We start from the raw sequence: 72,089 nt of genomic DNA, 5'->3' as shown, positions 1-72,089 counted from the left end.
CAGCGTGTTCTTCATGTTCCTGCTGTCAAAATGTGGCAACAGGAGCAATTTAAAAAGTGGGGTCATCCCGGCTGTTGAGACAAACTCTTGACTGAAAATATAATGTATTTCTATGGGTTGGTTAGAGGGTTATCCCTCCACTTGGATTCACACAATTCAAAAAGTTTACATCTCTGAGCTTTGAAAGACACGGTGTTGGAAAGACAACAACGATGGCTACGTTTTGAGGGTAAAATGGTGGCTGTAGAGCAAACACTGTGCACACAGCAGCAGTTAAAAGAGAAGATTTTAAAAGAAATCTTGGCAGTGACAGACAGAGCTCATCAAGCAGGCAGGTGTGAGCCGGGTTGTTAGAGCATCCATGGCATCCACCCACGCACAGACATGCGCCTCACTTCTGCTGCTTTAAATCAACACAAAAGTCATTGTGAAACAAATGCTTCCCAAGAAAAAACTACAAGTCGTATTGACAAAATTCTTTCACTGTGACCGCCAGCAATGTCCAGTCTACCCAATTCATGCCTGTGGAGTTTATTATATGGACTTGGTGACAGTATAAAGACAGCCTGTACTTCTGGTTTTCAGACGAATTTTGGGATCCATTTTAACATTAGAGTCTATGGAAGAGTTGGAGGGAGGAAACTGTGCATTGGTGACATTTATGAAAGGACCATAACAAATACTACAATAATAAACACATTGGATGAAAGAGGGCAACGATGGCTACGTTTTGAGGGTAAAATCATACCTGTCGAGCGAACATTGTGGACACAGCAGCAGTTTAAAGAGAAGATTTTAAGAAAAAAATTTGCCCTGCTCCCACTCTAGCAGTTGAGCTGTCTCACTCTAACCTCCAACATTGCGTCCCATACACACCCATTATAAACTCTGAAACGTAGATTTGAAAAGATAAATACAGGTTGAATAGTTGAATGTCTTGACTTCATTTTAAAGTTTGAATGGTGGCTCTATGTCAACGTATGTGGAAGTACATACAGGATTTGAAGGGTCTACCCATTGAAATACATTGTAAATGTTTGTTAAATAAAGTTGAATAAATTAAAAAATATTAATGTTAAAAATGAGAAAAATAGAAGCAGTTATGTCCAAAAGAAGAGGAATCTAATGGTGGTTGAATGGTTTTTCTAAGTTGAACGGTGTTGAAGGAGATAGATGCAAAAAAACGTACGGAATATGAAAAGTAGAAGGACAATACTGTGAATGCTTGAAAAGCATTGGGCAGGAGAACGGAGGAGGTGACAGTGGGTCAGATGAGCAAAGAGAGAAAGGCTGCCCATGGATGAGCAGGTAACAGACAACAACAGTAATAATTGTCCCTTTACCTGCATGTGAATCTGTAATGCAATCGCATCCCTACCAACACTGATCATCCTGTTAATGTCATCTGCTACCTCCTTATTAAAGTGATTTGAACTACATCACTGTGGAGTACCATTCCTTCTGACCGAGGACGACTCAGCTGAAGCGTGATTGGCAATCAGTGGAAACATATATTACAGCCAGGCTGATCTTTATTGTCACCGATGGACAGATTCATTTGGTTTTTGTGTCGTTCAGACTTCAGTATCACTGCTGCAGGTTGGATGAACTCTTCTACTACAAAACGGGTTTGTGTTTCTTTTATTTGACATGATTCACCAGGAAGTTCTGACCAGTTTGTCTTTCCTGTCTCCTTTTAGTCTGAAAGAACTTGGTTTAAAGGTGCTTTTATTTTGGAGTCCCCTCTGACTACAATCATATATTTAATGTGAGGTATTGTTTGAGTGGAGCCTTTGAGTGGTTTATCTACACGGATCTATATTCATCAGGAGAGGAAACATCATGTTTGTATGACATTATTGTTCTTACTGATCAAACCAACAGAGTAAAGATGTTTAAAGGGTTTAGTGTGAAGACCGTGATCCAGGTCTGAAGGAGATCCACGTCACCGTCAAACCTGTTACTCACTCAGGACTCAAAGTCTTTGTATTTTCTGACATCACTTCCTGTGTTGTAAGTCCCGCCTCCCTCAGTTTGAGCAGCTCTGAGGTTAATAAGACACATATAAGAGTCAGAGTTCAGCATCAGCCCACAGTCATGTTACAGGTGACTCCAGGCTGCCAGCATAGCTGAGACACTGACAGAGGAGCTGTGAGTGTGAATGTGATGAAGCATCACTCAGTGTTTCACATCCATCATGTTGAAAACACTCAGAAAGTGTGACTGTGTGGCTGTGACGTTTACAACAGTCTAACATGTGCTGTCAACCAAACCATTTCATGTTTCTATGGTAACTAAATCATTAGGATTGAATCTGTTCTTGTTGAGGTGACCTGTTAGTGTGTGGACTCGTGATCACGTCACAAGATCACGTGAGATTTCAAACCACAGGAGAATCACTGTGGTTATAAGAGGCAGACACCCGCACACACACCACGTGTCTGCTGTTGTTGTTTATTGTGTTCAAACATTGGAGGGGGGGGCAACATCTCTGTCTAAATAAATCAATACATTTGTTTTAAACAGCAGAGGACCACGGGCATGTTTACTGTCAGCTCTCCACTGCTGCACTGCCAGATGGCAACAACACCACATGGTGACTCTGCTTATTTATGGAGATATTCAATCATTTACATCACTGTGCTGACACCAGTAACTATATATTACATGATTGTGTTGCACATATTAACAACATTATTGACATTGTTAAATAAAACATGAATTAATATATCCTTGGATTCTCACCTGCTCATGTGTCTGACTGTTGTGAGCCAAACACAGATCAGTTCAGTGTTCTGACAGTGTGTGTTTGCACGCACAATTATTACTGTTGTTGTCTGTTACCTGCTCATCCATGTGCAGCCTTTCTGTCTTTGCTCATCTGACCCACTGTCACCTCCTCCGTTCTCCTGCCCAAGCTCTGCACCTCCTCCGTCACCTCCTTCACTCTCCTCTGCACCTCCTCCGTCACCACCTTCACTTTCCTCTGCACCTCCTCCGTCACCTCCTTCACTCTCCTCTGCACCTCCTCTGTCACCACCTTCACTCTCCTCTGCATCTCCTCTGTCACCACCTTCACTCTCCTCTGCACCTCCTCTGTCACCACCTTCACTCTCCTCTGCATCTCCTCTGTCACCACCTTCACTCTCCTCTGCACCTCCTCTTTTGCCTCCTCTCTCCTCCTCTCTGCTTCCTTGTGTCCCTCTTCGATCACCTGCTCTGCAAACCTCTTGTACCTGATATAAAAGCTGAGTTAATGTTTAAATGGTTTGACAGAGGTGGGATATTCACATGGTTTTGGAGAATGCATGTTCCCTTACCAAGAAGCTGGAGAGCATTGAAACACCTTTTGCCTTTCCTGGGTATAGTCACCAACTTCCTTGTTATGACACCTTGAAATGTTTCTACCTCTGACGAAAACATTTATGATTTCATGATTTTATTGTGTCAAGAAAGGAGTTTTCTCAGTGGCCACTATAATGCTGTGATTGTAGCTAATCAACAAGCTAAATGTAGGACATCCTAGTTAACATCAAAGTTTGCAGTGATTTATGGTGGCAGACGTCAACACACAGGGCAAATATTTCCTTTTTCTTACATTGCAATTATTTTACATTCAGTGTTTCAGATTTTTTGCAGATAAGCTAAAGAACAGCTAACCAGATGTTTCTGTTAATCCTCAGCTCAGCGTTTCAGTCACAGACTCCATCTTTGTATAACTAACAAGCCTACAAACATCCACCGTCATTCACCGTAGGTCTGTGTGCGCAGGCGTGTGTGCTGGAAATGGGTGGAGTCGTCTCTGAACCTTACTGTCTATGCTCTGAACTAACCATCAGCAGCTAGCTGTCAATGACAGAGTTAAGCAGGAGAGATGGCAGATAGCTAAATGATGCTAACACGTGTGACTGTATTGTAGCAAACAGCTACTTACAAGTCAGTGAAACTGACATTGATCCTAGGCTACATCACTGGCAGCCTCTGGCTTTTCCTCATAGGAGGCTCGGCTGCCAATCAAACAACAAACTAACCAACTCCAGTCAACAAATCATCAGCTGACTTAACAACACAGGTATTTACCTCCAAATGTTGATTCTATTCATCTGGACGTAGCGTTTTGTGGGCGAAACCTTTCGTCACTCATGCAAGTGACTTCTTCAGTCTCAGCTGACTGCAGGTTTCTAATCTTATAAACAGCAATGGGGGACATCTAAAAGCTAATGTGTACTGTAAACCTAAGCATATGGATCAGTATTTAAGGTTTGCCTCTCATCATCCACTGGAGCACAAACTGAGTGTCATGGGTGATGGGGTGACGTTACAACACAGAGCGAACACCATCCCCACTGACACAGCGGCCAGGGAGGCAGAAGAACAGCACATCAAGAAGGCCCTGAGTAAATGTGGTTATACCAGCTGGACTTTTGTCAAAGCTGGGAAGGCGCCAAAAGAAAGCTCCAGCCGATCCAGGAAAGAAGGACAACCACTGCCCACATGAAAACCTGTAGTGATCCCATATGTGTCAGCAGTATCAGAGCAGTTGAGACGCATCTTTTCTAAACACCGGGTCTCTGTGGCTTTTAAACCCCAAAACACGCTGCGCCAAAAACTGGTCCACCCCAAGGATCGGGACCCCCGACACAAACAGAGTAACATAGTGTACGCTGTTAAGTTCCAGGAGGATTGCCAGGATTTATACATCGGGGAAACCAAACAACCTCTGGCGAAGCGGATGGCACAACACAGTAGAGCTACCTCATCAGGCCAGGACTCTGCAGACTATTTAGACCAGGCATGTCCAAAGTCCGGCCCACGGGCCAATCACGCCCTTGGTCAGATTTCATGTGGCCCACAGCTTCAGTCTAATTATGTATAATTTATGGCTCACTTTCTAAGTCTGAAATAAAAGTCTGAATAAAACTGCCAGCACCGGAAACGTGCTCGTCATCTCCGAGCATGAAGTAAGGAGAGCCTTCAAGAGAGTGAACACCAGGAAAGCAGCAGGACCAGACGGCATCCCAGGTCGTATCCTAAGAGACTGCGCATACCAGCTAGCTCCTGTGTTCACTGAGATATTCAACATCTCTTTATCTCAGTCGGTGATCCCCACATGCTTCAAAGAGTCCATCATTGTTCCTGTCCCGAAGAAACCCCACCCTGCTTCTCTCAATGACTATTGCCCTGTAGCCCTCACCTCAGTAGTGATGAAGTGCTTTGAACGCCTGGTCAGAGACTTCATCATTTCTTCACTACCAGACACACTGGACCCACTACAGTTTGCTTACCGTCCAAATCGTTCCACAGACGATGCCATCTCTCATCTCCTCCACACATCACTCACTCACTTGGACACTAGAAGGGGGAATTATGTTAAAATGCTCTTCATAGACTACAGCTCTGCATTTAACACCATAATTCCCTCCACACTCAACACCAAGCTGGAGCATCTGGGACTCAGCTCATCTATGTGTCAGTGGATCTCCAACTTCCTAACTGGCAGACCACAGGCAGTAAGGATGGGCGGACATGTCTCAGCCTCCACCACTCTCAGCACTGGAGCCCCCCAGGGGTGTGTTCTGAGCCCCCTGCTGTACTCTTTGTACACATATGACTGTGTGGCCACTACCAGCTCCACCACCATCATCAAGTTTGCTGACGACACCGTCGTGGTGGGCCTGATCTCTGATAACAACGAGACGGCCTACCTGAAGGAGATTAGGAATCTGGAGAACTGGTGCCAGAGGAACAACCTCCTTCTAAACGTCAGTAAGACAAAGGAGCTGATAGTGGACTTCAGCACTAAGCAGGAGAGGAACTACCAGACCCCCGTCATCAACGAGTGCCCAGTGGAGAGAGTGGACAGCTTCAAATACCTCGGAGTTCACATCACGCAGGACCTGTCATGGTCCTGTCACATCAACACCGTGGTGAAAAAGGCCCGTCAGCGTCTCTACCACCTCAGACGCTTGAGAGACTTCCAACTGCCCTCCAAGGTGCTCAGGAACTTTTACTCGTGCACCATAGAGAGCATCCTGGCGGGAAACATCTTAACCTGGTTCGGGAACAGCACCATGCAGGACAGACGAGCTCTACAGAGGGTTGTGCGGTCAGCTGAGCGCACCATCCGCTCCGAGCTCCCTGACCTGCACTCAATCTACAGCAGGCGGTGCTGGACCAAGGCCAGGAAGATCGTGAAGGACCTCAGCCATCCCAACAACAGACTGTTCTCTCTGCTGAGGTCAGGAAAGCGATTCCGCTCCCTGAAGACCAACACAGAGAGACTGAGGAGGAGCTTCTTCCCGCAGGCGATACGGTCTCTCAATCACACCACCACACAGTACTGACCCACACATACAGTTCTTACACACACACTGGACTTTCTGGACTTTGGTTTTGCACAACACTGGTCACTATATTCTTCATTTCCGGTTAATACTTGTACAGCTGCTGTTATTGTGTATATATTTATTTATATTTAGATTTCTTCATACATTCTTATATAGTTCTATATTGTGTATTGTGTATTTTGTTGTACAGTTATTTTATTTTCAACTTTAATTTATATATTTATCTTTATCTTATTCTTCCCAGTTAAATTTACCCTTCATTCTAATTTGTGTTGTACAGTTATTTCATTTTTAACCTTAATTTATATTTTATTCCTGCCTAGTTAAATTTACCCTTTTTAATTTTTCATATTTATTTCCTATCTTATTCATAGCCTTTTCCTTTTTTGTTCTCTTTAGGTCACGAGCAGTTGTCCAAGCATTTCACTACATATCGTACTGTGTATGACTGTGTACGTGACAAATAAAATTTGAATTTGAATTTAAATAAATCCTGGCTTTAAAGCTGTAATTCCTTTTTTCACCACATGGTGGCAGCACATTTTTCAGCTACCTGCACCTGTGCTGCGAGCCCGCCCTTCTCTGCTCATTTCTGCCATGGCGACTGTACAAAAAAAGAGAAAGGTTGACAGTGAGGGCCGCCGCTTTCAGGAGCGGTGGGAATTGCAGTATTTTTTTTTGCTGAAATTCGAGGCAATTGTGTTTTCCTGATTTGTAAAGAGACTGTTGCCTTGTTTAAGGATTTCAACATTAGGAGACACTACGAGAAAAAATATGCTGCAACATATAACAAGCTAACAGGGAGTGAGTGCGCTGAAAAAGTGAAGCAACTCCAAGCTGCTCTGGCTTCGCAACAGCGATTTTTCACGCCGGCCTGTGAGACACATGAAAATATCACGAAAGCCAGCTACGAAGTGGCTATGTTAATAGCTAAACATGGCAAAGCTTTCACTGAAGGTACGTTTGTCAAAGACTGTGTCGTGAAAATGGTGGAGAACATTTGCCCCAAGAAGAAGCAAGAATTTCTGAATGCTTGCTTGGCACGCAACACTCTGGCATGAAGAGTTGAGGATATATCGTCAGACATTCACAGACAGCTGCGGGACAGAGGAGTGGATTTTGATTATTTCTCATTAGCCTGCGATGAAAGCACCGATGCATCTGACACCGCGCAACTGCTGATTTATTTACGAGGAGTCGACGACAAGATGAACGTGACAGAGGAGCCGCTGGATCTCAAAAGCCTTAAGGGTCAAAGCAGAGGAATGACTTCTGTTTGTGAAGCTGTTGATGATATGAAGCTACCATGGAGTAAAGTCTCTGGGATCATTACTGATGGTGCACCTGCCGTGGCTGGTGAGCGAAGCGGATTGTCCACACTGATCTGCAATAAAGTCAGCGAAGAAGCAGGTAACGCTGTTAAACTTGGCTGTATCATTCATCAGCAGGCTCTCTGTGCCAAACATCTCAAATTTGATGATGTTATGAAACCAGTAGCAAAGACAATCAACTGTATTCGCTCTAAAGCTCTGTGCCACCGACCGTTTCAGCAGTTTCTGCCTGACATCCAGGCTGAATATGGTGACGTAATTTATTACAATGATGTGAGGTGGCTAAGTCGGGGGTCTGCACTACAGCGATTTTTCTCTCTCTGAGAGGAAATCAGACAGTTTTTAGATGAGAAGGGACAACCAATGGAAGAACGGTCTGATCCTGTATGGCTGGCAAATCTGGCTTTTTTGGTTGACATTACGAAGCATCTGAATGCGCTGAATGTTAATCTTCAAGGAAAACACACAGTGGTGAGCCAACTATACGCTCACATCAAGGCCTTTGGAACCAAACTGCAACTTTTCCAAAGACACTTGTCCCTAACAGAGCCCTGTACTGCACACTTCCCAGCTTTGAAAGAGGTTATTGACAGTTTCCCAGAGGACATTAATGTCCAAATGAAGAGGTACGCAACAGCTATCGCATCTCTTTCTGGAGAATTTAACAAACACTTTCAGGACTTTGCAGCTATTGAAAAAGACATGCTGCTTTTCTCATCTCCCTTCTCCGTGGACCCCGATGATGCTCCTCTGCAGCTTCAGCTGGAGCTCATTGAGCTGCAGTGTGACGATGAGCGGAAAACACCGACAGTGTTCTCTTGTTGACTTTTATCGGCAGCTAGACAAAGACAGGATTCCTGAAGTGCGATCTCTTGCTAAGAAAATGCTGAGCTTATTTGGTTCCACATATTTGTGTGAGCAAACATTCTCTGTCATGAACTTAAACAAGAACCGATTGAGATCAAGGATGAGTGACTCCCACTTGCTTGAAATTTTTTACGCATCTAAACCACTGCCCTCAAACCAGACCTGATTGCTTTACTAAAATCTAGATCGAAGTATCGCCCCTCTCATTAGTCCAGGGATGCCCAAATTCTGTGCTGGAGAGCTGCTATGCATGTTTTAGTTCTTTCTGGTTTAGCACAGTTGAATCAAATGAAGAGCAGGCCTCCAGGAGTGACATCCCTGCATTACTCATGTGTTCCTGGACAGTAAAAAGCATAAAGCATGTTAATGCAATCCACAAAAGGAAACGTATTTTGTTAAACTCTTAAGATTTGGTTTTAACTGTAGATGTTATGCTCTTAATTCATAGTTGAGTGTGTTGTGTACATATTGTGTAAATTTACAAATGTGTTTATTTCTTGCGGCAAGTGAACTTCCAGTTGTGCAATCTTCCAGTAGATGTGAAAAACAAGGGCGAAATTCACTTAAAAAAAACTTTATTGATAACAGGACACTTTTCATTACTTAAAACTCCTGTTTAAATGTTCATTAGGCAAAGATATTGCAAACTCATGGAAATTTAGGGTATTCTATACAGTCTGTTCAATGTTGTCTGACTCTCCAGATATAAATGAAAGGCCGAATTGTGTCTTTAGAGTTGTAAATGCTTGCCTGAGTGTCTTTTATTTAGGTACATTTCTATTTTAAAAATAAAGGTAATGAATATTAAAATTGTTCTTCATTATATTTTCATGTAGCTTTGTTATAAAAAAAAAAGTCAAAAGGAACCATTGGCCCCCAGGCATCTTCACTTTATAAAATTTGGCCCTCTTTGCAAAAAGTTTGGACACCCGTGATTTACACCTACAGGCCAGTGGACACTCTTTCAATGATGAGGATGTAACATCCTGGACAGGGAGGAACGCTGGTTTGAGGGCGGAGTCAAGGAGGCCATTTACGTGAAAAGGAAAAGACCATCTCTGAATTGAGGAGGGGGCCTAAGGGTACGTCTGTCACCATCTTACAATGCTGTGATTGCAGCCATTCCCCAACTCTCTGCGAATAGTACTCATGGCCATTGATCAGTGGGTTTTGATCAGTGGTTGTTGATCAATGGTCATGAGAATTTGCATAATTAAGATTAAGGAACTGACCTCTCAGCCCATTGTTCCTTCAGTGGGTGGTTTCAGTCATTATGCAAATGTACTGTTTATAAGATTGAAACCTGCAGTCAGCTGAGACTGAAGACGTCACCTGATGATGACGAAACGTTTCTGCCAACTTTTGGAGATTTACTTACCTGGATGATTGAGCGTGCATCAAGACGTTAACAACACAGGTATTTACCTCCTTTGGGTCAGACTTTTTTTGTTTTTTACAAGCGGTTGGTCTGGACCAGAGATCGGCAGTAACGCGTTACTTGTAACGCGTTACTGTAATCTGATTACTTTTTTCAAGTAACGAGTAAAGTAAGGGATTACTATTGCAAAAACGGTAATTAGATTACTGTTACTTTCCCGTAGGAACGCTGCGTTACTGCGTTACTAAAACCGTGAGTTTTTTGCGAGAATGTCTCATGACAGTGACGTAAGCGAGTGCGACGTTCGTGACAACAGCTGTGTGCAGATCAACAATGGATCATATATCGAGTGCAGAGAGAGTATGAGCGTGCAGCGTTTAAAGCGTGGAAGTACTGACCTTACTTTGAGTTTGATTCCATAAAAAGTGACAAAAACATTAGTGTCCGTTGTGCGTGGGAAGAAAACTTCTTTTTACAGTGAAAAAAAACCCTAAACAAGCTCCGAGTGCGCAACGACGTAATGGGAAATTCACAGAGAAACTCACGGATTCTTCCACTGACTGCTGCGCCACACCTGCACCAGGGTAAACCTCCACCTAACCTACTCCTGCTTTACAGGTGAAAATAGAGCAACAGCACCGCTGAGTCTTTGATGTTATTTACTTTCTGCTGTGTTTTACTTGCATCTATTTGAAAGACTGAGTGTAAACATAAAAAATATTTTATTTTATGTGCTGGAATGTGCAGAAAATAGGTTTAAATATTAAACTAATTTCTTCAAGTCAGAGAATGTTGCATATAATTTAATTTTTGCTTGATGCAAAGTTAAAAGATTAAAACTAATAAAACAAGTTTAAAAAAAAGAGACTTTTCCATTTGATTACATTTTGTATGATGGATTATGGGGAAGTAATCAGTAATTAGTTACTGATTACTTTTTTCAAGTAACTTGACCAACACTGGTCTGGACCAACCATTAAGTAGTGTCGCCTGTCCGCCTCTTTTCATGTCTGATGTCTCCACAGTTCAGTTAGCAAGCATTTAGTTAGCACCAGCGACTGCGCTAACAAACATACAGCAAATAGTGAAAGTTTGGTAGAGAAAGCTGGTTGGGTAATACCAAGTATGCGGCGAAGGGGGGGGGGGGGGGGGGGGGGTTTACATTACTTGAAGATTAAACATGCCACTAGTTTGCTGGCAGTAATTGAAATGATTAAAGAAAATCAACAGGCTATTTAGGCAAGATAATTCATAATTTTATGAACTGGAATGATGAATTTATATTGGGGATAAATAAATTGTCACACATAAACTATATTATAATTGATGGTCCAGTAGAAACAGCAGGTGGTTTGAGCCCTTCTGATGCAGCAGAAACAGGATTTGGAGGAAGATGTTAACAGATTAGAAAGAATTGTACACTGTGAATCAATGCAAGTCTTTCTAGATACACAGATCTTTAATAATCCCTCAGGCAGGTTCCTCTGGGACAGACACAGATAGAGACGCCAATTCTGACGTCCTTTGAAAGCCTGACTTTGAATTTTGATAACTCCTCATGTGCACAGATGTTAATTCTACATATTCCTAGTACTGAACTCTAAATCAATATGAAGAAAATGCTCCTACTAATCTGCATATATGTTGATATCAAATCCTTTTCCAGCACATGGATGAATCTCTATAAATCTTTCAATCTGATCAGAATGGGCACAGTGTTTTTAATGCAGCTCCCTGATGTTTGAAAAGCTAAATGTCCTACACACAATAGAAATAGAAATAGAGATAGAAAGAATGAGTATTGAAACATTTGGATAAAGGACTGAAGAGGAAGAAGTTTACAAGGAATCATTTAGAACAGTTTGAAACATCAACTGATTGAATCCATGAATCTGAAAACGTGTTTGTGAGTGAAAGAGACAGACATGTACAGACTGAACTATCTGTTCAACAGTCAGAGTGTTTCTCTAACAGGAGACACTCTTTACACTCCACTCAGCACAGGGACACTGAGGAACCATGACAATGATAAAATACACCAAACCCAGGATAAAGAGTTTCAGTGAATGTGGTGTTGAAGGTGTGGAGGTGGATCAGAGTGTCAGAGGAGACTCTGTAGAAGGACAGAGTGCCAGCAGGACAGTCCACATACACTGCTGCTCTGTTAGAGACAGAGGAGGAGGAGGAGGAGGAGGAGGAGGAGGAGAAGATGATGGATGTTTGCCTGCTGTTGTGCCTCACAGAATGAGGACCATCCTCAGAGCAGCACAGACTCCAGGACTGATCATTCCATCCAAACACATAGTCATCACTGTCTCCTTTCCTTCTGATGCTTCTGTAACTCACTGATATATCAACGTCTCCTCTCCACTCGACCTCCCAGTAACAGCGACCAGTCAGACCATTTCTACACAGCAGCTGAGGATGTACGTCAAATCTGTCTGGATGATCAGGATATGACTGAACCTCCTTCACACGTGTCACCTTCCTGTTGTTGTCAGACAGTTGGAGCCATTTGTTCACTGTGTTTGTGTCGATTGTGAGTTGACAGGAATCTGATGGAGAGAACAAACACAATCCAGCTGCAGTTATTGATCCATCATCTGTTCATTGATTGACACTTTGATGATGACTCCTGACATGATGAAGATGGTTGAATGTGTGCTGCTTTGTTTTCATGAATCCCATTAAAAACACACTTACACTTCCTCAGACCTGGTCTCAACCATCGGACTCCAGCAGGCTCCACCCTGAAAGGAGGAGGGGGGTCAGAGCAGCACAGTCAGCATGCACACATGGACATTACATGGCTCTCACACACACACTGTTACACACTGAGGAACAGTCCAACATTTTCACAAATACACTTCAAAGCGTTGAGTCATGTGAATATTGTCATCTGATTGGTTTGAATCCTCTAACCTTAAAATTTTTAGGTTTTGGCATTTCATGTCTTTGTTTTCTCTCTCTTTAAAATTTACTTGAGACAATGTGGGGAGATACAAACTGTTGAGTTAGTCATCAGTGAATAAATTATAGCCTTAACGCTGATGGGAGTTCTTGGGAATATAGTGGGTTTTGTAGGTTTGATCTGATATTGTGATTGGCAATGTTTTCAACACCAAGTGTTAGTCATTCATTCTTTCTGTCCAGATTGAAACATATCAACAATCAAGATGGGTTGTAATGATATTCTATATAGTTAAAAACCTCACAGAGCCTCTAGCGTAGCCACAGACTGTATACATTCAATCGATATCCACACTCTCACTAATAAAAGTGCCCAATTAGGAAAAATGCTCCAAATTAAAAGCGGATGAGTCCATTGCTGTTCATAAATGTTTAATAAAGCCAAACACTTATGAAAACCACATCGTTGAACGAAGAGCGAGACCATTTCTGTTATCTAGAAAGGTCAGTGACCTCGTACAGATCTGTGCTTCTCCCTGGTGAAACAGAAAATAGTTTACTGTATTATTTGTTGGTATAAATGTGGCTCAGGAGGTTGAGCGGGTCGTCTACTAATCACGGGTGGCTGTAGCTCAGGTGGTAGAGCAGGTCATCTACTGATCGGAAGGTTGGTGGTTCGATTCCCGGCTTCCCCTAGTCTGCATGCCAAATATCCTTGGGCAAGATACTAACCCGAAATTGCTCTCCGATGCATTCATCGGAGTATGAATGTGTGTGAATGTCAGTTGTGCTTGTGTGAATGGGTGAATGCACAAGTTATGTAAAGCGCTTTGAGTGCTCAGAAGAGTGGAAAAGCGCTATATAAGAACCAGTCCATTTACCATTTAATCTGTCACAGAAAGAACTTGAGTTATAACTAGGGATGGGTACCGGTGTCCGGTGCCATGATGGCACCGGTTCTGACATAAACGGTAGTAACCAGACCGAAAAGCAGCGCACAGTTCGGTGCTTTATTTCGGTGCTTTTTTTTCCTGAGCTGTGATACACTTCTAGCCAATCATTTTACGTTTCCGAGGATAGTAGGCGGAGCCAGGTACGTACGTTCTGTTAGAGCAGAGCTACAGATTAAAAATGTCCAAGGCGAAGCGGTCGAAAGTCTGGCTGTACTTCACAGCAAAATATGCAAACTCAGCAGCAACAAGTGCTTTAAGCTGATACTGTGATACTGTCAAAGGAGGTAACACCTCAAATCCGATGAAACACCTGGCGACGCATAGCGTTTTGTTAAAGCCGAGAAATGCGCCGTATGATAGCTTGCTGCGAGACCTCACACCGAGCGCATCTACTGTGCGTGGGTTGCCTGTTATCTGACCCGGAGTTAGCAATATCCCCCAAAACCCCCGAAGAGGAGAGTCCTGGCCCCTAGCCCTGCCAGTGTAGCAGAAATGATGAGGATGATGATGGCAGCAGCAGCCGTTCTTCTCTGTGTGAGTAGCTTAATGTTCGTGTGTAATTTACGTTGAGTAGGCTAACCACGTTATTACATTAATGCATGTAAAGTGAACTAGCAAACCTCATCATAGCTACATGCGGCTGTCTTCTTGTTTGATGGCAGATGCTCCCTTCACCCTGGCCAAAAAGGCTAAAATGACCAAAGAAAAAGTGGAAAACAGTTAAACATGAGAGGTTTTGGGCAAAGTTTGTGTTTTTTCCATTGTTTAAGCACTGCTTCCATCCAAGAATGATACCATATATGCCCCATAGCTGCAGAAAAGGCTAACATTGTTATCTTTTTACAAAAAAACAGCTGAACATGAGAGGTTTTTGGACCAATTTTGTGTTCTCCATTCTTTAAGCACCGGTTTGAGCACCGTTTGAGCACCGGCACCGTTTCAAAAGTACCGATTTGGCACCGGTATCGGATAAAACCTAAACGATACCCATCCCTAGTTATAACGATGTGAGGAGTTCATGCTAAGTAGGCTATCATTAGTGGCTAATGCTAATTTAAGGTGAAAACCATTGGCAGCTAATGCTAATACCGTTTTCCCTTGCTTTATAACCATGTAAGCATCTAAATGCTAAGTAGGCAGCTGTTAGCGGCTAATGCTAATTTAGGTTGAATTAGCATTAGCTGCTACTGCTAGTAATGTTTTCCCTTGCTTTCTAACAATGTGAGTAGGTAATGCTAACTTGGCCACTTTGGTCCACTCTTGTGACCATGATGTATTCTGACAAACTCTACATTTACAGCTGAAGCCACAATAACTGTGTTATCAAGTACATATTTTTCTGTTATTGTTGTCAAACAACAGAATGAGAATAAAATAGTGATTTTAACATGACCCATAAACAGGATGAGATTAGCAGCATTAGCTTATCAGAGTTTCTAGTATTTAAGCTGCCATTTCCAAGTGTTAGCTGCTCCTGTCTGCCTCTTTTTCACACACACACAGACTGAAATGATTCACAGCCTTGTTTCTTTCTCGGACAACACATTTTAAAACTATCTAAACCTGTTCATCCTGTCAGTTTCACTGACTGTCATTGTGACTGTGGACATACAGCACAGGAAACACACACATTAAACATGTCTGACACTTTATTAGGTACACAGTGGCCATTGTCTCAGGTACAGTACATCTGGGACCTAATAAAGTGGCGAGTCACTTGTTTATGAGCCATCTACCTTCAGCTTTTTTAGCCGACCTGTTTACCTCCAACTTCTTATTAGCAGAAGCGAGTCACAGACCGAGTCCATAGGAAGCAGCAATCCCACCACAACTTCTCCAGAAATGACATTGTCTGGTTTCATTGAGTTATTTTATTTCCATACAGAACCGACTGGATGTTATCAGCACTGTGAGGTTATTATATTATCTTATGCCATGTTATACCTCTAATTAAAGATTGTGAAATCATTATGTAGTTTTAGGTTTCATTACTCTGACTTAGAAGAAGGTGACAACTATTAGATTTATTAGACTGATTGTATTGCATTAGACTGCTGATTTATTGTGAATGAATGATATTGTTTTATTGCACTTCATACTGCTGATTTATAAAGAGAATACTGTTTACAGTGAGTCATGGACTTATTTGTCTGATAAGAATGAACAGAACATACTGCACAGGAAGCCAAGGTCATAACTTAGGCTCACTGAGACAGAAAGAAGGTGAATGCTTAGTTTGGAGGGGCTGAAGCTATAAGAATGTGAGAAACGGTCAGACAGAGATCTGCCGGACACCCTCCTGTCCACATCTCCCGTCTGGACGTTTATGCTCAAAGTGTTGCATGGAATAAAGATAGTGTTGATTGAGCATTTATACACCGAGTGTTGTTCTTCCTTCAGACCAAAGATCAAAGAATTGGGGTATTTAACAACTTGGTGCTGTGACCCGGATCTTTGGTGTGCTGAGGAAGGCAGATTTGGCCTGTGGTGAGATCGTGAGATGAGGCGAACAGAGGACCGGTCCAACAGAATGAAAAGGTGAGCACCACCTGTTGTAATAAATCGAAGTGTGCATATTGGACATTCTAAATTAATCTGTTCACTACGTTACACGCATTTTCACATTAAATTCTGTCGTTGTCTGGTTTTCATCATGAGAAAACAGAACACCATAGTTGAGGCAGAATTCCAGTGTGTGTAGGTTCCACATTGAATTCCACATTTAACGAAAAGTTGAAAAGTTAGGGCCAAAGTTTCAGTATATGAAATAGAGTATGAAATAGAGACTGGCTTTTGGTGTAGAAACACGTTGAGCTCAGAGGTTTCTGTGTGTGTTTCTGCAGATGAGATGCATTCTCCGTGTGTTTCAGTGTGTGAGATACGAACATGGTGACAGTGATGGTTGAGGTGTGAATTAGAGGGCACCAGAGCGAAGACACATTTTAAGATACTCATGATAACGTCTAGTGGGCCTTGTGGATTTTGTTCCTTGAGCGGTTTCCCCACCGGTAGTTCGGACGCGGCCCAGAAGTAGGATAGCAACCTTGGGTGTGGAACCCCAAAAAAGCTTGTTCATGGTGTGCCAACCCCCTTGCTTGTGGACGCAGAGGCAGGCCCAGCGGTGTCTGGTTAGCCAAGGTTGGCGACTTGAGAACTTAGGACTCGAATTAGCCTCAGTATAAACAAAGAGACTGCTGTGTAATCACGGGTTGATGTTTATTCTGGTGTAGAACAAGATACATATTTTTTTAAAAATCACAGGTTGAGTTCTACATTGGGTAAAAAGGTTGAATCACTCGCTTCAGCGGTAATAATTGTTGATTGTTGTGTGCCTGTCCCCTGACAAATGTGTTTAAAACAAATTAAGAGTAAAGAAGAGGGACAGAAAAGAGGGTAACTCGGAGCCACATAGAGACAGGCTTAATTGGGTGAAATTCTCAGTTGTGTAAAAACAAAAGTGAAAGGTGAGTAGTGATGTGAAATACGTTGGGTTTTAAATTTGGAGAAATAAAGGTAGAGTGGAGAACTATTGAGAAGCAGAGAGAGGAATGTTTTGTGAGACTGGTGTGCAGTTTGTGCTGTAAAGCTGGGCGTGTGGCCTACTTGTCTATGGAGCAGTGGTGAAAATGATATTAAAGAAGTGTCTCAGTGTGTTAATACAGGTTACGGACCTGGATCAACCGTCCACCACGAGCACAGTGGCCGCAGCAAAATGATAGATTAACATAATGGGAACCACACCCAGCAAGAATCAGCAGCTGTGAAACGGACAGCAGCGAGGAGAGAGTTAGAGGAGAAATGAAGGTTTTAAGAGCACATAGCTAGCAGAAAGCTAAGGCAGAGAGAAGCTTTGCTGGATCTGCAGCTCCACATAAAATTAACCCGCCTACTAATGCACACACATGCAATGAAAATCAGCTTACACTCGTGAACACGTGAAGGTTTTTCAGCAATATTAAAGCAGGGAAAGTTAACATACACTTGTTGTTAAATGCTAAGTTTATCCACTACTAACAAATAAAATCTATGGGTTGCGGGACAACAGCTTAACTTTAAAAAAAGAAAAGAGAGAGACTGGTATGACCAACCTGTGATGACACAATAGATTTAGTGGTTAAGAGTCAAATTGTGAGATGTTTTTTGCTGATTGAACAACACAAGTGATTACTGAATGAAGAAAATTCTCTTTTGTGTGTTTAAACATGATCTTAAGAATGTAAACATGTGCCTGTGTTGTCCTGGCAACTTGGTGGGCTATGAGTTGATTATGTTATTAAAAAATAAGAAGGGGGGAGAGAAGGCTGACACAGGGCCCGGCCCAGCCTTTCTCCCCTCTCCTTGTAACACAGCAAACACAACATCATTTTCCTGTCCGTACACTCCTGTCTGTTTTTTGTTTTGTTTTTTCTTTGTATGCCCCATTACAGGCTGCTTTGCAGGCCCTGGAAGCCGAGGCAGACCTGGACTCCTCCCTACCGTCTTCCACGTGACCCTGACCAATCGCTGCCGCAGCTGGACCCATAACAACCACCTGAAAATGTCAACGGTGCTGCAGGAAAGGGATCTTATGAAACGGAGACGGAGGACGCTAAACCCAAGGCCCCTTTCACTACATGAGGGACATTCCCAGACAGCTTCAGCTAACAGAGCTGTGACGAGACGCCCATAAAGCCCGGATAAAAAGTGAGTCCGAGCCGCATAATGCTGACCTTGATAACTCTGCATTAACACTGTGCAGGACAGTGATGGACCAACACGGATGATCAGGCAGCAAAAAGGGCGTGGCAGCAACTGAGGTCAAAAAGCACCTCAGAATGGACAAAACACAGAAGACGATGCAGGTTTCACCTGCGGTGAGCATGGACACTGGAGAAAGGACTGCCCCAGTTGGGGCCAGAGCCAGGATGGACAGAACTGCAGTGATGGTCACAAACAGACTGGAAAGGAGGAGGGCAGGACCCCAGGGCACGCTTCAGGCTGTGGTTTACCCAGAACACCAGAAGAGGAAAGTGATGAACAACCACACACATCTACACACACACTGACTCAGCATGAAGTGATACACACACATGAACACATGTGCACTCGTTGATTGAGTGAGAAATGACACACACACGTCTGTGTATGGCTGCTCAAGGCCTCGACTGAATTGTTTACTGTGCTTCACACAGCCTGATGAGGAGCAGTGGCACAGAGGTTCATTTCGGAGCGCCGCATTTTCTGTCATTGAGACTTAATCATGCAGGAACAAAAGGTGCTACGGCACCTGAGGTTCTAATTCCCACACAATGTTGTCCCAGGAGGAAGCAGAAAACTTTCCTGTGAATTTCTGGTTGATTTTGGGGTTTTGCTTAACACTAGGTTGATTTTATCAGTGAGGTTTGGGTTGTTTTCTTTCTCTAAGAGAGAGAGAGAGAGACGGTTTTATGCTTGGACATGTCTGCAACGGGCCCTACTATGTGTTATTTTATTAGTATTTTATTGGTTACGCCTGTGTTTGCTTTTGTTACAGTGCACTGAGATAAGAAATCTAGGTGTGATCCACCGGTGGTGATATTTTGTGAGTTCATGATTTAGCAATGTGTGAATGAATGTGTGTTACTGGACTGTGATGGACTGACGATGTGGACTAAAGTTTTGACTGACTTTATACGGAGACACAAACTGCACCACCTTTAGAATTAGTAAATGTTGAGCAACAATTCACAGCCTGTAAGAGAAGGGTGGATGCTTAGTTTTGTTTTGTTTTTGCAGGAGCGGGAGGATAAGAGAGACTGGAGGGGGAGACTGTAGCTTCATATGAGAGTGTGGAACTGCAGACTGAACCCTCAAAATAGAGTTATGTAATAACAAACACTGGTCCACGTGATTTAGGTTCTCACTTAAAATAGACAATCATTAAAAGTAGAATACAACTGACAGGGACATGTGATGGGATGTGGTACTGCAAAAGAACAAGAGCAAAGTAAAGAAAGAAAAAACTATTGTGTTTAGTTTTGATCAATTCAAATTAAAATGTACCATTACACTCAGAGGATCAATATGAAATCAAACATATGCAAATTCTGTAAGAAGCACATGACTGATAACTGTTCTGTCCTGAGCTTTTGTTTCTTATAGCACCCACTTGACCACACCACCAGTTTTCACGCCAAAGGAGGGTAATTGCAAATGTTCGAGGGAGGAATATCACCAAAAGTGGGAAAGGTAAGTCCTGATGGGGGTGATAACACCTTAAATTTCACTTACGGTCAAATTCCTAAAATTTAACACCAAGCATAAAATTCTCCAAAATTTAGAGACAGAGAGGAGTTCTAGATAAACACAATTTAGAAAACCCTATAGGGAGTGACAGGTAGAATCTATAATATTTTGAAATAACACCCAATAAAAGGTTGACCATGTTGATTATGTTTATTCTAATGTGCACAGATTGTCTAATCTGACCAGGGGATGCAATAAACAGGACTGTCAGAACAGTCTGTGTTAAAGTCACCTTTGACAGTCCAGACTGGGATGGCATTGGACATCCTCAGGGTGGAGAAAGGGTTGGTGTGACCAAGGTGTGGTTTGGCTGTTTGTATGTATATTTCAAAATGATACAGCTCTGGATGGACCAGTTACCAGGACATGGAAGGAGGACAGACTCATTAAATGAGGAGAAGGAATTTTCTGGGATTGAAGGTCCTCTGGGTGAGTGGTTGACTGAAGCATGCAGAAAATAAAAGCTATCATTTTGTCATTGATTGGTAATTGATTGATAATTGACCACATTCACACCTATATGGACTTGTTGTGGACGCGGTCTATTTCATATAGAGGACTCTAACTGACAGATTGAAAAACAGTGACTAAGGGAAGAACATGCAGTGCCACTGTCAGGTTTAAATTGTTGATTGTCATTTATGCTTAGAAATATTTACTCATATATGCTTAGAGTTTTATAATTGGTTGTAGATTGATAGAGGTTTGATCCTCAGCAGTCTGTAAAGACTCTGGGTGCCTTCCAGAGCACTCTGGCATGCACACACACCTTAAGGTCATGAGACAGGTTATATCTGCTCTTACTGATTTATGGTACAGGAGGTTTGGTATTTATGTTCTACTCTGTATCTGGTTTAGTATAAGAGCCCTTTGTTTAGATGGACCGCTAGACTCCTGGCATCCGCTTTGGGGAGTCTTTACAGGGTCACATCTTGACCACACACACACACACACACACACACACACACACACACACACACACACACACACACACAGTCAAGGTACTCTTTGTTCACCGTGGATGGACAGATCGATCCGCACTGCAGTAAACGCCAGGACCGCCTCCTACAACGCGGGTCTCGCCACTGGCGATATGAGCGGGTGGGTTCCTCTGGGAAATTCGACTTCCAAAAAAAGCACAGCAACGACCGAAGTTACAGTTACAGAATTGTTATATATAAAAAAAAAAAAAAACACCCAGCACGCCCCTGCGGGCGGTTTATCCTTCAAGCTCGGGTCCTCTACCAGAGGCCTGGGAGCTTGAGGGTCCTGCGCAGTATCTTAGCTGTTCCCAGGACTGCGCTCTTCTGGACAGAGATCTCCGATGTTGTTCCCGGGATCTGCTGGAGCCACTCGCCTAGCTTGGGAGTCACCGCACCTAGTGCTCCGATTACCACGGGGACCACCGTTACCTTCACCCTCCACATCCTCTCGAGCTCTTCTCTGAGCCCTTGGTATTTCTCCAGCTTCTCGTGTTCCTTCTTCCTGATATTGCTGTCATTCGGAACCGCTACATCGATCACTACGGCCATCTTCTTCTGTTTGTCTACCACCACTATGTCCGGTTGGTTAGCCACCACCATTTTGTCCGTCTGTATCTGGAAGTCCCACAGGATCTTAGCTCGGTCATTCTCCACCACCCTTGGGGGCATCTCCCATTTTGACCTCGGGACTTCCAGGTTATACTCGGCACAGATGTTCCTGTACACTATGCCGGCCACTTGGTTATGGCGTTCCATGTATGCCTTGCCTGCTAGCATCTTGCACCCTGCTGTTATGTGCTGGATTGTCTCTGGGGCATCTTTACACAGCCTGCACCTGGGGTCTTGCCTGGTGTGATAGACCCCAGCCTCTATGGATCTTGTACTCAGAGCTTGTTCTTGTGCTGCCATGATTAGTGCCTCTGTGCTGTCTTTCAGTCCAGCTTTGTCCAGCCACTGGTAGGATTTCTGGATATCAGCCACCTCCTCTATCTGCCGGTGGTACATACCGTGCAGGGGCCTGTCCTTCCATGATGGTTCCTCGTCTCCCTCCTCTTTCTTGGGTTTCTGCTGCCTGAGGTATTCACTGAGCACTCGGTCAGTTGGGGCCATCTTCCTAATGTATTCTTGGATGTTCGTTGTCTCATCCTGGACTGTGGTGCTGACACTCACCAGTCCCCGGCCCCCTTCCTTCCGCTTAGCGTACAGCCTCAGGGTGCTGGATTTGGGGTGAAACCCTCCATGCATGGTAAGGAGCTTTCTTGTCTTTATGTCAGTGGCTTCTATCTCCTCCTTTGGCCAGCCTATTACCCCAGCAGGGTACCTGATCACGGGCAGGGCGTACGTGTTGATGGCCCGGATCTTGTTCTTACCATTCAGCTGACTCCTCAGGACTTGCCTGACCCTCTGCAGGTACTTGGTGGTTGCAGCTTTTCTAGCGGCCTCTTCATGGTTCCCATTCGCCTGTGGGATCCCCAAGTACTTGTAACTGTCCTCTATGTCTGCAATGTTGCCTTCTGGTAGTTCAATCCCCTCAGTTCTGACTACCTTCCCTCTCTTTGTTACCATCCGACTACACTTCTCCAGTCCGAACGACATTCCAATGTCATTGCTGTATAGCCTGGTAGTGTGGATCAGTGAATCGATGTCTCGTTCACTCTTGGCATACAGCTTGATGTCATCCATGTACAGGAGGTGGCTGACAACTGCTCCGTTCTGTAGTCGGTATCCGTAGCCAGTCTTGTTAATGATCTCACTGAGGGGGTTCAGGCCTATGCAGAACAGCAGTGGGGACAGAGCATCTCCTTGGTAGATCCCGCACTTGATGGTGACTTGTGCTATGGGCTTGGAGTTGGCCTCTAGTGTTGTACGCCACATCCCCATTGAGTTCCTGATGAAGGCTCTTAGGGTCCCATTGATCTTGTACAATTCTAGGCATTCCAGTATCCAGCTGTGGGGCATTGAGTCATAGGCCTTCTTGTAATCAATCCAGGCAGTGCACAGGTTGGTCAGTCTGGTCTTGCAGTCTCGGCTGATTGTTCTGTCTACCAGTAGCTGGTGTTTTGCGCCTCTGGTATTCTTGCCAATTCCTTTCTGTGTCCCGCTCATGTATTGACCCATGTGCCTGTTCATCTTAGCCGATATGATGCCTGACAGGAGCTTCCATGTAGTACTGAGGCAGGTTATTGGTCGGTAGTTGGAGGGGACCGGTCCCTTCTTGGGGTCCTTGGGGATCAGGACCGTCCGGCCTTCAGTTAGCCATTCCGGGTGTCTCTCGTTAACTAGCAGCTGGTTCATTTGTGCTGCCAGACGCTCGTGGAGTGCAGTCAGTTTCTTCAGCCAGTAGGCGTGAACCATGTCGGGCCCTGGTGCTGTCCAACTCTTCATACTGGAGACCCTTTCTTGGATATCTGCCACTGTGATGGTTACTGGACCCTGTTCAGGGTATGTGTATATATATATATATATACACACACACACACACATATAAATACAGAGACAAATATAAATAAAATATACGAAGGGGATAAATAGAATAAATAGGAATAAAAAATAAAAATACAAGTGAATTGCACATTTCAAGTATTGAGTCTATTGCACTGTTGACTATTTACAAAAAGTATTGCACAAGGTATTGTACAGTGAGGTGAAGAGGCACTACAGCTTAGTTGTTCCCCCCTCCTTTGTCCTCCTGTTTCCCCTCCCTCTCCCCTCCAGAGAGGAGTTAAACAGTCTGATGGCGTGTGGGACAAAGGAGTTTTTAAGTCTGTTAGTTCTTGTCTTTGGGAGAAGCAACCTGTCACTGAACAGACTCTTCTGATTGTTTATGGCCGTGTGCAGAGGATGCCCAGCATTGTTCATAATGTCCATCAGTTTCTTTAATGTCCTTTTCTCTGCCACTGTCACCAGAGTGTCCAGCTTCATGCCGACCACAGAGCTAGCCTTCCTGATCAGTTTCTCCAGCCTATTATATCTCACAATTATACCTCTAATTAACCCTTTAAGACCTACCATAGAACCAATTCCGCCAGAGCTTATATTATATTTTTACATGCTGTGGAGCCATTTTTGGGAGCATTTCAAGTTGCTATACATCAATACAACCATTACAGCCTAAATTTTAATAATATGTCTGCATTAAGTGCATAGTAATTACATAATTTGCAAAAAAGGGCAATAAACTACAAAAAAATTGAAAAATCGTTTTTGTTTTTTAACATATATTTGTAGTTAGAGAAATTTAAGAGGCTTATCCCTCAAAACTGTAAATACAAAAAAAGTTGCACAAAATAGTTTCCTACCACAGGAAATTTATTTTGAGTGTCTTCATAGTTTTATTTTTGAAATACACCAATTTTTATGCACTACAGAAAAAACGAAAATAAATATTATAGTGCAAATTTGCAAAAAAGCAGCATATGCATCAAAATAAACTATTCCCAGCAGTGCAATATGAGTCCAAAGCATCCCAGAAACGACACAGAAAGTCATAAAGTCAAACATAACTTTTAAAAACACCAGTAGAGGCTCATGAGGCCTTGATGTTAAAAAACTTCATTTCCGCGAAAATGACGTCACTTCCGGTTTCGGGCAGGTAATGGCGGACATGCGATAGTTCATGCCGATGGACGTAGGAAGTGTTACAAACAGCTGATCGATCGGCAAAGCGTGTTTCTGGAATATCATGTTTTTGTTGCTGCAAGCGCTTTTTATGCAGGTTTTGCAAAGCTTTATGTGGAAGGAAACTGTGACCGAGGACAAGCTGATGGCATAAGATGTAAGTACAACTCCTCCGGTTTCATATGCAAAAAAAATTATTGCGCTAGCTTACGTGGTTGCAGAGCTACCGGGATTTAAAAATAGTTACGCAAAACGGAGCGTGCCCTCTCCCACCGGCTTTAAAGTGTTAAAGATTGTAAAATCATTATGTAGTTTTAGGTTGCATTATACTCCTGACTTAGGAGAAGGTGACAACTATTAGATTTATTAGACTGATTGTATTACATTAGACTGCATATTTCTGATTTATAAAGAGAATACTGTTTTCAGAGAATTGTGGCTTTATTTGTCTGATTAGAATGAACAGAACATACTGCACAGGAAGCCAAGTCATAACTTAGGCTCACTGAGAGAGAAAGAATGTGGATGTTCAGGTTTCATGACTGTGGAGGGGGCTGAAGCTATAAGAATGTCAGAAACGCTCAGACACTTTGAGATCTGCCGGACACCCTCCTGTCCACATCTCCCGTCTGGACGTTTATGCTCAAAGTGTTGTATGGAATAATGAGAATCGTGTGGAATAAAGATAGCGTTGACTGAGCATTTATACACCGAGTGTTGTTCTTCCTTCAGCCCACAGATCAAAGACTTGGTGTATTTAACAGGACACAGAAAACACCGTCCAATCAGCTCATCTCTCGGCACCTGCACTTTGCTCCCACGTGCCTCTTGTTAGCAGGTAGCTCCCAGTGTATATACTGCCCTCTTTTCCTGTGCCTGCTTTGGATTTCTGTTTGATGGACTTTGTGTTTCCTTATTTTTCACTTTTGCATTTGGACCAATAAACACTCCTTTTTGTCACTTCCTTCCTGCCTCTCTATCTTCCCCTGGGTCATTTCTAAATGTATTTATTGATTGTATTCACTTCAATTATTTTATAGTACGTGTTGGCTTTTCACAGCACATTATGACCTTTATCTATGAAACGCACTGAAATTCATACATGCATTTGTGCAGGGCTGCTTGCATTTAAATGTACAGAAAACATCTCCCTGTAGTTGTCAGCTTCTACCTGATTAGAACATAATGATTTGTTTTCTTTTGATAAAGCAAGGCTAGGCTAACAGTTTCCCCTGGTTCCACAGTTTATTTTAATCTAGGATCAATTTGTCCTCGGCCTCTCTGTAAAGAGATGAATCTGATCTGAATCTGGATCAGAGGAAGACAAAGACGTTTCCCAAAATGGTGGACTGGTAAATATACTAAGATATCTACAAGTGGTGACTAAAATGTTCCTGGGTAAGTTTCCATCAGAGACCTTGTACATGACTGTTGCTCAGGGTTAATTGACCAGGACTGCAGAGGCTTCAGAAGTTGCCTTTGAATCCTCTGGTTTAAAAATTTCTTCAGCATTAAATGAATCCAGTGACAGTTGTCAGTATTTCTGCTGCTGCACAGCAAACAGTAACTGCTCAGGGTTCATTCAGCAAACTTGATTTTCAAATCACAAGTTCAAACAGCACGTATGCTGCTGCCACTGAAAAACTTGGTTTAACACAGTAACAGTAACCTGAAGCGTCCATCAAACTGACCAATCATATTAGGACCCTCTTCCTTTGGACTCCGCCCTCCAAACAGTCCAGAGTCAGCCGATTTGTGTGAGCGGGATTGGAGAGTACAGACTTATGAGCGAGAGCGTGAATCTGCTGCACCGCTGAGGTCGACACATGCAGGTTGTTGAATTACACAGCAGGAATTCAATTGGGCTCTTGACTACCCTTTTTTCCCCCAAACAAGAACATTTATTATGAAAGTTAATTTCACTAAAAACTGCTGGAATTTGAAAGAAGAAAGAACATGGAGTCCATCAAAGGAAATCAATCTGAGTTTCTTTTTGTTTCCTGCTTGAGAGATGATCCTGTATAAATGTATTTCCTTTTTTCAGGCTTTTTGTGACCAAAGTCAGATTGTGTCAAACACTTATCTAATTCAAGTCAAGCTTAAACACGCTGTGATCAGTTAATGTTGAGTTAGAGAGTTTCTATAAATCTATATTCTTCATGCAACAACTGGACAAGAAGCAGATGTGATTCCAGCAGACTGATGTTCAGAGTCCAGCTGTGGCTTCAACAGCTTGTTGTTCAAAGTTTCATCATATCAGCAGCTCATGACAGGAAATGGAAAAGTCACTTAGAATGATCATTTCTATCAGCTTTTTATATTCTCAGGTAAAGAGCAGACACATGGTATGTAGCTATGAATTATGGGACAGTATCTATCAGTCATATCCTTTCATAAAGGATACTCCAGTGTCTTCTCTGCTAAAGGAGGTAATAAAGGAAGAATTGAAGCACCTTTCCTCAGTTTTTGGAGAATTCAAGCAGCTCTTATTGTTTTTCATGCTTCCCGTGCCTGCTTTGGATTTCTGTTTGATGGACTTTGTGTTTCCTGATGTTCGGCTTTTGTGTTTTGGCCACTAAAGCTTCCTTTTGTCACTTCCTCACCTGCCTCTGCGTCTTTCACCTGTCCTTGGTATTTTTTTTACCTTTCATACAGAGCATTTCAGGGTGCTTGCATTTGGAACATTTTGCTGTAAAGAAACATATAACATGCAAAAAAAGTATCTCTCCATGCAGGTGAAGCAAGCCATCCTTAAGCCATGACAAGAGAAAATCATCCAAGAAATTCCTGGAATATTAGGAGTGAAAACAATCCATGTGATCTTAACCCAACTGAACATTTCACTTGCTGAAAACTAAACTTTGGACAGAAAGGTCCACAAACAAACAGCAACTTAAAGCTGCCACAGTAAAGGCCTGGCAGAGCATTAAAAAGGAGGAAACCAGCATCTGGTGATGTCCATGAATTCAAAACTTCAGGCTGTCATTGGCCAGCAAAGGGTTTTTATTATTAGTATTAGAAATGAAGATTTATTTTCACTTATTTAAATTGTCCAATTGCTTTAGAGCCTCTAAAATCAAGGGATTGTTTTAAGAAAATGCTTTAGTTCCTCACATTTTATTATGTTCAACACACTGAATTAAAGCTGAAAGTCTGAACTTCAACTGAGTTTTTTCATTTAAAATTCACCGTGGTAATCAAAATGACAAACTGTTGTCTCTGTCCAAATATTTTTGGACCTAACTGTAGGTCTACTTTTAATGAAACTCTCAACATGACTTATCAGTTATCATTAATGTTCCTGCAAACAGACTCCTTGGAGACCCCTACATAAATATCCATGTACTATCCAGCTAGACTAGTGTGTCTGTCCCTGAAAATATTCCTGCTTGTGTGATTGTTCATGTCTCATCTGCAGGAAACAAACAGGAAGTGAGTGAAGGACACAGGAAATGTTTCCAGCTCTTCCTCCTCTATCAGCCATTCTCTCCATACCTGAGAGTGTCCAGTCTCCAGCCTTGATCCTTCAGTCTAGCCGACAGCAGCTTCATTCCTGAGTCACCTGGATGATTGTAGCTCAGGTCCAGCTCTCTCAGATGGGAGGGGTTGGAGCTCAGAGCTGAGGCCAGAGAAGTACAGCCTTCCTCTGTGATCAGACAGCCTGACAGACTGCAGACACACAAAACAATAATCCATCTGTCAGCAATCACTTTCTGTTTGTCACATATAATAACATCTATCCATTTACATCCACAGTGTAAGGTAACAGCCTCCAATATTAGAGAGAAAGCCCCAAACATCAGACAATCCACTGTGAGCAGCACTTGGTGATGGTGGGAAGAAGAACTCCCTTTGACACAAAGATCCTCCCAGTGAAAACAGGCTCCAGGAGGAGCATCTACCATGACTGGTTGCAGGGTGAGGGGAAAGAGAAGAGATGAGCTCAGAGAGACAAGAACAAAACAGAGAGACAAAAGTTAAGGACACGCAGTAGTGACATATAAAAGCATCAGGAGTGAAAAGAGGGGAGAAGAAAGCAGAGGCCAACAAACAGCTGTAAACCTGTGTGCTTATTACAGTAAACACAGCAGTCTGTTCTGTTTGACTAAACTGATTTATTGCGTGTCTGTAGTTGTGTTGTGAACTGTGCTGGGCTCGTCTGTGTCCCCGTTTAACAGAACAGCATCTTCAAGACACACAAATGCTTCCAGTGTTTCAGTTTGACGAAGCCTCGCTTTGCCCATCGCTGCCTTTAAAACAGTGTTTGTGCTGCCAAGGACATCTTGTATTGGTCTCATGTCATGAATGGGAGTGTTTCAGGAGGCAAACTGAACCTTTGATGAGTTTGGTGTCTTAAACTGAGGAACAAAAGGACACGAGGAACAAACTAAAGAGAATCTAAAAGAGGCCGGCAGCACATAAGGAAGAGAAACTGACACTGACATAAAGACTGAGGGAAGGACAGAGCCATCTATACAGCTGAGGTCATCACAGGAGGGTCATGTGACACAGAAGAAACTCATCTAGACAACGTCTGACACCAGAGACCATACTTACCAAAATAAAACAGGTTGACAGGCTGACTAATGACATTTCGTTGTCATTGCACTGTCTACTAGAGTGCTTGAGAGAGGTCAAAGATTGGCTCTCCGACAACTCTCTTATATTGAATGAGAAGAAAACAGAAATCGTGCTGTTCGACAACCAGACTTCAGAGGGCCAATTTACTGATACTCGTGGACCCCTTGCTGCCTTTCTTTCTGGCACTATTAGCAACGTAGGTGTTCTCTTTGACAGCTCCTTTAAGTTTGACAAACCTCTGTATCCTCTGTAGTTAAACCTAGTTTCTACCAATTGCGTCAAATTTCAAAGGCCTAGCACTACGTACCGCACAAGGACCTTGAGAAACTAATCCATGCTTTTGTGACCCCTAGATTAGACTACTGTAATTCCCTTTACTTTGTTCTCCAGTCCACCCTTCTTCATAGATCGCAGCTTGTCCAGAACGGTGCGGCACGCCTTCTGACTGGAACCGCAAGGTTTGCCTCTATTAACCCAGTCCTCGCTGACCTGCATTGGCACCCTGTCAAATGCTGAATTGAGTTTAAAATTCTGTTGCTTACCTTTAAAATGATAAACAATACTGCACCGTGCTACCTCACTGAACTCCATATACCCCTATACCCCTAAGATCATCAGGACAATGACTCATAGTGCAGCCTAGATCCTGGCTAAAGACCAGAGGTGACCGTGCTTTTGGAACAATCTTCATGCTGCTATTTGACTCCATCTATTAATTTAAATCTCAGTTAAAAACATACCTGTTTGACCAAGCGTTTTCAGTTAGTGCACATCCCCTATATTTTACCCTTATGTTACTTATCTTCTACTAATGTCCCACTGTATAAATACCTCCACCTTATATTTATGAATACCCTGTAATTTTATCTTCTAAACTATACTCTAATGTTTCATTTCTTATTTTGTCTGTACCTTTTTGGGTTTTTGTACTCTGTTATAGCCTTTTATCTTTTATCTTATGTTTTAACCTTTGGTGTACCTTAGGTTTTAAATGTGCTACATATATATAGTTGTATTGTATTGTATTGTATAGTATAATGAACAACCATGAGTGGAACAGCGGAGTGAACTGAGCAGCAGGAGGGAGGGTGTTTCTCCAAAACATGTGTCCATCACAATTATAGACAGTTGTGTATAATACGTACCTTGTTCATATTTGTCCAACACTTTTTTCTGTCAGTGTTTCACAGAATATCATCAAAGAGTCATGACAGTGACCATTAATGTCACTGTGGAGAGGCTTATTCCAGCATCACTGACTTCATGGTTCCAGTTTCCATCACTAAAGACTACATGTGGTAATGCTGCTGTTAGCCATGTTAGCACGTTAGCTCCAACAGGTGGTCAGTGTGAGAGCAGAACATGATATCAGTGACATCCAAAGAAGGAAGGAAGACACTGTTGAAGGCAGCGAGCTGTGACTGCTGTGAACAGTGTTCTCACACTCTTTTCTCCCTGTGTCAACATACATGAGGCTGTTTCAGCTGCTTAGTTATTCAGTGCAACACACCACAAACACCTTTATACAGCTAAATATACTGAGAGCACACTGCTGTGGTTGCTGTGGTAACCATCCATATATCCAGCTGTTTGGGGCCGAGTCTGCTTCCTCATCCTTGGGGAAAAACCATCAAAGTTTGATGTGGTTTTTTTTGTTTTATTTGTTGTTCTGCACACTGTGAAACAAAGCTAGAAGCCACTGTGGAACAGTGGGAGACTCAAACCCAGGGCCCAACCTGCTACAACAACGGCCACAGTCAGAAGGATTTTATTAAGTCTCATTTTCTGTTCATTAGGAAAAAATCAATAATGAAGAGCACATGTTTATAGAGGCACATTCAGACCAATGACAACAGTCCATTCACACTGACCTCCACCTTTTTAAATGTGAGTAAACACATCATGGTTCTGGTGCTGATGTGGTATCTGGGACAGGTGATGATTTTGAACTCAGTCTGAGGTTTGATTACACTGACCTGCACTGCTTTATCCTGTTTATGACACATTTATACCCAAAGCCTCAGCTGGATAACAAAGAACGAGGAAAAACACATTTGTTGAGACAATTGTTAACAAATGTGGCGAGAGTGTTGAGTGATGTTAACACAGCTACACAAACACCTCAAACTCATCATTATGCTCAGTGTCTCAATAATGGCATATTGAATAGAAATAAAACAAAGATAAATATGTTGTAGTTAACCACTATAATGAATCGGAAAATACAATAACATGATTCTAATAACAGCCTCACTTTGTAAAGAGTCTGACTTTGGATGTGTGTTTGTGGTGCAAGATGTGGGTGAAAGTTACACAGATTATGGGGATAAGAGCATCTTTAGGCCTGACTGTGCTCATCGTACCTCCAACCTCACCAAAGATAACAACTAAATCAGTATTAGCTCAATAACATTTCCTGCAGTTAAAGTGCAATTAAAATGTGGACATTCACTTTTAAACCTTGTGTCAAACAATAAAAAATAAAAGTCTGAGTATTATTCTTTATGCACACAGCTCTTGCAGATTACTCCAGCCTTAATAATAATAATAATAATAATAATAATAATAATAATAATAATAATAATAATAATAATAATGATAAAAATAACCTTTCCTTTGATCAAATGTTCAGGCTACTAAACTCATCCCAGAAATAACAAGTGACACCATCAATAGTGTAGCTACCTTTAACAGGTGGCGCTGATAGGATTTGACCTATAAGGCTACTGCGGTTACTTCTTATCAGGGTTAGTAGGGAAGACATCTGGAGGAGGTAGTTAGTAGTGGGTAGTTAGTACCGGGCCAGTCCCCTCCCCAACATTGGCTCCAGAACCGTGTATTATCTACTGGGTAAGACTGACTGTTTTATCAAACTATGGCCATTACTGCTGTGATCATTTGCAGCCCAGTGTGCCGCTCTCTCTGCTGAGATGAACCACGGGAGCTCACCCAGTCATCCCTTTCTTTCTCTCAAGAAGAAGTGAAATGATTTTATTTATTATGTTAGGAGTCTAATATTCTTTAAATCAAACTGTAATGAATGTACTGTAAAACATTTCAGAATACAGACAGAATATAAACAGACAGAAACCAAGCAAGGAGATTTAGTGGATGAAAGGTTACCTGTTTATACAATAATATAATTCACATTTCAAATGATCATCTGTGGAAAAGTTTGAATCCTGACCTGAGAGTTTCCACTGCACACTGTGAACTCTTTAGTCCAGCAGACAGAAGCTTCACTCCTGAATCCTGCAGGTCAGAGTTACTCAGGTCCAGCTCTCTCAGACTGGAGGACTGGGAACTGAGGACTGAGCACAGAGCTTCACAGCTTCTCTCTGACAGGTTACAGCCACTCAGTCTGAAATATAAAATAAAATATATAAAACAAATATGAACGGAAAGGTTGTTAATATATTTCACAATATTAATTCTTGTCTTTCTATTTTAAAAGGAAACATTAACAAACTAAGATACATCATCATATGGATGAACTTGGATAAAATTGAATTGATCAGTTTTGAAAAACAAAACGTGATTTGATCTGACCTCAGAGTATTCAGTTTACAGTTTAAACTTTGTAGTCCAGCAGACAGAATCTTCACTCCTGAACCCTGTAGGTTTCTGATACTCAGGTCCAGCTCTGTCAGACTAGAGGACTGAGAACTGAGAACTGAGGACAGAGCTTTACAATTTTCCTCTAAGAGTTCACAGATTTTGAGTCTGAAATTAAAAACATGAACAAAGACTGTTGTTAAAATGTAATAAGGATGCAATAACTAATCCTGTAATTTAAAGAATCCTTATTGTTTCTTGCTGAGCAGGTTAGTAAAACTTTACTTCAACTTAGAAATGATTAAAAATGTGACGAAAAAATCAAAAATGCAAACAAAACAAAAAAAGAATAAAAATTGATCTGACCTCAGAATATTCAGTTTGGCGTGTGGACTCTCCACTGCCACAGACAGAAGCTTTACTGCTGAATCATTGAGGCTGTTGGTACTCAGGTCCAGCTCTCTCAGACTACAGGACTGGGAGCTGATGACTGACAACAAATGCTCACAGTCTTCCTCTGACAGGTTACAGCTGCTCAGCCTGAAAAAAATAAATAAATATTTGTCATCAAATGAAATCTACTTAGGTGTTGAACCTAGATTATGAATATAATAATTCTGTGTACACTATAATGTAATATTAGCCAAAACTATTTTTTAGAAACATTTAAGTGTAGAAAAAGAAAAATACTTAAAATCTGTAGAAACACAATAATACCAGTGTATCTAAATGGAAACCAGTGAAGGGCAGGTAGATTTAGTGACACTAGTTCAGTGTCTGCAGGCATAGGCCTGTGGGTACTACAGTACTACTGTAAATGTACTTATAACTAATTTATCACATCCTGTACTTGCTGCAGACTCTCGTTTCATTTTCTGTCTAAAACAAGCTGCTATGGCTCATTCCCCTTTAAAGCCCCACCCTCCATAAGGTCCAAGCGTTAATTTCATAAAGCACACTGAAGAGCAGCAGCCAGTCATCATGAGCTGTCCTCCACCTTCTGGTTTAGAAATTCTAAAAAACTGTGAACATTATTGGAAGTAAAATCATCTCAGATACATTTTTAAATTTTAGATGCACAGCAGCAAAGTTCACAGCAGGACGTCTCTGTTCAGTAATTCTTATGCTCATTACCTGTTTACTGTGAAGAACATTGATTTTTAAACACTATCTCTATAAAAGCCTTCATGTTAAAAGGTGTGTATAAAGGGGATGAGCTGAAATGCAAACTTCATGGAGAATGATATTTCCTGACAGCAAACAAAGGTAAAGTAGAGATCAATCCAGTCTCTTCCACTTAGCCCACAGAGAGACAGAGAACACCTAATTTATTTCCCATGATTTTAAGAATGAAGGGATGAGTTCACATTTACTTACAGAGCTTTGTTGGAGGCTTTGACCACTGGCAGCATTCTCAGAAGAGCCTCCTCTGAAGCAGAGTATTTCTTAAAGTCAAACTCATCCAGATCTTCTTCTGATGACAGTAACATGAAGGTCAGAGCTGAGCACTGAGCAGGAGACAGTTTACCTGTGGAGAGACTTCCTAAAGTTCTGTACTGCTGGATCTCCTCCACTAGAGAACGATCATTCAGTTCATTCAGACAGTGGATCAGATTGATACTTTTCTCTGCAGAAAGATTGTCATTGAGCTTTTTCTTGATGTACTGGACTGTTTCCTGATTGGTCTGTGAGCTACTTCCTGTCTGTGTCAGCAGACCTCGTAGGAAAGTCTGATTGGTCTGCAGTGAAAGACCCAGGAGGAAGCGGAGGAACAAGTCCAGGTGTCCATTTGAACTCAGTAAGGCCTTGTTCACAGCAGTCTGGTAGAAGTTTTTCTCTGCAGATTCTCTTGTCTCAGACTTCTGGGATGTTGTTTGTTGTTCTTGCAGCAGATTGAGTCCATAGTTGATGAAGGTCAGATGGACATGAAGAGCAGCCAGAAACTCCTGAACACTCAGATGGATGAAGCAGAACACCTTGTCCTGGTACAGTCCTCTCTCCTCTTTAAAGATCTGTGTGAACACTCCTGAGTACACTGAGGCTGCTCTGATATCGATGCCACACTCTGTCAGGTCTGATTCATAGAAGATCAGGTTTCCTTTCTGCAGCTGATCAAAAGCCAGTTTTCCCAGAGACTCCATCATCTTCCTGCTCTCTGGACTCCAGTGTGGATCTGTCTCAGCTCCTCCATCATACTTGACCTTCTTCACTTTGGCCTGAACCACCAGGAAGTGGATGTACATCTCAGTCAGGGTCTTGGGCAGCTGTCCTCCCTCTCTGGTTTCCAGCACATCCTCCAGAACTGTAGCAGTGATCCAGCAGAAGACTGGGATGTGACACATGATGTGGAGGCTTCGTGATGTCTTGATGTGGGAGATGATGCTGCTGGCCTGCTTCTCGTCGCTCACTTTCTTCTTGAAGTACTCCTCCTTCTGTGGGTCAGTGAACCCTCTGATCTCTGTCACCATGCCAACACATTTAGGAGGGATCTGATTGGCTGCTGCAGGTCGTGTGGTTATCCAGAGGCGAGCAGAGGGAAGCAGTTTCCCCCTGATGAGGTTTATCAGCAGCACATCCACTGAGGTGGACTTTCTAGGGTCAGTTAGGATTGTAGTTTTGTGGAAGTCCAGAGGAAGTCGACACTCATCCAGACCATCAAAGATGAACACAACCTGGAAGTCTTCAAAGCTGCAGATTTCTGCTTCTTTGGTTTCAGTAAAGAAGAGATGAACAAGTTCCACCAAGCTGAACTTTTCCTCTTTCAGCACATTCAGCTCTCTGAAAGTGAATGGAAATATGAACTGGATGTCCTGGTTGGCTTTGTCTTCAGCCCAGTCCAGGCTGTATTTCTGTGTTAAGACTGTTTTCCCAATGCCAGCCACTCCCTTTGTCAGCACTGTTCTGATTGGTTTATTTCTTCCAGGTGAGGCTTTAAAGATGTCTTCTTGTCTGATTGTTGTTTCTGGTCTGTCTGGTTTCCTGGATGCTGTTTCAATCTGTCTGACCTCATGTTCATCATTGACCTCTGCAGTCCCTCCCTCTGTGATGTAGAGCTCTGTGTAGATCTGATTCAGGAGGGTTTGTTTTCCTGCTTTAGCGATGCCCTCAAACACACACTCGAACTCATCCTTCAGCTTAGACTTGAGTTTAAGTTGACACCTCTGAAGAATCTCTGAATAAAAACAGTAGTTGAGATGATTAGTCTATTCTATGGTCCATACATTGCCAAAAACTTATATATCCATTTATTTGCATCTTAATAACTTTTGTTTAAATCTCATTAGATGTTTGTGTAGCATATGAGTTATACTTTTGAATTTCACCAAAACATGCTCTGTTTAATTAAATATTTCATTTTGTGTTTTAATCTCCTGCCTATGTAATCTGAGCCTGTGTGTGTTTGTGTGCACTGAGTGGTGACGTAGACTCGTGCATGTGTGCCCGGTTCACAGCTCCTTTCAGCATGGCCGGAAGTAAGTCACTGCCTCGTTGCTCTCAGCTGATGAAAGTTTATTAAGACCACAAGCTGCAATTTGAATATAGCCGAACTGCCGCATTTTGGTCTGTTGGTAACAGACTCGTTCGGTATAAGTTTTGTAGAGGGCAGATTTAGCTAATTTAACTTTTTTTAATGAGTTTTAGCCCAAAGATGCAGCTGTACCGTTTTCTTTTGTCAGGAGACACGCACAGATCACAGGCCTTTATTTCTATGTGTTGCAGGTATGGGGATGTGGTTTTTCATTGATTACCTTTGTGGTACAGTGTTGTATTGCCTGTTGGATGGTGTTTATTAATATGATTATATTTGAGTTTAAGGTTTGAATTATAAGCACCAAAAAGTTGGGTCCTGGTTATTAAGTTGAATTTGTTTGTCTGATTGTTCAATTATTTTTGAATTATTTTGTTTGCTTGATCCTATTCAATTATATCCTGTTTTTGATAATTTTTCTGATATATTATTTATTTTACGCTTTTTGTTGTTTTTTGAGAGCTTAATTGAAAATTTTAAAACAATTCATTGTATTTGATTCATTATATTCTAGTAGAGTAGATAAGGCTGCAGCATTATCACAGCACAGATCCTCCACAACGTGGCTGGAGGAGAGGTTTCATCACAGACGCACGATATGCACAGATCACATCTATCCATGTAGATAGAATGTAATCCACCCACTGTTGTCATCTTCAATGCCCTGTACCAACATGGAGCAGAGCAGCTACCCGAATGCTACTTCCACAGCGGTCGATCATGGAAATACGGTATCTAAGCAGATTCTTACTCTGGATGGCATTACCTTGGCCTCCAGTAACGCTGTGAGGAACCTTGGAGTCATTTTTGACCAGGACATGTCCTTCCTTGCACATATTAAACAAATATGTAAGACTGCTTTCTTCCATTTGTGCAACATCTCTAAAGTTAGAAATATCCTGTCTCAGAGTGACGCTGAAAAACTAGTTCATGCATTTATTACTTCCAGGCTGGACGACTGTAATTCATTATTATCAGGAAGTCCGGAAAATCCTGCTCCTCACATACAAGGTCTTAAATAATCATCTTATCTTAATGACCTTGTAGTACCATATCACCCTATTAGAGCACTTCGCTCTCGCTCTGCAGGCCTACTTGTTGTTCCTAGAGTATTTAAAAGTAGAATGGGAGGCAGAGCCTTCAGTTTTCAGGCCCCTCTTCTGTGGAACCAGCTTCCAGTTTGGATTCAGGAGACAGACACTATCTCTACTTTCAAGATTAGGCTTCAAACTTTCCTTTTTGCTAAAGCATATAGTTAGGGCTGGACCATGTTGCACTGATTTTGAAAGAGTAAGTAAGTAAGTAAGTAAAATTTATTTATATTTTTTCACAGATAAAAATCACAAAGTGCTTTACAACACAGGAAATGGAAATATAAAAAATATAACAGTAAATAAAACAATGTAAAACAATAAAACTATAAAAACAGCATAAGAAGAAATTAATCAAATGCTTTTCTAAATAAAAATCTTCTCTTGGTGCCTGTTAAGAGACGTGCTGCAGCATTCTGCACAGTCTGAAGACGATTTAAGGCTGATTTGTTAAAACAAGTAAAAAGGCCATTACAGTAGTCTAAATGAGATGAAATAAAAGCATGAATAATCATCTCAAGTTCAAGCTTTGACACCATTAGTCTGAGTTTTGAAATATTCAGTAAATGATAAAAACAGTTTCGGACCAGCTGCTCGAGCGACATCGAGCTGTCAAACATGGCACCGAGATTTCTAAGGCTTGATTTTACGTAAGGGTCTAAGAAGCTGATATGCTGTCTGATTTCTGGGACCATGTGGTCTGGAGCAATAATTAAAGTTTCTGTTTTATCAGAGTTTAGTTGGAGAAAATTGTCATTTAACCATTTGTTGATTTCTGTCAGCCAATTACTTAAATTAGACAATTTATAAAACTCAGACATTTTGAAGGAACAGTATGGATGTCGTCAGCATAGAGATGATAGGAGATATATTTATAGCGCCTAATAATTTGGCCTAGGGGGAATACATAAAGTAGAAAGAGAATTGGACCCAGGACAGATCCCTGAGGTACCCCACATGGCAAAACTGTTGATTCTGATGTGACATGATTCATGCAAACAGTAAAAGATCTCTCAGACAGATATGATATAAACCATTTTAAAACAACACCAGTAATCCCAAACAAGTTCTCGAGTCTGTTTATCATGATACTGTGATCTACAGTGTCAAAAGCAGAGCTGAGATCCAGCAGGACCAGCACTGTGTATTCTCCAGAGTCTGCTGCCATCAAGATATCACTAGATACTCTAAGTAAGGCCGTTTCAGTGGAATGCAATTTACGAAAACCAGACTGGAAAGTGTCCATAACAGCATTTTTATCCAGGAAATAGTTAAGTTGTTCTAGTACTACTTTTTCTAAAAGTTTCGATATAAAAGGCAATTTGGATATTGGCCTATAACTGTTAGGAAGAGATGGATCCAGCTGGGGTTTCTTTAATATTGGCTCAACAACAGCTTGTTTAAAGAAGCTGGGGACTGAGCCAATATGAAGAGAAGTATTTATCATTTCCACAATACAGGGGCCAATTGAATCAAACACACTAGTGAAAAATGAAGATGGAAGGACATCAAGGGGGCTTGAAGTCTGTTTTATATGACAAAGCAGGCCTCTGATGTCTTGTAATGTAACAGGAGTAAAAGAGGACCAAGTATCAGAGGAGAGCAAGTTGAAAGTCTGATATTGAGAAGATGATGGAGAGATATTAGACCTGATGGCAGTGACCTTATTTCTGAAATAGTTCATAAACTCATTGCATTCAGACGTTGAGTGAACTGGTGCACAAGGAGCATCAGGAGAAACAATGCTCTTAATTGTTTTAAACAAGAATTTAGGATCTTTCTTTTTTTAGGCTATGAGGTGTGAAAAATACTCTGTTCTGGCATTTTTCCACATGTCATTTAGCAAGAGGATAGATTCTTTAAGGTGTAACTTATAAACCTCAAGTTTGGAAGCCTTCCACAAACGTTCTAGCTTGCGACAATATCTCCTGAAATTACGAATGTTTTCATTTAACCAAGGATGAGATTTCAAACGTAGGACAGTACTTTTTTCCAGAGGTGCCACTATGTCTAAAATAGAATTACACTGGTTATTAAAGGATGAGACAAGAGAGTCCAGATCATTGTAAGTCATTTCAGCGTCAAACATGGCAGAGAACCTTTTGCCGGCGTTCTGGTTTATGATTCGCCTTTCAATCGTTATTTTGGGAGCCGGGGGATCCAAATAAAACGACAAGTTAAAATAAATGCAGCTATGGTCACTCACATGGACATTTTCCACACGAATGTCATTTATATTTAAACCCAAGGAGAAAACAAGGTCCAATGTGTGACCCTTTACATGTGTAGGGCCAGAAACATGCTGCATAAAATTAAAAGACTCTGTGATAGTCATGAAGTCAGCAGCCATATTACAGGATGCATCATCAATATGAAGGTTAAAATCTCCCAACATTACCACCTTCTCTACTTTAATAATGGATGATAGGAGGTCGTTAAATTCAGTTAAAAAGACTCCGGCAGGGCCAGGAGGTCGGTAGATTAAAATACAATAAAAGGTGTGCAAAGAGCCGACCTTGATCATCTGAAGTTCAAATGAGGTAAAAGAATCCGAGTTCATCAGTCTGCATGTGAATTTGTCCTGGTGCACAACAGCGAGACCTCCGCCACGTCCCGAAAGACGTGGAGTTCCGATGACGGAGCAGCCAGTCGAACAAATTTCCTTCAGATGTATATAATCCACGTTTGGTTGCCACGTCTCAGTTAAACACAAGAAGTTGAGAGATTCCTTTATAAAAAGATCGTTTAAAATAAACGATTTGTTTGTGATTGAGCGAGTGTTGAGCAGGGCAAACCTGATTGAAGACGTGTGCGCACCTCTACACCTGTTACGCCGGGCGGGGACTTCAGGGCTAGCAGAAGCTAATATCCATAGTGGTACATCACCTCTGCCATCAAAACGGCGGTCGAAGGAGGGACGCCAAGTGAACATGGGGCCATCAGACCATAGATTCCGAGCTGGGAACTGAAGTGTAGCGTCGGCACCAGGTGACAGTAGATGAATTGGTCGTAGGCACCGGGATTCTTCCCACATCCAAGAAGCTAATCTTCGGTACCTTCTCAGTCGCACCTGGACACCGGCCCTGGTTCCCCTACTTCTTCTTTTCTTCGTGTTAAATCCCACCGATATGTTCGGAAACATGCACTCAGGTGAGGAACACACAAAGAGTGGAGGGAAAAATTTCCTGTAACTGTCCCAGCTGTCAAAGTAGCTCTCCATTGAATCTTTGATATACAACATCGTGCCCCGATCATAAGTATTGGTGGCAGAGACAAAATCAAAACACAGGATGGTAAAAATAATATTGCAAGTGACAATAGCGGCCAGTATAAAACTATATCAGCGAGCTGTACTAGCGGCACAAGCGGCGAAGCCAAACACAGGCGCCATCTTGTGACACAAGTAAGAGTGAAGGTCTAAATGTTTTATGAAGTCATTGTATAACTTTCTCAAAGCATGATTTGTTTGACTATTTCTGATAAGAGCTCTGATTGGTCAGCTCAGAGTTCGTGTGCTTCTGCCTCATGCATGCCTCTTCAGACAGACTGATGAATTCTTACCTTCTGATTCTGATGGATGTGATGAGGCTGAGGGAGTTCCTGTTGGAGGAAAGTGCACCTTAAATCATGAGCTTTTTAAAAATCAAAACCTGTGTGGATTCAAAATAATGTAAATGTAATATTTGTACTCAAAGGTTATTTGAGGAGGAAAGAGAAAACTAAGAAGGTCAATATATACAATAAATTATGAGAATGTTGTGTCTTCCTAACACACTGACTGTTTGTTTATTTTTTCTATGACTGACCTTTTTTCATCTTCTTTAAAATCAACTCTGCCACCTTCATCACATGGTCAGTAGGATATGTTTCCACCATGAGATCCACCGTTGCCGTTCTGTTCGCTTTCTCCAGGCGGCTCTTTTTGATGGGGGTGAAATCACCTCCATTCTGCAGGTACCAGTGGAAACGGTCAAGCTCCTCTTCTCCCAAATCATCCAGCATGCCCAGCAGCTGCTCCTGAACAGACGCCTCCATCTTTGACCTGTAAATCATTAAAAAAAAAATGAATCACGGTCTCAGCAGACTTTTTTTTTTTACTTACACATTTCCCAGCAGATTGCATGTTTAATCTGGATTATTTAGAATTTACTTATGACTGTCTTTTCTGGATGGATTATTCTGTGGTGAGAATAACATCACACACTGAATGGTAAAGAATCAATAATGAGTAAAATACAGTAGGGGCCAGCCTTGTGGAGAGCCGGTGTTAAGGCTGAGGGAAGACGAGGCCCCACGCTGAACACGGTCTGACAGGAAGTCTCTGATAAAGGTGGTAGAAGGAACAATTTCAGAAAACAGCTTAAAATCAGCTGAAATATATCAAAAATATAATATGAAGTCAAACAAACAAAAAAAAAAGACTCAACAAAAAGATTAACACTCAAACTAGTTTTATCATGATTATACTGGCACCAGTTTGACATCAGGTTTCTAAATCTGCTCTGGAACATGGTATCAAGAAGAAATTGTCATATAAACGTTCCAATATATCTGATGATGGGGTAACTCTGGTCCTTGGAGATATTCTCAGGTCGTGGATAATTTTGCCGCAAAATACGGCAGAAGGGAGCGGCTGAAGAGTGAACTTTCAAATGTAAGTACTGAATATGACGTCACTTATTTATGTGTGAATGTTTAATAATCAGGAACATTAAAACATTACTGTTGGCCACATGTCGGCAAAGTTGTGTGACATTAGTGATGTTTGTACTTTCAGCTTTTACTTGGTTTTAAAGCCTTTACTTCTAAATATATATATAGTCGACCTTAATCTCACAGAGATGTGATGATTTTGTGGATAATTAAAGTCAGTCATATATCCACAAACACAACAGGCTGAAAGTCAGTGATGCTGCTCGGTTTGCAGTCCTGAATATCACGGCACAAGCAGGATTCACTGCACTGTTAATGTTAGCTATGTTATATTGCTGCCTCTGTTCGGTGGTGTCGAGCCAAACGGACTTTAACGTGTGTTTGAACGAGCTGACGGTTCACTCGTTAAGCTGAAAGAAAGATGCTTCAATCACAGCAGTCACACATGTGTCCACTGCACCATCTGGAACTCTTCTTGTTTCGTAATAACACAAACACTAAATCCTGCTTCTCTGGTGCTGTTGTGTAGCAGTGTGTACACCTGAGACTGTCACCTGTCTGTCTGTCCTGCACTCTCTCTCTGTTTCTTTCTCTCTGATTGTGGAATAAAAGTATGAACATGTATTTATAAGTTACACTTGTGTTTGAATCCTGCAGCTTATCACACATTTGATTTCCATGTGTGACGACTGCAAGTGTCCAGAGTGAGGACAGACTGAGGGACCCACTGCTGCACATCATCTGTGAGGCTTTGCAGCCCTGATGATCCACCAGGACAAACTCAGCAGTGTGTGAGGAAGAGGAGGAGGAAGAGCCAGCAGCAGCTGACAGATGGAGAGAATAGACAGACTGTTCCCTGTTTGTGAAGGACTGCTAGGAAAGTTTAACACAACTGTCTGTGCTGAATCAGACTTTATTGATCCCCATGGGGAAATTACTTGTTTTTCTCTGCATTTGACCCATTCACTCAGTGAAGCAGTGGGCAGCCCACTAAGCAGGCGCCCGGGGAGCAGTGTGTAGGGACGGTACCTTGCTCAGGGGTACCTCAGGGTAGCCGTTAAGTGGATTCGAACCGCCGACCTTCCGATCATGGGGCGACCACTTTACCTACTGAGCTATCCCTGCCCCTAATTAGGTAATGTTCAAATAATGTGATCATCCCAGTGTTTCCAGTGTGGGAGAAAGTACTCAGAGTACTCAGGGCCTTCAAGTTACACACTATGAAAGGCAGCAACAAGTTTAATGTTCAGAAACCTAAAGTCTGTATCAGCAGCAGGATGGAGCTAAAATAAATGTTGGTTTCAGTTCTATGAAGCTTTGAGTATTTTGGATCAGTAGCACTGCTGTGTGTGTTGCATCATATTGCTGTAACTGTTTATATGCTTTATATATTCTGAGCTAAGTTGATCTATAGTGTTACATCATATTCTATAAGGATGTTATGTGTTTGTAGACTTTCTGCCCAGTTTGACCCATTTAGCAGACGTCAGCCTGTTTAAGGCTCTGATATCTATTCTGTGTGACTTACAGCAGTTATGACATGGTCTGATTTTCTCACCCAATAAAGGAATATTTCATATATCAGTCTACTCTTCATTCTATCAGACACAGTTATCACAGCTCGTACATTTTGCTTTTTACACATGTATGTAAGCATTGAGCCAAATTTAGTAATGCCAACATACTGAAGGAACAATATTTGTCTCTTATATATAATACACCTATACACACTGTCAAAGATACTTGTCTTTGAGTGAAGATTTAAGGTGACAGGACATATAAATAACTTCAACTTGAATCTTTGACACAGAGTTCAAGCTCACTGCTGTAATGTATGTATGTATATATATATATATATATATATATATATATATATATATATACAGCAGGATTTACACATACATTACCTCTTTGCAGGAGAGGAACCAATGCCCTTTGACGGGACACTGGGTGGAGGTCCAGGTGGGTCCCTGTGAATAATGATGGAGCAGTGATGTGAGTGCTGAGCTGTGACATGGAGAAGAGTCATGGACAGTTAGAGATGGTCATCTCACCTCTGCGCTTTGGTCTGGCTCTCATGTTCCCCACACAGAGTGCTTTTAGAGGGAGGGGCTCCCTCCTCTCTGTCCTCACACTGATCCATGCTGCTCAGCTCACACACACTTTCTACCTGCAGAGGAAACACAAATCATTCATGTGCACATCAGCTGAGATCCTCCTTTCATCATGTGTGCTGTCCAAATATCAGCTGCTTCTTTCCTGCTTCCTCTCAGTGTCAGCTGGATGCAGTCAGACAGCAGTGTGAAAATATTGGGTTACATCAATCATCTATATTTACAGTCATTTTATTTTTAAGGACAGACAGGAAACAGCAGCACAGCTGTGTGTGACTCTGATGGAGAGACGACGGTTTTCTTGAAATACAAACACACAGTTTGTTGTGTGAAGAACTCAAACAAGAGCTGAACAAACAGTAAAGTTCCTAAAGACAAACTGTTAAAGGAGGAAACAAAGCAAACTTACAGTTTCTTCACACCAACAACAAGCTCCACTCCACGATGTTCAGGAAGTGAAGGTAAACTTTGAGCCTAATGCGGCGTTTGAGGACACTCGGGAACATCGAAACATTGTGTGCTGTGTTCATATAAACCTCGGAAATTCCCAAACCTCTGGCAGGTCGTGATTTATTCCTGCTGATTTTCCTGTTTGAAGCACAAACATCCGTCATCACTTTGTTGTTCTTCTTCCTGCAGCGTTTGAATGTTTCAGCACTAAACTGATGTTTGTTCAAAGATCATTTCAACCTGTTGAAGTCATGAATGAAAGTGTAGACTGAGAGTGAATGTTGTGTTTGAAAAGCTAAATGTCCATTTTAAAGTGCTCGTGTGTAGGATTGTGTTTCCTTCCTTTGTGCAGTTCTTACAGGAAACATGTTTGAATGTTTCCTGTTCCCCTGATGCTTCTTCCTGTTGGATAAAGTTGGTTTGAATAACATGTTCTTATAGGTTTCAATGAACTTCAAGCTGTGATCCACTTACAAAACTGTCTCATGTTATTGGAACGATCCACATTTGCATCCATTCACGGTACATTTGACATGAACACGTTTGTACACATGATGAAAGGACAGATGGTGTTTGTGTGTCCATCTTAAACTCAGTGTGGATGTTCCATCATGTAGAACGACTTAGAACAAAGTCTTTGGAACATTTGGAGAACACGTTTAGGAAAGTAACATCCTGGTAGAACATTTTCTTAAAGCAGAGCAGAGCTGCAACATGACTGTGAGGATTCAGAAGAATAAAGTCAGAATTCTTTATTATTATGAAGACTAAAGTGCACCTTAATGCTGCCGATGAACACACATGTTCTTTGTGAAAGCACGTGTGAGCACAGCTGACATGCACCACACTGACCCCACTCGCCCCATTTCTTCATCCACTTCTTGCTCTTGTGCTTGAAATGAGACGCAGCAAAAGTCAGAGGCTCTAAAATCCACACAAAGGGGGCTCGTTAGATCAGGATACTGGATGTGATCCATAGAAAACATGGAGAATACACCACATTATTTGAAGACATCTGTAGCACTGCCTCAGTTCTGGATGTTTCCACAGACTCCTCTATGCACCTAAAGGAAAGGTCAAAGGTCAGCAGCACATGTAGTTGGGACAATTCTTCAGTCGCACAAACTACACAATGATTTTCCTCCAATGACGACTTTTCACTTGCAGAAATGGTCCTGTGTGATTTCCAGGCTGTGATATAAAAACTAGTTCCTAATGGCAGCGACTCACTCAGTAAACATGTGTTTCCTTCACCAACCTCACACACAGATCCAATAAGATCAGGAAGTGGGCAGTATAGTACAATATGTGTTATTTTGTGCTGCCCAAACTAAAGATCTGCTGAAGTGTTGGAAATGATCCAGATGTTTATTTTGGACGATACAGCAGAAGATCAGACATGAAAGTGGAGATAACACAGAAGACCTGCAGCAAAGGTCAGAGGTCAGACTGGGCCCCTGGATTCCACAATGAGCCAATGATCATCAAGCAGTGACTAAAGCAGAGCCCTGACGTTCTGACATTCATCACACAGTCAGAACAAATGTCTGCTGATGACTTCATCTCATGAAACGACTGATAGATGTCAGTTCATTGATCAGCTGAGCTGCTGATCTTCATCGTCACAGAAACATTCAGCTTGTTTCAATCAGTAAACAACTCCCACTACTCCCAGTTTGAACTGTTCCCACTCAAAATGCTGTGAGAACAATGATCATTGTAGAACTTCACAAACATCACGTGTTGTTTTCCACATGTAAGATCAGCAAACACACAGAAACTTCCTGTTGCCACACACGGCCTCTAAAATCTCTTCCACGCTTTCTGTCTGAAGTCCACTCTCTGTGTCGGATCCACAGGAAACAACAAGATCTTACTAGAAAAATTTGCATTTCCTGCAAAAATGCAGTGTGGATGCTTAAAGCTGAAGCTGTATGCAAAAAGTAGCTGAAAAAGCTGAAAAGTTGCAGAAATTGTAAAAACTTTGCAGAAGCAAAAGAAGTTTGCTAAAATGGAATAACTTAGCAGAACTGCAATATCTTAGAGGAAACATAATACTTGGCAGAGATACAATAGCATAGCAGAATTTAGCAGAAATATTGTAACTTACCAGAAACATGATAACTTCTCAAAAATACAAGAATTTAGGAGAAATAGTATAAGATAACAGAAAGAATATATTTAGCCAAAAATACTTAAACATTACAGAACCACTATGATTTAGAAAAATAGTACAACAGAGCAGAAATATTGTGATTTACCAGAGACACTGTGATGAACTATGAATATTGTAATTTTAAATTAAGACTATGTTTTAGCACAAATATTATAATTTGGCAGAAATACTATAATTGAGCAGAAATACTATATTAAGCACAAATCCTATAAAAAGCAGAAATGGTATGATTAAGCATAAATACTACATTTAGTAGAAATACTTTGTTTTAGCACAAATCCCATAAAAAGCAGAAATACTGTACTATGATTTAGTAGAAAAACTATAATTAATCATAAATACTACATTTAGCAGAACTACTATATTAAGCACAAATCTTATAAAAAGCAGAAATACTATATTAAGCACAAATCCTATAAAAGCAGAAATAGTATATTAAGCACAAATCTTATAAAATAGCAGAAATAGTATGATTTAGCACAATAGTAATAAGTTAAACAGAAAAATTGGAAAAGCAAAATGGACAGCTGAAAAAATGCTGAACATGCTGAGGGTCCCTCAAATATACTTGTTAAATGACAAAAATCAGCAAAAAAATTTATGACAGCCACACAATTACAAATATGTACACATGAGGAAACACACATGCACAGAGAGACACACACACAAGATCCAATTCAGTCAACCAGTCTAACTATATTCAATTTAAATCCTACAATGACATGCTGCCAAATAAGGGCAGGGTCCTCTCTCTCCCACTAAACACACACACACACACACACACACACACACACACACACACACACACACACACACACACACACAGAGGGAGAGAGCTGCCGAATTTAAATCCACCAATCAGAGTGGCTGTTTACGTTTTCCCGCCAAAACAGGTGCATCTTTTTACACACGCAGCACAGAGAGGCACAGGATTATTGCAGTCTATTTCTCATAGTGAGGACTCCCCTCAAACAAATGACCATAATTTCCTAACCGTAGGGGCTAGAGCGGTCATTCTTACACCGTTTTGTTCAGAAGTGATTGGGGAATCTTCAAGTGTTGACAATTTATCATTAAAATATGAATTTTTAGAGATATATGACATGGATGACTTATTGACTTAGAAGCCACGAATTCCCAATATGCAAATTTGAATGGCTCAGGCCACATATATGATTGGCTGGCTGGGAAGCCATGCAGGCCCTGATTTGTGGATTTGAATTCCTCAGCCCTGATATGATTGGCTGGCTTAGAAGCCATGAAGGCCCCAATATGCAAATTTGAATGCCTCAGGACACATATATGATTGGCTGGGAAGCCGTGCAGGCCCTGATTTGAAAATTTGAATGTCTCAGTCCTCAGAGAGGATTGGCTGCCTGGGGACCTGGCAGATATATATACAGAAATACTATGATTAAGCATAAATACTACATTTAGTAGAAATACTATGTTTTCGCACAAATACTATAAAAAGCAGAAATACTATAATTTAGCAGAAATACTATATTAGGCACAAATAGTATAAAAAGCAGAAATACTATATTAGGTACAAATCCTATAAAAAGCAGAAATACTATATTAGGCACAAATCCTATAAAAAGCAGAAATACTATATTAGGCACAAATAGTATAAAAAGCAGAAATACTATAATTTAGCAGAAATACTATGTTAGGCACAAATCTTTTAAAAAGAATAAATACTATAATTTAGCAGAAATACTATATTATGCACAAATCTTATGAAAAGCAGAAATAGTATGATTTAGCAGAAATACTGTATTTAGCACAAGTACCGAAAAGTACCAGAAATACTATGATTTAGCAGAATAGTAATAACTTACAAAATTACAAATATGGAGGCATATTGAAACAGAAATGCACAGAGGGACACACAAACACAGGCTCTAATCCAGTCAACCAGTCTAACTATATTCAATTTAAATCCTACAATGACATGCTGCCAAATAAGGGCAGGGTCCTCTCTCTCCCACTAAACACACACACACACACACACACACACACACACAGACAGACACAGAGGGAGAGAGCTGCCGAATTTAAATCCACCAATCAGAGTGGCTGTTTACGTTTTCCCGCCAAAACAGGTGCATCTTTTTACACACGCAGCAGCACAGAGAGACACAGGATTATTGCAGCCTATTTCTCATAGTGAGGACTCCCCTCAAACAAATGACCATAATTTCCTAACCGTAGGGGCTAGAGCAGTCATTCTTACACCGTTTTGTTCAGAAGAGATGGGGGAATCTTCCAGTGTTAACAATTTATCATTAAAATGTGAATTTTTAGAGATATACGACATGGATGACTTGTTGACTTAGAAGCCACGAATTCCCCAATATGCAAATTTGAATGCCTGAGGCCACATATATGATTGGCTGCCTGGGAAGCCGTGCAGGCCCTGATTTGTGGATTTGAATTCCTCAGCCCTCAGATATGATTGGCTGGCTTAGAAGCCATGAAGGCCCCAATATGCAAATTTGAATGCCTCAGGACACATATATGATTGGCTGGGAAACCGTGCAGGCCCTGATTTGAAAATTTGAATGTCTCAGTCCTCACAGAGGATTGGCTGCCTGGGGACCTGGCAGAAATATATAGAAATACTATGATTAAGCATAAATACTACATTTAGTAGAAATACTATGTTTTAGCACAAATATTATAAAAACCAGAAATACTATAATTTAGCAGAAATACTATATTAAGCACAAATCCTATAAAAAGCAGAAATAGGATGATTAAGCATAAACACTACATTTAGTAGAAATATTATGTTTGAGCAAAAATCCTATAAAAAGCAGAAATACTATATTAGGCACAAATCCCATAAAAAGCAGAAATAGTATGATTAAGCATAAATACTACATTTAGTAGAAATACTATGTTTTAGCACAAATAGTATAAAAAGCAGAAATACTGTAATTTAGCAGAAATACTATATTAAGCACAAATCTTATAAAATAGCAGAAATAGTATGATTTAGCACAATAGTAATCAGTTAAACAGAAAAATTGTAAAAGCAAAATGGACAGCTGAAAAAATGCTGAACATGCTGAGGGTCCCTCAAATATATGTTGCCCGGGGTCCATGTAGGGCATTAACAGGGAGAGGGGGGCACAAAGATATACTTTTCTTTCTTATTCTCATTAAAAATATTTAGCTTTTATTAAATAGCTATCTGAATCTTACAACCAAAGTTTGTATAATAATACACAAGATTGGCTGTAGACCATTGTTAATCATTCATAACACTGTGTAAAAATTAGAGATGGCACGATACCACTTTTTTATGTCCGATTCCGATACCGATATCATAAATTTGGATATCTGCCGATACCGATATGAATCCGATATAGTGTTTTTTAATCAACAAAACTGTTTTTTTTAAATATCTTGCTGCATTTTGTATAACTTCATACTCAAGTTTAAAACAACAACTACACTAAAGCTATTCTGTTATACCTGTATGCAAAAAAAAAAAATAACTAATAGGGTTCCAACTCCCAGCAACAACATAAATAAATAAAAAATAGGGAACCACCCCTCATGATGCTTAATCGACGTAATCAACCTTAATTTGATGCAGTGTGAAAAATAAATGCACAGAAATCAATTATTTTTCAAGAAATATTAAATAGATTCAACATCTTTCTTCAACAAAATTGCAGACTGCACAGATGGTACCTTCCCAAAGTAAAAAGTACTATAGCTTACTAGGGTATATATATTAGACTTAATAGTCACTATATACAGTAATTGACTTCTATTCATTTTACATCAAATTAAAACTTTGGGTGTCAGATAATTATTTATTAAAAGCTCGACATTTTAAATGAGAATAAGAAAGAAAAGTATGTCTTTGTGCCCCTTTTCCCAGTTAATGCCCTATCGGCCCCCCTGGCTAAACTTTGCTAGATCCGCCCCTGCACAGTTACCAGCCGTCAGCTGCGTAGAAAAAGATCCTGGTGTAGAAAGTAATATTAAATACATTCTAACAACAGCTGATCAAGCTTAAACGTGCTGCTGTTGTTCAGCCGCTGGTTTCCTCTTTCTGGTGCAAAGTGGGCCAAAAACAAACAAGAGAGACGGAGTCGCGACAGAAAAGCCGATCAGCTGATCATTAAGCAGTTTCATGATTGAAGTAGCAGCAAGAAGAGGCAGTCGCTTGTTAAGCTTAACGCAGGAATGCTTTACAAACATTCAGAGATGGACTTACACACTTGCTTTACTTCTCTCGGGATAACTTTGTCGGAGATGAAATGCCAGCTTGCTAGCGAAGCTCCACATGCTATCCAGACCACCGACAGGTCCCACATGCCACAGCCGCTCTATCACGTGATGCATACTGTTGCAAGTTTTGTGAGGTGCTTTCGTGATATTTAATGGATCGGATTACATTTTTTATTTTTCTCCGATATCCGGTCCAGTAATTTAGGTCAGTATCGGACCGATACCGATACGTAATATCGGATCGATCCATCTCTAGTAAAAATAACAAAAAACAAAAAGTGAATGCAAAAGTGCATAAATATTTATTTTACGTGTTTGATGTGTGTGTCACGGCGTGGTCTGCAGTGTCGCTGCAGACCTTATTTAAGACCTTGTATGTGAGGAGCAGGATTTTGAATTCTGGATTTAAGAGGAAGCCAATGAAGGGAAGCCAATACTAGAGTTGGATGTCTTGGTCTCGAGCAGGGATGGGTATCATTTAGGTTTTATCCGATACCGGTGCCAAAATGGTACTTTTAAAACTGTGCAGATGCTTAAACTGTGCTCGAACTGGTGCTTAACCCTTTAAAGCCGGTAGGAGCGGTCACGCTCCATTTTGCATAACTATTTTTAAATCCCTGTAGAACCAGAACCAGAAGCTAGTGCAAAAATTTTTTTTTGCATATGAAATCAGAGGAGTTGTACTTACTTACTTAAATGTAAGGCCTTTTTTAATTATAAGCCTTACAAGCCTATACTGGTGTTTTTAAAAGTCATGTTTGACTTCATGCTTTTCTGAATAGTTTCTGGGATGCTTAGAACTCAAATTGCACTGCTTTAAATAGTTTATTTTGATGCACATGCTGTTTACTTTGCAGATTTGCTTTATAATATTATGTAAAAAAAACAAAAACGATTTTCAATTTTTTTGTAGTTTATTGCACTTTTTTGCAATTTATGTAGTTACTATGGACTTAATGCATACATATTATTAAAATTTGGGCGATAACAGTTGTATTGATGTATAGCAACTTGAAATGCTCCCAAAACTGGCACTACAGCATGTAAAAATATAAAGTAAGCTCTGGCGGACTTGGTTCTATGGTAGGTCTTAAAGGGTTAAACAATGGAAAACACAAACTTTGTCCTAAAACCTATCATGTTTAGCTGTTTTTTTTGTAAAAAGATACAATGTTAGCCTTTTTTGCAGCTATAGGGCATATGGTATCACTCTATCAAACAAGAAGACACCCGCATGTAACTATGACGGTGTTGCTAGTTTACCTTATATACATTAATTTAATAACGTGGTTAGCCTACTCAACGTAAATTACACACGACTTTACATTAGGCTACTCACGCAGAGAAGAACGGCTTCTGCTGCCATCATCATCCGTCATCATTTCAGCTAAACTGGCAGGGCTAGGGGCCAGGAAACTACTCTTCGGGTTCTTGGGGGATGTTGCTAACTCCGGGTCCGATAACAGGCACCACACCGGCAGTAGATGTGCTCGGTGTAAGGTCTCGCAGCAAGCTATCAAATGGCACCGGATACCGGTACCCATCCCTTGTCTCGAGACCGGTCTCGAGACCACTTTTACGTGGTCTTGGTCTCGACAGACTTTGGTCTTGGTCTTGTCTTGGTCTCGGATTCCTGGGTCTTGTCTCGGTCTTGCTGTCTCAGATTGACATAGTGGTCGGGAGATTTGGAGTCAACAGTATCCATGACACACAACGTAATGTTCGAAAATGTGTCGTGTGCAAAAGCATCAGCTCTAACAGCCGTGCTTAGAGAGTCCTTTATAGTGACTCCCATTGAGCGAGAACCAGCTCCTCACTTAATTTCCTTTTGCTGCTCAGCTCCCACACAGTGGCTCAGCTATGCTCCAATCATAGCTGGACTGGCCATCGGGCATACCAGGCATATGTTCGGTATGCCCGATGGTGATTTTTTGTTTTTATGGGCCGATGTTTTTTTTGTTTTTTTTCGTTTTTGTAACAGTATAAACAATGAAAGGTGGTGGATTGGTCAGATGCTGGGCTATCTGTAAAAATAACTCAGTTGTTCGGTGGTGGCTATGGCGGAGCTTCCACAGAGGCCAGCAGGTGGATGAAGGAAAGGGGAGGCAGGAGGAGGAGAGACCCGAGGCGGTGGCTGGTCCGAGTGTCAGGTGAACTGAACTTCAGGTAAGAAGTTATGACCTGCAGTCTATCTGGGTCAGATATAAACCAAGTTTAGGTGCAGTTTATTTTCTTTGTGCTGACTTTTTACTGTCAGTTACAATAACTCATACTGCGTGAGCTAGCATGACGGAGTTTCTATACAGCTGGGTGGGTGCTATGATGTTACTGATAGTGAACTTTATTTTATTCATAAGGTTAGTTAGTAGAGTTGCCAAACGTCCCGTGAAAAACGGAATCGTCCCGTATTCAGAGAAAATATTACGTATTTCGCATTGAGCTGAAAAGGAACACAGTTTGTCCCGAACTTCAGCTACAATGAAACAAAGACACAAAGCTGGAGTTACTCTGTCGTTACGCTGCACAGCTGCCTCTTCTTCTCTCATTCTCTCCCCCTGCCTCTCCTGTTGCTACTTCAATCATGAAACTGATCAATGATCACCTGTTGTTGCAGACTGCTGAGTTTGCGTCTTTTGCTGGGACTTACATCAGCTTTTCTGATGTCTCATCTCCTTATCACTTTGCGGCAGAAAGAGGAAACCAGCGGATGTTGCACTAAACAACAGCAGCACGTTTAAACTTGATCAGTTGTTGTTAGAATTTATTTAATATTACTTTCTAGTATCAGCTGGATGGTCAAGACAATGGGTGGTCAGAAGAAAAGGAAAAGGTAAAGGACAGAGGGACAGAAGATAACCACCCATCATCTTTGTAGCTGACAGCTGGTAACTGTGCAGGGGCGGGTCTAGCAAAGTTTTGCCAGGGGGGCAGGTGTGGCATTAACAGGAAAAGGGGGGCACAAAGAAATACTTTTCTTTCTTATTCTCATTTAAAATGTCTCACTTTTAACAAATAATTATCTGTATCAAGTTTTTATGTCAAATCTATAGAAATCATACATATACCAACAAGACTGTGTACATCACTGTCACAACAGCGGTTGTTTTCATTCAAAGGCTTTATGACTTTTCCTATTATACCTGGTGGGCCGGTCTCTAATCCCTCCATATTGTGGCCAATCACATGCGAGGATATAGTATAATAGAAGTAATAAATGCATGAACTAGTTTTTCAGCATCACTCTGAGACAGGATATTTCTAATTTTAGAGATTTTGCACAAATGGAAGAAAGCATTCCTACATATTTGTTTAATATGGGCATTGAAGGATACATCCTGTTCAAAAATGACTCCAACGTTCCTCACAGTGTTACTGGAGGCCAATGTAATGCCATCCAGAGTAAGAATCTGGTTAAGTAAAGGAAAAACATGTTGCATTTGCATTTGCAGTAAAGAAAAACTGTTAGAACCTGTTTAATTTCTGAGAGCTGCAGTGGTTCTGATAAAGAGTGAGCAGTCTGAGATGTCAGTGAGCAGTAACAAGGAGAAAATGTTTGCTGCCTGTTGAACAGAAACACTTTCCAAGACAATTGAAAGCTGAATGATCAGAGACACTTACAGCAGTGACGCTGAGTCCTGGTTCTCCTCACAGATCCAAGAGTTCACAGAGTGGAGCTGAAGACTTCACTTCACCTGAGCTGGATCACCTCACCGGCAAACACTGACACAATAAGTCTCAGAACTTCCTGTCGAGCACAGCAGGCTCCACCTCAGCCTCTAAAACCTGAATGTTGACTTCTTGGAACAAGCTGGTTTGATCTGTTTGTGTTTCCAGTTAAAGGGAGGGACAGTGTCACTTACACACTTAAAACTGTTTTATAAAACACTTGTGAACAAACACTGGAAGAAGACATCCAAAATCCAGCACTTGGGATCTGTTGTGGTACAAGTACTGCACCATGTGGACAAGAGATATTTTATTCTGTATTCTTATGGTCACAGTTATAATCAGAATTATCACTGATTAATCATTTACCATTGTTGAATCAGTTGACAGAATAATCTTTGAATCACATCTATGTTAATCTGAGCAAGATATCAATGTATACAGAGTATCAGCACTTTAATCAGTCTATTGTTGTTCTGTATTATTATTTCTATCTGCTTAAGCTGTTGTCCATCAGTGTATTTACACCTCTCGATCTGGTGGGTTCAGCAGGGCCTGTTCCAGTCACTTGGACATATTCAGGCCTTTAACAACATGCACACCGTTATGTAATTCACGCACGTTTACATACACACTTAATAAGAACAGAAAGGTCGTCTTAGGACAGTCTAGAGCTACACTATCACAAAATGCACAATGTAATACACACTTGTTTTTCTCTAAAGTAGCAGTTGAGGTCCATATAAGGAGAACTTTTTGAGTGCGAGGAACTGTTATCATTTCCAGTAAGATCTAACTGTGTGACGTCATAATGACTATAAAGCTTTCTGTCTTTGTGCAAACGAAGAAGTCTGGCTCTTCCCACACTGTAATGTGTGTTTTAATAAAATGATCTGTGCTGACCCAGCTGTATACCAGTCGTAGTCTCTTCCTCAAAATCAGAACCATGACAACCACCACTGAGTTAGTGTTTGTATAAATGTGGTGAAGCAAAGCCAAAAAGAAAACCCCACCATCGTAAAAATACTTATTGGATAAATAATGAAAGAACCAGCACAACATACCAAAGAAAGAAAAATGAGGTCAGGGCCTCAGACAGAAATGATAAAGATATAAAACATGACAGTTGTATATGAACACAGGTCTGAACAGGTTGGCCCTGATCTGCTCATTAAAATCTGCATTATCTCGCTTTTTAATCTTTAATCACTGGTGAAATAAAGCTGCTTTGTTTGATGATGATTGATGTGGTTGTGTTTCCTGCTTTCAGTCTTCCAAGGAAATTTTCAGACTAGAAATACTAGAAACCGCCTGCAACACAGTTTCAGTTGGCAGCGCCCCTGCTCTTTGTGAAGCAACAACAACATGTTATTTAACAGATCTGTAAAAAGACTAAAACAAACCAAGAGTTTAACTTCAAAACTGAATTAAACACATTTTAATTCGGACTTTTCAAAGGTGTCAGGGTTACTTTGTCCATAGTTTAAAACATATTTCCATTCTTCTTTATCTATCCTGGGAGTTTCTGCAAAACCTGAATGAGCAGAAGAATGTTCAGTTACAGCTCCAGGCTTCTCAGCTTTAACCCCTGCATGAGTGACAGTCAAGTATCACTCCTCAGGCTCCTTTCAGACTACGTGGCTTGCTCAAACTGAAAGAAGTCAACTTGTTGGTGCAAAAAGGTGATTAGCTGAAAACTTGGCATGTCTCAAAATGGTGTGCAGTGTGTCCTTAAAGATCTGAGAAAGAATAGAATAGAGTAAAATAGCTTTTTATCGTCATTTACAAATACAATGAAATTTTGAGTGCTCCACACCAACTGTGCCAGGATAAAATATAAATATTAGAAAGCTCTGCTGACAATGACCCACACCCGTTTTCACCCCTGGGCCGTGTGATTAGGCAGAGGATCAATAGTGGCTCCACAACCCTCTTAGGGACACTCCCAACAGGCCTTAAAAATCTGGGACTCTCCACCAAATGTTCTCAGAAATGAAGAAGCTTCTCAGACAAAAATTAATGACGTTCAGTCTTTTCCTTCCAAGCTCCTGACCTGGGTGACTGAGAACCACAGACATCAATAAAACCACACATGAGTGATGGTAACTGGTAAATATTAACGTTTAATAAGTTGAGTTCATGTTTTTATCAGTTTCCAATACTGTTCCTCTGATTCAGGATTATGTGTGTGCATTGCCGACACGGTCGTTATCATCCTACAGTCCTCTAGACACACTCAAAACTGTTAAGGGTAGCTGCACACCAGAGGTGTGAAGTATCCATACATTCATCCATCCATCAATCTTCTTCTGCTTTAACCAGGGCCAGGTTGCAGGGGCAGCAGCCTAAGCAGAAAACCCCAGACCTCCCTCTCCCTAGCCACCTCCTCCAGTTTATCTGGGGGAACACCAAGGCGTTCCCAGGCCAGCTGAGAGATATAATTTCTCCAGCGTGTCCTAGATCTGCCCTGGGGGCACACAGGAGGCACCCTTGTCAGATGCCCAAACTACTTCAACTGGCTCACCCTTTAGAGGAAGCGCATTTCTGCCGCTTGTATCGGCAATTTCATTCTTTCGGGCACTACCCACAGCTTGTGACCTGAGGGTAGGGACAAAGATTAACCACTAAATTGAGAGCTTTGCTTTTATGCTCAGCTCCCTCTTCACCACGATGGACCAGTGCAGCGTCCGCATCGCTGCAGCTGCAGCACCAATCCGTCTGTCGATCTCCCGCTCCCTTCTCCCATCACTCCTGAACAAGACCCCGAGATACTTGAACTCCTCCACTTGGGGCAGGAACTCGTCCCTGACCCGGAGTGGGCGCTCCACCCTTTTCCGGCTGAGAACCATGGCCTCAGATTTGGAGGTGTTGATCATCATTCCCGCTGCTTGACATGTTCGAATATGGTGTTCGTTATCACCAAACTGAGGTTTGCACAGAAGTCCAATAACAAAACATCGTTCAGGTTCAGATTAAGCAGGACGTTCCTCCCAATCACGCCCCTCCAGGTCTTGCTGTCACACACGTGAGCATCGAAGTTTCCCAGTAGGACGACAGAGTCTCCTTCCAGCACCCCATCTGGTGCTGGGTACTCTGAACTGCCCATCGGCGCGTAAGCACAGATGACAATCAGGACTCATTCCCTGTTACCTGAAGGCGCAGGGAACAAACCCTCTCATCCACCGAGAAGAACCCCAACGTACAGGCAGCAAGCCGAGGCGATACCAAGATACCCACACCAGCCCGCCGCCTCTCACCAGGGGCAACTCAGACAGAGTCCAGCCCCTCTCCAGGAGACTGGGTCCAGAGCCCAAGCCATGCGTTGAGGTGCGCCTGACTATATCTAGCCGGTACCTCTTAACCTCACGCATTGACTCAGGCTCCTTGCCCGCCAGAGAGCTGACATTCCATGTCCCAATTGCCAGTCTTGGTAGCCGGGGATCAGTCCGCCAGGGCCTCTGCTCCTTCCCACAATGCACCCAACCCCTACGGCGCTTCTGGCGGGTGGTGGGCCTGCAGGAGGTTGGGCCCATGTCCCCATTTTGGGCTTTGCCCGGGCGGGCCCCATGGCCCAGACAGGGTAAACTGTTACCTCTGTGATATCCTCACAAGGGTCTTCTGAATCGCTCTTTGTCTCGTCCCTTACCCAGGACCAATCTGCCATGGGAGACCCTACCAGGGGGCAAAAGCCTCCATGCAATATAGTCCCTGGGATCCCTGGGACACACAAAACCTTCCACCACGATAAGGTAGCAATTCAAGGAGGGGAGCAGAGAAGCAATGAAGTACAAATACTTTTTTAACCCTTTAAAGCTGGTTGGAACAGGCACGCTCCGTTTTGCATAACTATTTTTAAATCCCTGTAGAACCAGAAACACGTAAGCTAGTGCAATAATTTTTTTTTGCATATGAAACCAGAGGAGTTGTACTTACATCTTATGCCATCAGCCTGTCCTCGGTCACGGTTTCCTTCCACATATAGCTTTGCAAAACTTGCATAAAAACCACTTGCAGCAACAAAAACATGTAAAAATGTAAAAAAAACAAACAAAAACGATTTTCAATTTTTTTGTGCCATTTGTGCAATTTGTGGGAGCATTTCAAGTTGCTATACAACTGTTATAGCCCATATTTTAATAATATGTATGCATTAAGTCCATAGTAATTACATAAATTTCAAAAAAGTCCAATAAACAACAAAAAAATTGAAAATCGTTTTTGTTTTTTATTACATATATTTCTACTTAGAGAAATTTAAGAGGTTTATCCCTCAAAACTTTAAATACAAAAAAGTTGCAAAAAATAGTTGACAACAACAGGAAATTTTCTTTTGAGTGTCTTCATAATTTTATTTTTGAGGCACACCAATCTTTATATACTGCGGTAAAAATGAAAATAAATATTATAATGCAAGTTTGCAAAGAAAACAGCATGTGCATCAAAATAAACTATTTAAAGCAGCGCAATTTGAGTTCTAAGCATCCCAGAAACTATTCAGAAAAGCATGAAGTCAAACATGACTTTTAAAAACACCAGTATAGCCTTGTAAGGCCTATAAGTAAAAAACTAAATTTTCCGCGAAAATGACGCCACCTCCGGTTTTGGGACGGTATTGGCGGACATACAATAGTTTGCGATGACGGCTAGTCCAACTTAGGAAGTGTTACGAACAGCTGATCATATCAGCAAAGCGTGTTTCTGGAATATTATGTTTTTGTTGGTGCAAGTGGTTTTTATGCAAGTTTTGCAAAACTATATGTGGAAGGAAACCATGACCGAGGACAGGCTGATGGCATAAGATGTAAGTACAACTCCTCTGGTTTCATATGCAAAAAAAAAAATTATTGCACTAGCTTACGTGTTTCTGGTTCTACAGGGAGGCATCTTCCTTGGGGGGCTCAACCCGGGGTAGCGGTCATGTCCGGTTGGGGGCTCTTTTCTGACTATTTCCTCGTAGCTGCGTGCAGCGGGGCTAGGGGAGGGCCTGTGCTGATGGACGTGGGTTACTGACCTGGTAGCCTGTCTGCCCCTGGGTGGGTCCGGGATGGGTGTGAGGTTCTGGGGGCGCTCCGTCTCTGGGCTGGGGCCCTGGCCGGGCCTCGGGGCCTTGGGTCCTGGTTTGTGTGTTGCCGGGGTTGTGGGCGGGTGGGTGCATGGGGGCCCATCCCTGGCGCAGGGTGCCGCCGGTGTGTCGAGCCACCTGGGGGGCTCTTCAACCGGGGGGAGGGGGAGATTGTCACACCTTGCAGGAGCTTTCCTCTCCTCAGGAACTCTCTGCAGGAGGGGGAGATACAGGTGAGGTGGAGGAAGATCTCAGCCTGGGCGTCTATTGTCTCATGTAGTCCTGAAGATGAGTGGATGGTGGGGTGGGTGCAGTTTTCTCTGTGGTGGGGTTGGGTGGACTGTCCCGGGCTCTGTGGGGCCGGGGGGCGCTGCTGCGCTGGGCCCCGGTCTGGATGGGCCTGGGCCCCCTTTCCCTGGCGGGTCGCGGAGTATGGGAGTGCCTATTGGGGTCAGTGGGGGAGCTGGCCCCAGGGAGGGGTCACCTGCCCCTCCCTTCCTTCCCTCCCCATCTCCAGCTGCCTCCCTCTTCCCGCTCCACCACAACCACCCACACATGCAGGGCCTTGGAGTAGGGGCATGTCACCAGGGTGCAGAGGAGGCTACCCCCCTCTGTCCCCTTCTGGCTGCCTCTGCCTCAATTTTATCCCACAACTTAGACATTCACATTACTCACACCCTCATTACACATACATATAGGATCTTGGGGGTGGGCACGATACACGGAGTCCAAGTTACCATCAGGGTGTACACCTCACCCCTGGCGTCATTGCCCACCTCTCAATTTTAAATACACGTAGACATTGAGGGCTAGCAGGAGGCACTATGCGCTTACCTGCTGCTCTCTGGCAGGTAGCTCCATGCCCTCCTGGGTTTTAATTGCACCTTAGAACACACATGCATCAACACTACAATGAGCGGGTGGAGGGAGGTTTGGAGTCTTCTCTCACCCCCATTCTCTGTGACCTGCTGGAGCAGGGGGGCTAGGAGGAGTTGGCCGTCCGACTGCGGTCTGGAGTGTGGGGCCTCCCTGCTGCTGCGGAGTCGGGGCGGTCTGCCTCCCCCCACGGCAGGGAAAAGGGTAACACCACCTGGGTCTGGGTGCAGTTCCCCCCTCCAGGGGCAAGGGTACCTAGACCCGGTTCGTAGAGTTCGCTTGCGGAGTGTGATCGTGTATACAGCGTCTCTTTATGTCTGTCTCCACGTCGGTTGAGTGTGGAGTGAGTGCATATGAGAGCATGAGGTTGGGAATGGATGCTTGTATCTGTGTGTGCCTGTATGTTTGTGTCTATATGTCAGGTTGGGTATCAGACGCCACCTCTCTGGGGACATCTCAGGCCTTCCAAGGTTTGGAGGCCTATCTCCACCCACCACCACTTCCCCTGCCGGTGGCGGACTCCCTCAGGTGTCGGTGCGTTGGTGGTTCTTTGTATCTGGGGGTGGGCGTCCGGGTACACACCGGCTCACTCCTTGGCGGCCGCTTATTGGGGCTCGCTCGGGCCACTTCGGAGGTGGGGTGCCCCCGGCCTCTCGGCCTGGGGCTCGGTCACTCAGGCACAGCTGGCTGCCGGCGGAGCTCACGGGCGCGTCACTGCAACTCCCCCTGGCTTCTGCTCCGCGGCTGCTGAATGAGCCCTCATCTGGGACTCTCCTTAGCTCTTACTGGGACAGTGGCGCGGCTGCCCCTCTGTGGGTCTTCCTTGGTCTCTTGTGTTCTGGGGGCCTCATGTTGCTTAAAGTAGCTCTGTATGCTTGAACCTGCTGAGTAGGCGTCTTTTCGTTCGTCTTTTTACTATGCTGCCCTCACGACACGTGACCATGTGAAGCTAGACAGCTAGCGAACAAAATAGAGGAGATCTTCCACACAAGGCTTGCTTTTCTTGCTTTTAATGAAGATCCTTTAAAGCCTTATCTCTCTCAAGGCTTCTCCTTGCTATTTCTTATTTGTAACTAAAACATACAGAAAGTGAAAATAAATTGCTAGCTAATACACATCTCAATGACAAACTTACTGATTAGCCTAGCTTAACACGTGCGTTACATTAGCATCGCAGTTCACTCCATGTAAACACATATAAAAGTCATCTCTGAACATATTAATAAGACGAACGTTTCCCAAGGTACAAGCGTGTAGGGCACTCTTAGCGTGTACATGAACTCGTTCACTCTTTTAATACTGCCGAAGCACTTTTCACAGCATTAACGGAGAAAATACGTCAAAGATAGGTTAATTATCAGAGCGCTCCCTCGCTCCCATTTCCGCACGTACAATACAAAGATCGCTTGTGATAATGATGTCTCACTCTGAGCAAATTTTGAACCCATACATTTTACCTGTTTTTAGCATGAATCACTTATAATATTTCTTAACTTTGAACTTATTTATCACTTTGCTTATGTAACTTAATCAGACTATGCACTAACCACGGACTTTTGACCAAAAGGCATAACATTCATCTTTAATCACTGGTGAAATAAAGCTGCTTTGTTTGATGATGATTGATGTGGTTGTGTTTCCTGCTTTCAGTCTTCCAAGGAAATTTTCAGACTAGAAATACTAGAAACCGCCTGCAACACAGTTTCAGTTGGCAGCGCCCCTGCTCTTTGTGAAGCAACAACAACATGTTATTTAACAGATCTGTAAAAAGACTAACACAAACCAAGAGTTTAACTTCAAAACTGAATTAAACACATTTTAATTCGGACTTTTCAAAGGTGTCAGGGTTACTTTGTCCATAGTTTAAAACATATTTCCATTCTTCTTTATCTATCCTGGGAGTTTCTGCAAAACCTGAATGAGCAGAAGAATGTTCAGTTACAGCTCCAGGCTTCTCAGCTTTAACCCCTGCATGAGTGACAGTCAAGTATCACTCCTCAGGCTCCTTTCAGACTACGTGGCTTGCTCAACTTGTTGGTGCAAAAAGGTGATTAGCTGAAAACTTGGCATGTCTCAAAATGGTGTGCAGTGTGTCCTTAAAGATCTGAGAAAGAATAGAATAGAGTAAAATAGCTTTTTATCGTCATTTACAAATACAATGAAATTTTGAGTGCTCCACACCAACTGTGCCAGGATAAAATATAAATATTAGAAAGCTCTGCTGACAATGACCCACACCCGTTTTCACCCCTGGGCCGTGTGATTAGGCAGAGGATCAATAGTGGCTCCACAACCCTCTTAGGGACACTCCCAACAGGCCTTAAAAATCTGGGACTCTCCACCAAATGTTCTCAGAAATGAAGAAGCTTCTCAGACAAAAATTAATGACGTTCAGTCTTTTCCTTCCAAGCTCCTGACCTGGGTGACTGAGAACCACAGACATCAATAAAACCACACATGAGTGATGGTAACTGGTAAATATTAACGTTTAATAAGTTGAGTTCATGTTTTTATCATTTTCCAATACTGTTCCTCTGATTCAGGATTATGTGTGTGCATTGCCGACACGGTCGTTATCATCCTACAGTCCTCTAGACACACTCAAAACTGTTAAGGGTAGCTGCACACCAGAGGTGTGAAGTATCCATACATTCATCCATCCATCAATCTTCTTCTGCTTTAACCAGGGCCAGGTTGCAGGGGCAGCAGCCTAAGCAGAAAACCCCAGACCTCCCTCTCCCTAGCCACCTCCTCCAGTTTATCTGGGGGAACACCAAGGCGTTCCCAGGCCAGCTGAGAGATATAATCTCTCCAGCGTGTCCTAGATCTGCCCTGGGGGCACACAGGAGGCACCCTTGTCAGATGCCCAAACTACTTCAACTGGCTCACCCTTTAGAGGAAGCGCATTTCCGCCACTTGTATCGGCAATTTCATTCTTTCGGGCACTACCCACAGCTTGTGACCTGAGGGTAGGGACAAAGATTAACCACTAAATTGAGAGCTTTGCTTTTATGCTCAGCTCCCTCTTCACCACGATGGACCAGTGCAGCGTCCGCATCGCTGCAGCTGCAGCACCAATCCGTCTGTCGATCTCCCGCTCCCTTCTCCCATCACTCCTGAACAAGACCCCGAGATACTTGAACTCCTCCACTTGGTGCAGGAACTCGTCCCTGACCCGGAGTGGGCACTCCACCCTTTTCCGGCTGAGAACCATGGCCTCAGATTTGGAGGTGTTGATCATCATTCCCGCTGCTTGACATGTTCGAATATGGTGTTCGTTATCACCAAACTGAGGTTTGCACAGAAGTCCAATAACAAAACACCGTTCAGGTTCAGATTAAGGAGGACGTTCCTCCCAATCACGCCCCTCCAGGTCTCGCTGTCACACACGTGAGCATTGAAGTTTCCCAGTAGGACGACAGAGTCTCAAGGCGAAGCAACCTTCCAGCACCCCATCTGGTGCTGGGTACTCTGAACTGCCCCTCGGCGCGTAAGCACAGATGACAATCAGGACTCATTCCCTGTTACCTGAAGGCGCAGGGAACAAACCCTCTCATCCACCGAGAAGAACCCCAACGTACAGGCAGCAAGCCGAGGCGATACCAAGATACCCTCACCAGGGGCAACTCAGACAGAGTCCAGCCCCTCTCCAGGAGACTGGGTCCAGAGCCCAAGCCATGCGTTGAGGTGCGCCTGACTATATCTAGCCGGTACCTCTTAACCTCACGCATTGACTCAGGCTCCTTGCCCGCCAGAGAGCAAGGAGCAATGCACCCGACCCCTACGGTGCTTCTTTTTTCTTTTTCTTTTTTTTTTTGTCCCGTTTTGATTTATAGCCATCAGAATTGTTGTCTTGAGGCCAAGAAAGATGCCAAGCGGATTTATTTTACCAAGTGGATCATCATGGCCTTGCCATATTGGTCCATTTGATTGACCTTTATTATAATTATGAATTTATTTTATTTTCAGTTGCTACAAACGGGACAGACATGACTGTGGGATAGGACAGGTGGAAAGAATGAAAGAAAGAGAGGGAGAGAAAGGAAACCAAAGGGGAGAAGAGACGGTGAGAAGGGGGGGAAGAGAGAGAAAACAAACAAACAAACAAACAAAACAAAAAACTCCTGGGTCACCTGTATGGAGAAAAAAAAAAAACAGAAGAGAAAGCAAACAACAAAGAGCAACATAATAAGAAAAAAAAAGCACCATCACAATAAACTAGCTAGCAGTAGATATCAATAGTTACTAAATAATAAACGATATTGTGCAGCACGCAAGATAGACAGCGCACAGTGTGCTTTGAGGCAGCAGCCAAGAAAGCTGTAGTCCGCGTCTGTGAATACCCATGTGTACACCTGTGTGCATACCTGTGTGGATCAGCATGCTTGCATTCCAAAGGTTTCTCCATGTAATGATCTGCTAGGGAGTGTGGGGAGCCACAGCCCTGTCCTCTATGGTATCAAGCAGGTATGGAGGAGATCAAAACTCCAGACATCCAGAGGCCCCCAGAACACAAGAGACCAAGGAAGACCCACAGAGGGGCAGCCGCGCCACTGTCCCAGTAAGAGCTAAGGAGAGTCCCAGATGAGGGCTCATTCAGCAGCCGCGGAGCAGAAGCCAGGGGGAGTTGCAGTGACGCGCCCGTGAGCTCCGCCGGCAGCCAGCTGTGCCTGAGTGACCGAGCCCCAGGCCGAGAGGCTGGTGTGTACCTGGACGCCCACCCCCAGATACAAAGAACCACCAACGCACCGACACCTGAGGGAGTCCGCCACTGGCAGGGGAAGTGGTGGTGGGTGGAGATAGGCCTCCAAACCTTGGAGGGCCTGAGATGTCCCCAGAGAGGTGGCGTCTGATACCCAACCTGACATATAGACACAGACATACAGACACACACAGACACAAACATCCATTCCCACCCTCATGCTCTCATGTGCACTTCACACTCAACCGACGTGGAGACAGACATAAAGAGACGCTGTATACACGATCACACTCCGCAAGCGAACTCTACGAACCGGGTCTAGGTACCCTTGCCCCTGGAGGGGGGAACTGCACCCAGACCCAGGTGGTGTTACCCTTTTCCCTGCCGTGGGGGGAGGCAGACCGCCCCGACTCCGCAGCAGCAGGGAGGCCCCACACTCCAGACCGCAGTTGGACGGCCAACTCCTCCTAGCCCCCCTGCTCCAGCAGGTCACAGAGAATGGGGGTGAGAGAAGACTCCAAACCTCCCTCCACCCGCTCATTGTAGTGTTGATGCATGTGTGTTCTAAGGTGCAATTAAAACCCAGGAGGGCATGGAGCTACCTGCCAGAGAGCAGCAGGTAAGCGCATAGTGCCTCCTGCTAGCCCTCAATGTCTACGTGTATTTAAAAAAATTATTTAAAATTGAGAGGTGGGCAATGACGCCAGGGGTGAGGTGTACACCCTGATGGTAACTTGGACTCCGTGTATCGTGCCCACCCCCAAGATCCTATATGTATGTGTAATGAGGGTGTGAGTAATGTGAATGTCTAAGTTGTGGGATAAAATTGAGGCAGAGGCAGCCAGAAGGGGACAGAGGGGGGTAGCCTCCTCTGCACCCTGGTGACATGCCCCTACTCCAAGGCCCTGCATGTGTGGGTGGTTGTGGTGGAGCGGGAAGAGGGAGGCAGCTGGAGATGGGGAGGGAAGGAAGGGAGGGGCAGGTGACCCCTCCCTGGGGCCAGCTCCCCCACTGACCCCAATAGGCACTCCCATACTCCGCGACCCGCCAGGGAAAGGGGGCCCAGGCCCATCCAGACCGGGGCCCAGCGCAGCAGCGCCCCCCGGCCCCACAGAGCCCGGGACAGTCCACCCAACCCCACCACAGAGAAAACTGCACCCACCCCACCATCCACTCATCTTCAGGACTACATGAGACAATAGACGCCCAGGCTGAGATCTTCCTCCACCTCACCTGTATCTCCCCCTCCTGCAGAGAGTTCCTGAGGAGAGGAAAGCTCCTGCAAGGTGTGACAATCTCCCCCTCCCCCCGGTTGAAGAGCCCCCCAGGTGGCTCGACACACCGGCGGCACCCTGCGCCAGGGATGGGCCCCCATGCACCCACCCGCCCACAACCCCGGCAACACACAAACCAGGACCCAAGGCCCCGAGGCCCGGCCAGGGCCCCAGCCCAGAGACGGAGCGCCCCCAGAACCTCACACCCATCCCGGACCCACCCAGGGGCAGACAGGCTACCAGGTCAGTAACCCACGTCCATCAGCACAGGCCCTCCCCTAGCCCCGCTGCACGCAGCTACGAGGAAATAGTCAGAAAAGAGCCCCCAACCGGACATGACCGCTACCCCGGGTTGAGCCCCCCAAGGAAGATGCCTCCCTGTAGAACCAGAAACACGTAAGCTAGTGCAATAATTTTTTTTTTTGCATATGAAACCAGAGGAGTTGTACTTACATCTTATGCCATCAGCCTGTCCTCGGTCATGGTTTCCTTCCACATATAGTTTTGCAAAACTTGCATAAAAACCACTTGCACCAACAAAAACATAATATTCCAGAAACACGCTTTGCTGATATGATCAGCTGTTCGTAACACTTCCTAAGTTGGACTAGCCGTCATCGCAAACTATTGTATGTCCGCCAATACCGTCCCAAAACCGGAGGTGGCGTCATTTTCGCGGAAAATGTAGTTTTTTACTTATAGGCCTTACAAGGCTATACTGGTGTTTTTAAAAGTCATGTTTGACTTCATGCTTTTCTGAATAGTTTCTGGGATGCTTAGAACTCAAATTGCGCTGCTTTAAATAGTTTATTTTGATGCACATGCTGTTTTCTTTGCAAACTTGCATTATAATATTTATTTTCATTTTTACCGCAGTATATAAAGATTGGTGTGCCTCAAAAATAAAATTATGAAGACACTCAAAAGAAAATTTCCTGTTGTTGTCAACTATTTTTTGCAACTTTTTTGTATTTAAAGTTTTGAGGGATAAACCTCTTAAATTTCTCTAAGTAGAAATATATGTAATAAAAAAACAAAAACGATTTTCAATTTTTTTGTTGTTTATTGGACTTTTTTGAAATTTATGTAATTACTATGGACTTAATGCATACATATTATTAAAATATGGGCTATAACAGTTGTATAGCAACTTGAAATGCTCCCACAAATTGCACAAATGGCACAAAAAAATTGAAAATCGTTTTTGTTTGTTTTTTTTACATTTTTACATGTTTTTGTTGCTGCAAGTGGTTTTTATGCAAGTTTTGCAAAGCTATATGTGGAAGGAAACCGTGACCGAGGACAGGCTGATGGCATAAGATGTAAGTACAACTCCTCTGGTTTCATATGCAAAAAAAAATTATTGCACTAGCTTACGTGTTTCTGGTTCTACAGGGATTTAAAAATAGTTATGCAAAACGGAGCGTGCCTGTTCCAACCAGCTTTAAAGGGTTAAAAAAGTATTTGTACTTCATTGCTTCTCTGCTCCCCTCCTTGAATTGCTACCTTATCGTGGTGGAAGGTTTTGTGTGTCCCAGGGATCCCAGGGACTATATTGCATGGAGGCTTTTGCCCCCTGGTAGGGTCTCCCATGGCAGATTGGTCCTGGGTAAGGGACGAGACAAAGAGCGATTCAGAAGACCCTTGTGAGGATATCACAGAGGTAACAGTTTACCCTGTCTGGGCCATGGGGCCCGCCCGGGCAAAGCCCAAAATGGGGACATGGGCCCAACCTCCTGCAGGCCCACCACCCGCCAGAAGCGCCGTAGGGGTTGGGTGCATTGTGGGAAGGAGCAGAGGCCCTGGCGGACTGATCCCCGGCTACCAAGACTGGCAATTGGGACATGGAATGTCAGCTCTCTGGCGGGCAAGGAGCCTGAGTCAATGCGTGAGGTTAAGAGGTACCGGCTAGATATAGTCAGGCGCACCTCAACGCATGGCTTGGGCTCTGGACCCAGTCTCCTGGAGAGGGGCTGGACTCTGTCTGAGTTGCCCCTGGTGAGAGGCGGCGGGCTGGTGTGGGTATCTTGGTATCGCCTCGGCTTGCTGCCTGTACGTTGGGGTTCTTCTCGGTGGATGAGAGGGTTTGTTCCCTGCGCCTTCAGGTAACAGGGAATGAGTCCTGATTGTCATCTGTGCTTACGCGCCGATGGGCAGTTCAGAGTACCCAGCACCAGATGGGGTGCTGGAAGGAGACTCTGTCGTCCTACTGGGAAACTTCGATGCTCACGTGTGTGACAGCAAGACCTGGAGGGGCGTGATTGGGAGGAACGTCCTGCTTAATCTGAACCTGAACGATGTTTTGTTATTGGACTTCTGTGCAAACCTCAGTTTGGTGATAACGAACACCATATTCGAACATGTCAAGCAGCGGGAATGATGATCAACACCTCCAAATCTGAGGCCATGGTTCTCAGCCGGAAAAGGGTGGAGCGCCCACTCCGGGTCAGGGACGAGTTCCTGCCCCAAGTGGAGGAGTTCAAGTATCTCGGGGTCTTGTTCAGGAGTGATGGGAGAAGGGAGCGGGAGATCGACAGACGGATTGGTGCTGCAGCTGCAGCGATGCGGACGCTGCACTGGTCCATCGTGGTGAAGAGGGAGCTGAGCATAAAAGCAAAGCTCTCAATTTAGTGGTTAATCTTTGTCCCTACCCTCAGGTCACAAGCTGTGGGTAGTGCCCGAAAGAATGAAATTGCCGATACAAGCGGCAGAAATGCGCTTCCTCTAAAGGGTGAGCCAGTTGAAGTAGTTTGGGCATCTGACAAGGGTGCCTCCTGTGTGCCCCCAGGGCAGATCTAGGACACGCTGGAGAAATTATATCTCTCAGCTGGCCTGGGAACGCCTTGGTGTTCCCCCAGATAAACTGGAGGAGGTGGCTAGGGAGAGGGAGGTCTGGGGTTTTCTGCTTAGGCTGCTGCCCCTGCAACCTGGCCCTGGTTAAAGCAGAAGAAGATTGATGGATGGATGAATGTATGGATACTTCACACCTCTGGTGTGCAGCTACCCTTAACAGTTTTGAGTGTGTCTAGAGGACTGTAGGATGATAACGACCGTGTCGGCAATGCACACACATAATCCTGAATCAGAGGAACAGTATTGGAAACTGATAAAAACATGAACTCAACTTATTAAACGTTAATATTTACCAGTTACCATCACTCATGTGTGGTTTTATTGATGTCTGTGGTTCTCAGTCACCCAGGTCAGGAGCTTGGAAGGAAAAGACTGAACGTCATTAATTTTTGTCTGAGAAGCTTCTTCATTTCTGAGAACATTTGGTGGAGAGTCCCAGATTTTTAAGGCCTGTTGGGAGTGTCCCTAAGAGGGTTGTGGAGCCACTATTGATCCTCTGCCTAATCACACGGCCCAGGGGTGAAAACGGGTGTGGGTCATTGTCAGCAGAGCTTTCTAATATTTATATTTTATCCTGGCACAGTTGGTGTGGAGCACTCAAAATTTCATTGTATTTGTAAATGACGATAAAAAGCTATTTTACTCTATTCTATTCTTTCTCAGATCTTTAAGGACACACTGCACACCATTTTGAGACATGCCAAGTTTTCAGCTAATCACCTTTTTGCACCAACAAGTTGACTTCTTTCAGTTTGAGCAAGCCACGTAGTCTGAAAGGAGCCTGAGGAGTGATACTTGACTGTCACTCATGCAGGGGTTAAAGCTGAGAAGCCTGGAGCTGTAACTGAACATTCTTCTGCTCATTCAGGTTTTGCAGAAACTCCCAGGATAGATAAAGAAGAATGGAAATATGTTTTAAACTATGGACAAAGTAACCCTGACACCTTTGAAAAGTCCGAATTAAAATGTGTTTAATTCAGTTTTGAAGTTAAACTCTTGGTTTGTTTTAGTCTTTTTACAGATCTGTTAAATAACATGTTGTTGTTGCTTCACAAAGAGCAGGGGCGCTGCCAACTGAAACTGTGTTGCAGGCGGTTTCTAGTATTTCTAGTCTGAAAATTTCCTTGGAAGACTGAAAGCAGGAAACACAACCACATCAATCATCATCAAACAAAGCAGCTTTATTTCACCAGTGATTAAAGATTAAAAAGCGAGATAATGCAGATTTTAATGAGCAGATCAGGGCCAACCTGTTCAGACCTGTGTTCATATACAACTGTCATGTTTTATATCTTTATCATTTCTGTCTGAGGCCCTGACCTCATTTTTCTTTCTTTGGTATGTTGTGCTGGTTCTTTCATTATTTATCCAATAAGTATTTTTACGATGGTGGGGTTTTCTTTTTGGCTTTGCTTCACCACATTTATACAAACACTAACTCAGTGGTGGTTGTCATGGTTCTGATTTTGAGGAAGAGACTACGACTGGTATACAGCTGGGTCAGCACAGATCATTTTATTAAAACACACATTACAGTGTGGGAAGAGCCAGACTTCTTCGTTTGCACAAAGACAGAAAGCTTTATAGTCATTATGACGTCACACAGTTAGATCTTACTGGAAATGATAACAGTTCCTCGCACTCAAAAAGTTCTCCTTATATGGACCTCAACTGCTACTTTAGAGAAAAACAAGTGTGTATTACATTGTGCATTTTGTGATAGTGTAGCTCTAGACTGTCCTAAGACGACCTTTCTGTTCTTATTAAGTGTGTATGTAAACGTGCGTGAATTACATAACGGTGTGCATGTTGTTAAAGGCCTGAATATGTCCAAGTGACTGGAACAGGCCCTGCTGAACCCACCAGATCGAGAGGTGTAAATACACTGATGGACAACAGCTTAAGCAGATAGAAATAATAATACAGAACAACAATAGACTGATTAAAGTGCTGATACTCTGTATACATTGATATCTTGCTCAGATTAACATAGATGTGATTCAAAGATTATTCTGTCAACTGATTCAACAATGGTAAATGATTAATCAGTGATAATTCTGATTATAACTGTGACCATAAGAATACAGAATAAAATATCTCTTGTCCACATGGTGCAGTACTTGTACCACAACAGATCCCAAGTGCTGGATTTTGGATGTCTTCTTCCAGTGTTTGTTCACAAGTGTTTTATAAAACAGTTTTAAGTGTGTAAGTGACACTGTCCCTCCCTTTAACTGGAAACACAAACAGATCAAACCAGCTTGTTCCAAGAAGTCAACATTCAGGTTTTAGAGGCTGAGGTGGAGCCTGCTGTGCTCGACAGGAAGTTCTGAGACTTATTGTGTCAGTGTTTGCCGGTGAGGTGATCCAGCTCAGGTGAAGTGAAGTCTTCAGCTCCACTCTGTGAACTCTTGGATCTGTGAGGAGAACCAGGACTCAGCGTCACTGCTGTAAGTGTCTCTGATCATTCAGCTTTCAATTGTCTTGGAAAGTGTTTCTGTTCAACAGGCAGCAAACATTTTCTCCTTGTTACTGCTCACTGACATCTCAGACTGCTCACTCTTTATCAGAACCACTGCAGCTCTCAGAAATTAAACAGGTTCTA

The 72,089-nt window shown here is 42.8% G+C and overlaps 1 protein-coding gene across 1 annotated transcript; it reads right to left on the bottom strand.

The window, feature by feature from the left end:
- Nucleotides 1-11,403: 11,403 nt before the first annotated feature.
- On the bottom strand, nt 11,404-41,442 carry LOC143416659 (protein NLRC3-like). Its single transcript, XM_076882108.1, has 9 exons — nt 41,214-41,442; nt 40,969-41,007; nt 34,165-35,959; nt 33,154-33,327; nt 32,782-32,955; nt 32,420-32,593; nt 28,147-28,320; nt 12,627-12,673; nt 11,404-12,478 (listed from the first exon to the last, which is right to left on the bottom strand). The coding sequence occupies exons 1-9, from the start codon at nt 41,440-41,442 to the stop codon at nt 11,919-11,921; spliced, it is 3,366 nt and encodes a 1,121-aa protein (XP_076738223.1). The 3' UTR covers nt 11,404-11,918.
- Between the last annotated feature and the right edge of the window lie 30,647 nt (nt 41,443-72,089).

Source organism: Maylandia zebra, linkage group LG3, assembly GCF_041146795.1.
Source record: "Maylandia zebra isolate NMK-2024a linkage group LG3, Mzebra_GT3a, whole genome shotgun sequence".
In the NCBI taxonomy this organism is placed as follows: Eukaryota; Metazoa; Chordata; class Actinopteri; order Cichliformes; family Cichlidae; genus Maylandia; species Maylandia zebra.
The sequence above is the reverse complement of the archived record's forward strand: the minus strand, read 5'-3'. Positions and strand labels throughout refer to the sequence as shown.

What these genes read in the sequence shown, in the direction of transcription:
- LOC143416659 (XM_076882108.1), bottom strand. Translation starts at nt 41,442, where the DNA reads ATGGAGGCGTCTGTTCAGGAGCAGCTGCTGGGCATGCTGGATGATTTG. An exon ending in TGTGCAGTGGAAACTCTCAG is followed by an intron (nt 28,321 to 32,419) that starts GTCAGGATTCAA and finishes GTGTGTCTGCAG; the next exon opens with TCTGTCAGGCTGTCTGATCA. An exon ending in TGGAGACTGGACACTCTCAG is followed by an intron (nt 12,674 to 28,146) that starts GTATGGAGAGAA and finishes TCCTCCTTTCAG; the next exon opens with GGTGGAGCCTGCTGGAGTCC.